The sequence below is a fragment of the Ranitomeya imitator genome, chromosome 2 (genome assembly GCF_032444005.1).
Source record: "Ranitomeya imitator isolate aRanImi1 chromosome 2, aRanImi1.pri, whole genome shotgun sequence".
NCBI lineage: Eukaryota > Metazoa > Chordata > Amphibia > Anura > Dendrobatidae > Ranitomeya > Ranitomeya imitator.
In genome coordinates this window covers 373,671,574-373,732,135 of record NC_091283.1, presented here as the reverse complement: position 1 = coordinate 373,732,135, position 60,562 = coordinate 373,671,574, and the positions used below count along the sequence as shown (strand labels likewise).

At 43.4% G+C, this 60,562-nt stretch overlaps 4 protein-coding genes across 4 annotated transcripts in view; all 4 read left to right on the top strand.

Moving 5' to 3' along the window:
• The first annotated feature begins 1,122 nt into the window (after window positions 1-1,122).
• On the top strand, window positions 1,123-17,566 carry LOC138663994 (zinc finger protein 250-like). Its single transcript, XM_069750392.1, has 7 exons — window positions 1,123-1,182; window positions 11,426-11,575; window positions 11,693-11,872; window positions 11,947-12,070; window positions 12,154-12,263; window positions 15,012-15,102; window positions 16,081-17,566. The coding sequence occupies exons 1-7, from the start codon at window positions 1,156-1,158 to the stop codon at window positions 17,394-17,396; spliced, it is 1,998 nt and encodes a 665-aa protein (XP_069606493.1). The 5' UTR covers window positions 1,123-1,155; the 3' UTR covers window positions 17,397-17,566.
• A 5,448-nt stretch (window positions 17,567-23,014) lies between these two features.
• LOC138663990 (gastrula zinc finger protein XlCGF66.1-like) lies at window positions 23,015-27,267 on the top strand. The gene is made up of 5 exons (XM_069750387.1): window positions 23,015-23,053; window positions 26,279-26,428; window positions 26,555-26,734; window positions 26,818-26,941; window positions 27,025-27,267. Exons 1-5 carry the CDS (start codon window positions 23,027-23,029, stop codon window positions 27,144-27,146), a joined length of 603 nt encoding a protein of 200 aa, XP_069606488.1. The 5' UTR covers window positions 23,015-23,026; the 3' UTR covers window positions 27,147-27,267.
• A 16-nt stretch (window positions 27,268-27,283) lies between these two features.
• On the top strand, window positions 27,284-40,577 carry LOC138663989 (zinc finger protein 300-like). Its single transcript, XM_069750386.1, has 2 exons — window positions 27,284-27,423; window positions 39,258-40,577. The coding sequence occupies exon 2, from the start codon at window positions 39,290-39,292 to the stop codon at window positions 40,436-40,438; it is 1,149 nt and encodes a 382-aa protein (XP_069606487.1). The 5' UTR covers window positions 27,284-27,423; window positions 39,258-39,289; the 3' UTR covers window positions 40,439-40,577.
• Window positions 40,578-58,098: 17,521 nt separating this feature from the next.
• The window catches only part of LOC138663988 (oocyte zinc finger protein XlCOF8.4-like), a 68,596-nt gene continuing 66,132 nt past the window's right edge, over window positions 58,099-60,562 (top strand). The window contains exon 1 of the mRNA XM_069750384.1: window positions 58,099-58,152. The gene's annotated coding sequence lies outside the window, so the exon portion shown is untranslated. The remainder of the gene's footprint in view (window positions 58,153-60,562) is intronic.

Sequence of the window (60,562 nt, the reverse complement as noted above, 5' to 3'; positions counted from 1 at the left end):
TCCCAAACATAAAGTCTACAATGGAATGGTTCACAAATAAACGTATCCAGGTGTTAGAATGGCCAAGTCAAAGTCCAGACCTCAATCCAACCGAGAATCTGTGGAAAGAGCTGAAAACTGCTGTTCACAAACGATCTCCATCAAACCTCACTGAGCTCGAGCTGTTTGCCAAGGAAGAATGGGCAAGAATTTCAGTCTCTCGATGTACAAAACTGATAGAGACATACCCCAAGTGACTTGCAGCTGTAATCACAGCAAAAGGTGGCTCAACAAAGTATTAAGTTAAAGCGGCCAAACAATATTGCACGCCCCACTTTTCAGATTTTGAATTTTCACAAAAATTTAAAATAACCAATAAATTTCATTCAACTTCACAATTGTGTTCCACTTGTTGATTCTTCACTAAAAAATTACATTTGGTATCTTTATGTTTGAAGCATGATATGTGGGAAAAGGTTGAAAAGTTCCAGGGGGCCGAATACTGTATTACTGTACATTGTAATAAGATCACTCCTTAGTCTTCGTTTTTCCAAACTAAATAACCCCAAGTGTAATAACCTATCTTGGTATTGCAGATCCCCCAGTCCTCTAATAACCTTGGTCGCTCTTCTCTGCACCCGCTCCAGTTCAGCTATGTCTTTCTTATACACCGGAGACCAGAACTGTGCACAGTATTCTAAGTGTGGTCGAACTAGTGACTTGTATAGAGGTAAAATTATGTTCTCCTCATGAGCATCTATGCCTCTTTTAATGCATCCCATTATTTTATTTGCCTTTGCAGCAGCTGCCTGACACTGGCCACTAAACGTACACCTCGTACACACATGGATCCGCTCCTTACACCTCGTACACACACGGCTCTACTCCGTACACCTCGTACACACACGGCTCCGCTCCTTACACCTCGTACACACACGGCTCTACTCCGTACACCTCGTACACACACGGCTCTGCTCCGTACACCTCGTACACAGACGGCTCTGCTACATCCACACTGTAGACCCCTCCTGACCCCACACAAACTTCCTCTCATCCAGCACCATGACAACCAGCACAGCAGAGTCCTGCATACACTGAGGCCCCTGATCATGTGACCCCTGACTCCTCCCCTCCTGTGACCTCATCCCAGGTCCTGTGCGCACAGAACAGCCATATATGTGGTGTGCGGCTCTGCGGGTGGAGGTAGGTACTGGAGATTCCCTATTACTGGGCGGGGGCAGGGGGCAGTAACCCCTCCATTCCCGGAGATAGTGCCCCCAGCTCTGCCATGTGTATATGTACAGTAATAGAACGCTGGCTGTGCTCATGTATACAGGGGAGGGCGCTCTGGTTTGGGGACAGATGGTGGAGATTACAGGGAATGGAAATGTCTAGTTTTTGTCTCCATAGAAATCTGGAGAAATGGAGAAACTGTAATTTCCCTAATTTCGGGTGTAATAGTTTAGAATAAAGGGATTTCCCATGAAATGTCTGTGGCGTCGGTCCTGTACTGAGGACACTGATCCTGGTGGTGGGAGAAGAGCCCAGTTTATATTGCAGTGGATCTCCAGACTTTGATGGCCTCTACTTAATATTGGACACCAATGTCTGATCAGTTCGGTGGCGACTCCCCCCCCCCACCATCACCGGCCCCTCTGCAGATCAGCTGTTCCCGGTGTCCTTAGGTTCGGAATACCTAAATTTAAACCGCCCGGCCGAATTTCGGCCCTTTTTCTCTCCTAGTAGACATACAGTACATACCAAAAGTTTGGGCACACCTTCTCATTTAAAGATTTTTCTGTATTTTCATGACTATGAAAATTGTACATTCACACTGAAGGCATCAAAACTATGAATTAACACATGCGGAATTATATATTTAACAAAAAAAGTGTGAACTGAAATTATGTCTTATATTCTAGGTTCTTCAAAGTAGCCACCTTTTGCTTTGATGACTGCTTTGCACACTCTTGGCATTCTCTTGATGAGCTTCAAGAGGTAGTCACCGGAAATGGTTTTCAATTCACAGGTGTGCCCTGTCAGGTTTAATAAGTAGGATTTCCTGCCTAATAAATGGGGTTTGGACCATCAGTTGTGTTATTCAGAAGTCTGGTGGATACACAGCTGATAGTCCTACTGAATAGACTGTTAGAATTTGTATTATGGCAAGAAAAAAGCAGCTAAGTAAAGCAAAATGAGTGGCCATCATTACTTTAAGAAATTAAGGTCAGTCAGTCCGAAAAATTGGGCAAACTTTGAAAGTGTCCCCAAGTGCAGTGGCAAAAACCATCAAGCGCTACAAAGAAACTGGCGCACATGAGGACTGCCGCAGGAAAGGAAGACCAAGAGTCACCTCTGCTTCTGAGGATAAGTTCACCAGCCTCAGAAATCGCAGGTGAACAGCAGCTCAGATTAGAGACCAGGTCAATGCCACACAGAGTTCTAGCAGCAGACTCATCTCTACAACAACTGTTAAGAGGAGACTTTGTGCAGCAGGCCTTCATGGTAAAATAGCTGCTAGGAAACCACTGCTAAGCACAGGCATCAAGCAGAAGAGACTTGTTTGGGCTAAAGAACACAAGGAATGGACATTAGACCAGTGGAAATCTGTACTTTGGTCTGATGAGTCCAAATTTGAGATCTTTGGTTCCAACCACCGTGTCTTTGTGCGACGCAGAAAAGGTGAACGGATGGACTCTACATGCCTGGATCCCACCGTGAAGCATGGAGGAGGAGGTGTGATGGTGTGGGGGTGCTTTGCTGGTGACACTGTTGGGGATTTATTCAAAATTGAATTCATTTCAAAAACCTGATCTGCACATCCAAACATAGACTCAGCGTGAACAGGTGCTGAACCTAGAGTCGTCAACTCGTATATAGTTAAGTAAATAAGGCAGCACACTGCAGCGCCAAAACATGCAAACTTGAAAACACGAAATTTGAACTGCATTACTGCACTAGAAATATGAAAAATGAGAGCTTTTAGCGCATAAAAATGGCCAATTTTATGTGTACCTGGTATCCCCTTTACGGCATCTCTCTTATACCAGGTCCTACGCTTGCCTTACCTCGCTGAGAATAAACGTCTCCATCTGAATGGGTACATGTGAAACCTCTTCTTAGACTAAAATTCTCTCTCTCTGTGGAGGGGTATTGGACCTGCTGTAATTAAAACACCTGAAGCTAGGAGGCGGAGTGCACGATCAGAAGGCTAGAGAATACATTTCAAAAACCTGATCTGCACATCCAAACATAGACTCAGTGTGAACAGGTGCTGAACCTAGAGTCGCCAACTCGTATATAGTTAAGTAAATAAGGCAGCACACTGCAGCGCCAAAACATGCAAACTTGAAAACACGAAATTTGAACTGCATTACTGCACTAGAAATGTGAAAAATGAGAGCATTTAGCGCATAAAAATGGCCAATTTTATGTGTACCTGGTAGCCCCTTTACGGCATCTCTCTTATACCAGGTCCTACGCTTGCCTTACCTCGCTGAGAATAAACGTCTCCATCTGAATGGGTACATGTGAAACCTCTTCTTAGACTAAAATTCTCTCTCTCTGTGGAGGGGTATTGGACCTGCTGTAATTAAAACACCTGAAGCTAGGAGGCGGAGTGCACGATCAGAAGGCTAGAGAATACATTTCAAAAACCTGATCTGCACATCCAAACATAGACTCAGTGTGAACAGGTGCTGAACCTAGAGTCGCCAACTCGTATATAGTTAAAGGGACACTGTCACCTGAATTTGGAGGGAACAATCTTCAGCCATGGAGGCGGAGTTTTTGGGTGTTTGATTCACCCTTTCCTTACCCGCTGGCTGCATGCTGGCTGCAATATTGGATTGAAGTTCATTCTCTGTCCTCCATAGTACACGCCTGCACAAAGCAATCTTGCCTTGTGCAGGCATGTACTATGGAGGACAGAGAATGAACTTCAATCCAATATTGCAGCCAGCATGCAGCCAGCGGGTAAGGAAAGGGTGAATCAAACACCCAAAAACCCCGCCTCCATGGCTGAAGATTGTTCCCTCCAAATTCAGGTGACAGTGTCCCTTTAAGTAAATAAGGCAGCACACTGCAGCGCCAAAACATGCAAACTTGAAAACACGAAATTTGAACTGCATTACTGCACTAGAAATATGAAAAATGAGAGCTTTTAGCGCATAAAAATGGCCAATTTTATGTGTACCTGGTAGCCCCTTTACGGCATCTCTCTTATACCAGGTCCTACGCTTGCCTTACCTCGCTGAGAATAAACGTCTCCATCTGAATGGGTACATGTGAAACCTCTTCTTAGACTAAAATTCTCTCTCTCTCTGTGGAGGGGTATTGGACCTGCTGTAATTAAAACACCTGAAGTGTATTCTCTAGCCTTCTGATCGTGCACTCCTCCTCCTAGCTTCAGGTGTTTTAATTACAGCAGGTCCAATACCCCTCCACAGAGAGAGAGAATTTTAGTCTAAGAAGAGGTTTCACATGTACCCATTCAGATGGAGACGTTTATTCTCAGCGAGGTAAGGCAAGCGTAGGACCTGGTATAAGAGAGATGCCGTAAAGGGGCTACCAGGTACACATAAAATTGGCCATTTTTATGCGCTAAAAGCTCTCATTTTTCATATTTCTAGTGCAGTAATGCAGTTCAAATTTCGTGTTTTCAAGTTTGCATGTTTTGGCGCTGCAGTGTGCTGCCTTATTTACTTAATTATTCAAAATTGAAGGCATACTGAACCACCATGGCTACCACAGCATCTTGCAGCGTCATGCTATTCCATCCGGTTTGCGTTTAGTTGGATCATTATTTTATTTTTCAACAGGACAATGACTCCAAACACACCTCCAGGCTGTGTAACATAGTAACATAGTAACATAGTTAGTAAGGCCGAAAAAAGACATTTGTCCATCCAGTTCAGCCTATATTCCATCATGATAAATCCCCAGATCCACGTCCTTCTACAGAACCTAAGGGCTATTTGACCAAGAAGGAGAGTGATGGGGTGCTATGCCAGATGATCTGGCCTCCACAATCACCAGACCTGAACCCAATCGAGATGGTTTGGGGTGAGCTGGGCCGCAGAGTGAAGGCAAAAAGGCCAACAAGTGCTAAGCATCTCTGGGAACTCCTTCTAGATTGTTGGAAGACCATTCCCGGTGACTACCTCTTGAAGCTCATCAAGAGAATGCCAAGAGTGTGCAAAGCAGTCATCAAAGCAAAAGGTGGCTACTTTGAAGAACCTAGAATATAAGACATAATTTCAGTTGTTTCACACTTTTTTGTTAAGTAAATTCCACATGTGTTAATTCATAGTTTTGTTGCCTTCAGTGTGAATGTACAATTTTCATAGTCATGAAAATACAGAAAAATCTTTAAATGAGAAGGTGTGTCCAAACTTTTGGTCTGTACTGTATGAGTGTCCAATTACCCAAACTGCAGGCTTACGGACTCCTGAAAGAGACGAGGTGTGTTACTTGAGCAAATCAGGTCTTATATACCTAGCAAAGCATGCAGATTTCCAGCGACCCATTCTCTGCACTTCGACCTCCGATACATCAGCTCTAGCTACTTCGGTGGCGGCCCCTATTTGGAAGTAATGTGTCCCGTATGCCTGTGGATTGACGTCGACCGCTTCTAAGCACTTTAAAAATTGCGTGAAACTGATATTTAGTAAAAGGGGACCCGTCCGTATGTGAGAGAAAGAATCTGATTGTATGTCTTATTACCATATAGCGTCTGACTATTTTTAGTGGGCATATAGGGCCATCTAATGAATTCAAGAGGACCTACGTCCCTCTACCGGCGGGATCACATTTGGATTTGGCTCAGTTGCGGAGCTGCACACCTCCGGAAACTGTAGAGCGGTTTGAAGTCCTCTCTGGTCTTATTGAGATGTTTAACCCCGAAGCTTTTTTCAGTTTTGTGTTTTCGTTTTTTGCCCCCCCCCCCCCTCCCCCTTCCAAGAGCCATAACTTTTTTGTTTTTCCGTCAATATGGCCATGTGAGGGCTATTTTTTTGCTGGACGAGTTGTACTTTTGAACAACACCATTGGTTTTACCATGTCGTGTACTAGAAAATGGTAAAAAAAATTCCAACTGCCGTGAAATTGCAAAAAAAAGTGCAATCCCACACTTGTTTTTTGTTTAGCTTTTTGCTTGGTTCACTAAATGCTAAAACTGACCTGCCATTATGATTCTCCAGATCATTACGAGTTCATAGACACCAAAAATGTCTAGCTTGTTCATTATTTAAGTGGTGAAAAAAAATTCCAAAAGTTGCTTAAAAAAACAATTGCTCCATTTTGATACAAAGTAAGGTAGTCAGTGTACAGCTTTTGTAACAGTTGTAGTGCAGCAGTATCAACACTGTGCAGTGATGAGGCAATGACCCAGCAAAGTTCAAAGCAAAATGTGTTTTAATGTCCAACTCACAGAAAATACACAGCACTCGATATCCTCTGAATCGCAGCCGGGAAACAAAACAGTCCACATCCGAGGCTGGTTGCCGTGGCCGACTGCACCGCCCTGTACGCTGTGGGTGCCAAGGCTTTTTGCTCCGCTTGCCTGTGTTGCCTCACAGAACACATAGCATGCTTGCAAAACCAAACTGACATCCAACCCTCTGCTTCAGGGGCTTCTACAAGGAACCTGTGGCCCTAGGCCACAAGGAAACCCCACCCAGGTAGGAAATGGATTGCCCCACTACCATCCTAATCAACTCATATTTACCAGGTAGATAACTGGCAAAATACAAAGGGTAAGGCACAAGTAGATAAAATATATATTTTTATTAACAAAAAAATATTTAAAATCTCACATAAAACAAGACAAGGAAGTTTCAAAATTGAAATAACTGATGGTAACACATGTGCAAGAATTAAGTTATTCTGGGAATACACAATCCAAAAGGTTCAAAGAATATTCTTATAAATTAATATATAAATACATCCCATAAATCCTACAAAATCTATAACGCCCGTTAAGAAAAATGCATCATGCAAAAAGTAATTTTTTGGGGCGGCAAGACAGAAGGAAATTGCTGACTGCCAAAAAATTTCCCTTGAACCTGGACAGTGTTATATAATAACTATGTATGTCCTAACATGGTGTATATAAAGTGCATAGCGCTGTGCAAAAATGCATATAGTTATATTGACTAGCAGCATTAGTGACCGGCACTATATAAAGTGCTCCGTGCTGTACAACTATGCATATTGCAACCAGACTAGCAGCAATTTCAGAAGATTAGGATCTAAAGTGCAATAAGAAATGTAAAAAAGTATCCCAGCATGTGAATACTATTACCTACACAGGAGAGACCATCAGTGACCCCGACAGCGCCGTTTCGCCATACTGGCTTCCTCAAATGGGGGCGTGTATGTGTACTATAGTATATCCATCTATTTAAACCCTCCTTGCGCGCACATACACAGCTGATTCATATGTCAGCGTCTCCGGCGTATCATTGCGCATGCGCGGTTTTCCGGGCTTCCTCTATTGAAATAGTGACTTCCCTTGCCGCATGCCTGGAACGCAGGCGTGGAACGCACTGCATCCAGCAGAGGGCGGGACAGAAAGTCACAGAGTCGCCCCAAACTGCGCATGCGCTGACCGCGCACTGAGATAATCAGAAAGAATAAAAAAAGAAGTGACAGGAGGACTGTGCGGACTAACTTATTAACCAATAATATACCGAGAAAAGTGTATATTAAAGCTCACGGTGAGAAAAAGGAAAAAAGGACGGAAGAAAAAAGAGGTTGTGAAGTGTTCTTCTTTATATCTGATAATTAAGGTAATGTGAAAAAAAAAAATAAGTAGAAAAAAAGTGAATATCCCACTACCATCCTGTAGTCCATTTAAAAAAACCAAAAGCACAGAGCAGGTTTTCTTAAGTCTGCCTTGGATAAGTAGCTTGCCCAAGACCAACACATACATTTATTTTGCATTGCAATCACAGCTCTGCTTGTGACTGCAATGCACTGTCGCGGCCTCAATACGCCTGTGTGTATCCTGGGGGGACACACAGCGACCCTCGCATATGACACCGATCACTGCCTCACACAGTGTAAATTTGTTGTGCCTTCAAAATAACTCAACACACAGCCATTAATGTCTAAACCGCTAGCAACAAAAGTGGCCAGTATAGTACTTTTACCCAGGGCTCGTGAGTCAGGGAAATTCAGGAGTCTGCTTTTACCCTCAGTTTCTTTAGCAAGGCAGTGGTCATCTTGGGGGTGTGTTTGGTCTTGTTTTCATGTTGGAATACTAGCCTGCGGCCCAGGGTCCGAAAGGAGGAGATCATACTCTGCTTCAGTATGCCACAGTACATGTTGGCATTCATGGTCACCTCAATGAACTCTAGCTCCCCACAGTGTGCAGCACTCATGTAGCCCCAAACCATGACACTCCCACCACCATGCTTGACTGTAGGCCAGACACAATTGTCTTTGTACTCCTCACCTATTGCTTGACACCATCTGAATCAAATAAGTTTATCTTGGTCTCATCAGACCACAGGACATAGTTCCAGTAATCCATGTCTTCAGTCTTCTTGTCTTCAGCAAGCTGTTTGCGGAGTTTCTTGTGCGTCATCTTTAGAAGAGGCTTCCTTCTACAACGGCAGCCATGCAGACCAATTTAAACAATTTAATGCAGTGTGTGGCATATGGTCTGAGCACTGACAGGCTGACCCCTCACCGCGTCTATCTTGAAAGTAAACCTCTGGATGTGAAGCTAAGCATGTGCACTCAACTTCTTTGGTCAATAGTGACAAAACGTACAATTGGTGGAGAAAGGTTGAACTTGATGGACCTAGGTCTTTTTTCCACCTATGTAACTATGGTGAGTCCTGTTCTGAATGGAACCTGCCTTGTTAAACTGCTGTATGAAAGGATGTGATAATCAATTGCCTTCAATCATATATTTACAGTTGACGCAATTCAAACACGTTAAACAACCCTGTTGTAAGAGTTGTTTGAACATTCGTCTTGAAAAACCAAATGTCAGAGGGTACCAACCTGACATTAATGTTTTTTATTTCTTTTATATGACAAAATCTGAAGGTCTTTAAATTCTTCAATGTCAGGCAAACATCTGCCTAACATGGGCCAATGTCGCCTGACAATCCTAGCAATATCGCAATGTCTTTTGACTTTTGATCTCATTTGGTGTAAACGAGAGTATTTCAATCAATCCCATTCTTTTTTTAGAAGGGGTAAGGGATACCCTCTATCCTTAAATTTATGTCATAGCCTGAAACGATTCTTCACGGCTACACTTGTCACTATTTTGTTACAAATACTGGATGTATAGCAAGGATTCTACCATTTTCCTGGGGTGATAACTCTTTAATCTTAATAAATTATGCCTGTCCGTGGGTTTGATGAAGAAACCTTTTGTAACCTCCAGTATTTCTTGTTTTTTTTTTTTTTATCTTGGTGGTGTCATGACTCTGGACGGGATTATCCAGCCTCCGTCCTTGTCAGGTCAGGGTTAACTAGGATTGCTTCTCTCTGGTTCGGAGGCAGCTATTTAATACTGTGGTTCCTGGGTCAGGTGTCGGTGATACTTCCGTTTACTCAGCTTGTGGTTGCTGATCCAGGTTACTCTCTGTAATCACTGTGCCTCAGTGTGTGTGTGCTTTGCTGTGTATGACCCGGTTCTGTCCCCTGACTCCTGCCTGTTTTCTGCTCGGTACTGTTCTGTCCTTCCTGGTTATCTGACCCCTTGGCTCATCTTGGTTTACTCTCTGGTCCTGTCCCTGGTACCTTGCTTTCATCTGGCTTTTTGACCCTCGGCTCACCACTGACTACGTCGTTGTTCTCTGTCCTGTGCTCCACGCTCTCAGCCGTCTCCGCGTCATCTCATGTGGTAGCTCCACACCTCTGCAGTCACGTGACTGTCTAATCTCAGGTCCTGTGCTTACTGTGTGGTTTCTGGTCCTTTGCACACTGCTCTCTTTCTGTCAAACTTAGTTTAGCCTAGTCTCAGGAGTATTTTTCCAACATGTTTTCATTCTAAACATACATACATACACATGCTTCTCACAAAATTAGAATATCATGAAAATGTTTATTTCAGTTCTTAAATACAAAAAGTAAAACTCATATATTATATGGAGTCATTGCAAACAAAAGCGATCTATTTCAAGTGTTTATTTATGTTAATGTTGATGATTATGGCTTGCAGCCAATGAAAACCCGTGACTGCTTCTGGAGTCATTACTTCAAGAGCCACCACACACAGATGTATCCAGGACACGGGCTACAAGTGTCGCATTCCTTGTGTTAAACCACTCATGACCAATAGACAAGGCCAGAAGCGTCTTACCTGGGCCAAGGAGAAAAATAACTGGACTGTTGCTCCAACAGTGGTCCAAGGTGTTGTTTTCAGATGAAAGTAAATTTTGCATTTCATTTGGAAAGCAAGGTCCCAGAGTCTGGAGGACGAGTGGAGATGCATACAATCCAAGCTACTTGAGGTCTAGTGTGAAGTTTCCACACTCAATGATGGTTTTGGGAGCCATGTCATCTGCTGGTGTAGGTCCACTGTGTTTTGTCAAGACCAAAGTCAGCACAGCCGTCTACCAGGAAATTTTAGAGCACTTCATGCTTCCCTCTGCCGAAAAGCTTTTTGGAGATGGAAATTTAATTCTCCAGCAGGATTTGTCACCTGTCCACACTTCCAAAAGTACCAATTACCTGGTTTAAAAACAACAGTATCACTGTGCTTGATTGGCCAGCAAACTCGCCTGACTTTAACCCCATAGAGAATCTATGGGATATTGTCAAGAGGAAGATGAGAGACACCAGACCCAACAATGCAGACGAGCTGAAGGCTGCTATCAAAGCTACCTGGGCTTCCATAACACCTCAGCAGTGCCACAGGCTGATGGCCTCCATGCCAAGCCTCACTGATGCAGTAATTGATGTAAATGGAGCCTCAACCAAGTATTGAGTGCATTTACGGAACATACAATTCAGTAGGCCAACATTTCGGATTTTAAAATCATTTTTAAAGCTGGTGTTAGAAAATATTCTAATTTACTGAGATAATGAATTTTGGGTTTTCATTTGCTGTAAGCCATGATCATCAACATTAACAGAAATAAACACTTGAAATAGATCACTATGTTTATAATGACTCTATATAATATATGAGATTCACTTTTTTATTGAAGAATAAAATAAATTTGATATTCTAATTTTGTGAGAAGCACCTGTATATGCAGCATCACCTGTGCAATAACCATTGGTTGTAGTGGTAATGTGAAGATGCTTTGATCTCAAATATGGAGGATTTACATTGACAAGATTTTTAGCTCATGTTTCAGTCCATGGAAAGAGACTAAAGCATTTACATGTTATCTCCTCCTATGTTTCCCCCTTATCTCCAGTAATTGAATTATTACATGGGAACTTAATGATGTTGCATCTTTTTCCCATTCAGGTCCCTACTATATTGGATCTTCTCAGTGGAGATTTTCCATATAAGAGAATTATCCTGGTTGACCCGTCAAGGATGGATAGGAACAGGGACAAGATGGTGGAGAGGTTATTACACCTCACCCTAGAGATCCTCTTTCGGCTTACTGGAGAGGTGAGAGATTGTGATGACATCACATTACATCATTTTTATCTATGGGAATAACAGATGAACAGAAGGTGAGGACTCTAGAAATGTCTCTAGTGTAATTTATTGTCTCTTCATAACCAGGATTACACAGTAATTAAGAAGACCTCTAGTGAGTGCTGTCAAACCGATGAGTCTGAGGGATGGGGAAGACACCTGAGACCAATCACGGAGCCTCCACCTCACCTCCTGATACATGAGGACGTCAATGAACAGAAGATCCTAGAAATCACCTACAGGATGATTGAACTGCTGACTGGAGAGGTGAGATTGCTGGGACATTATACATGAACGCTATAAAGGGATCGGGAGTATGACCCTATTATTGTATGTGTTAGGTTCCTATAAGGTGTCAGGATGTCGCTGTCTATTTTTCCATGGAGGAGTGGGAGTATTTAGAAGGACATAAAGATCTGTACAAGGACGTCATGATGGAGGATACCCAGCTCCTCACATCACCAGGTAATAGACAGGACTACATACACATGTACTATAATTATCTGTATTTTAAGAATGAATTCAGTCCCTGTATGTGTTTCCTCTAGTTTTATCCAGTAAGAGGACAACACCAGAGAGATGTCACCATCTTCTTCCACTGGACTGTAAACAAGAAAATCCCAATGTTCCTCAAGATCATCATGTAGATGGAGAGAAGGTGTCATGAAATCTTCCCTATGATATGTAGACAGCTGTGAAGTAGAGATGAGCGAAATTTTAATTATATGCAATTTGCTTCACACAAACTACTTACAATTTTGGCCACTGTTTCATACATTGTAGGTGATTTGATCAGCCAGGGAAGGATCAGATGAATTCGGATAGAGGTGGGCAGGCATTCCGATAATTTATTTGCAGCATTCACATCCAATCAGCGTGCCTAGTTAGATGAGAGACGCTGGCAATAAGAATGTGTGAGCAGAGGATGAAAAGGACTCAAGTCAATCATAACAGAACGATGTTACCTCTGACAGTGCCACCATCAGTTTGATTCAGAGTTTTACACATTCCTCCTCTTTCAACACCATCACAGTTAATCTTTTCAAATGCACTCCCAGTGCTAAGGAAGATACTTTACAACAACTTCTTTCTGGTGATGCAATGGATGAGATGGAGCAAAGTAGGTGGAAGATCTGAACTAAATGTGTAGCTGTATGGTTAATAGTACTTTTGGCAATGGTAGCCATGTTAATAAGGGCACTGACATTGACTGACAATGTACTCTCGTGTCAGGTATGAGAATTCTTTTCTGTGTTGCCAAAGTACCCAATCTATTGCAGTGTGCAGGATCTGCAGCACGAGACCATGTGAATTCTACTGCATTTTTGTGAATGCTCCGCTTCAATGGAGGAAACCTAGCTTCCACGATTTTTCAAAGTAAGAAATTCCTTCGGAAACTGTGAGTGATGCATGGAATTGTTATTGTGCAGCAATTACAATCAGGTAAAGTACAATGATTTGAATGATAAAAATTCACCACTAAAGCAGACCATGTGGTGACACCTCTACGTTTTGCGTACTGGGTCTGATTCCATATCAGTCAGTGCCTTTGGACCTTATTCACATCATCCTCAATAGACATCTCGCAGTCTCCAACCACAAGGAGGTTAGATGATCAGGCTACAAGGGTTGAGAAATAGTTCTTGTTGCAGTATCGGGAGGCACTTATTTCACATCCTCTCAAGTATTTAAGATGGATATCTCCCCATCCCCAGCAACAACAGGGAAGAACATTGCATCCACTCACCACCTTAGATGTTTTATTTCTCATGAGCATAGGTGTCAAACCCATATGACAGAGGAGTTGCTCTTCTGCACTGAGTAGAAAAGGTCCCAGTGATTGGCTCACCAACAACTACAACTGGGCAACTTAGTAAGCGACAATGGCAGAAACATTGGCTAGGTTTGGACAAAATAACACATATCCCAGATGATACATCCTCAATTTGATTGTGCAGCATTTTTTACACAAATATACCCTTGGGAAGAAGATGTTGCTCAAGGCAACTCTTTGGAGTAAGCCTTCAAAGAGGCTGCTAAGCTTATTGAATTGGAAAAAAACACTGAGAAGGATGCAACAAGGATTGGAATAAGAATAGAAACTTTCAAACTTATCCTACTGCCCTGGCTGCCCATCATAATCATATTAGAAAACATGCTGATAAAAATGCAACAAGGGATGAAGGAACAACCGGTAAATTTATACTGTTGTCCTGCGTCTGTTAGGTTTCCATGGTGCTTTCTCATGGCTTTTTCATGGACCACAATCTATGGGCCTACAACCGTTGTTTCACATTGTTCTATACTTGTTCTTAATACTTTCTTGGGGCTTGTTTGCAAAGAAAATATTAAATATGATGATCATTATTAGCATTTCATCATCTTTATTATTTTTGGATTTTGTAAACATATAATTATGTAGTACCCCCTGGTTGGCCCCTGTGCAGGTTTGGGCCCAAAATGATTACATTTTTTCCACACAAATCCATCACTTCTGTGGGCACAGAACTCTGGTGTATGGCATTTCATACTTGATCTACATCAAATATTTTGAACTGTGACGAAGCACCACTACAACAAGGCAAGGTGTTACTGGCATCTCCAAGTTTTGCAGATCTGAACATCTATGCAGGACTGGATTTTTGCCCAGGGCAAGTAACAAAAAAGGCTATATTGTTATTTTCTGTCACTACCTCACCAGATTGAAGAGAGTAATCGATCAAGAAAGCAAACTTGGATTCTAATTTATCTATGATCTGGTCACCATGGTGGCAGTGACACCCAAATAAATGGTCACCATCAAGGCCCCTGCCTTGCTTTCATTATTTATAAAATACATTGTAAGGCTTGGCCTGGACCAAAGACCGAGCCAAGTGAATTTTGCCTACGCAGGAAATTTCAGTCATTCTTCTGGACTTTCAGGCAGCGACAGAACGGTTTGTCTTATCATAAAAAATGGATAATTATTGGACCGTTATTTTAAAAAGTCTATCAGTTAGGTTTGTCATGAAAAAAACTTTTTTTTTTTACCCCTGATTATATCCATTTACTCATAGCCGTATATTAGGTCACTTTCACATTACTAGGGTTATATTTGCATTAAAAAGCTTTAAAGGGGTTCTAGTAGATTTCGGAGTGTTATAAACATTTTTCAGGGTAATTGGAGGCTTTAGAGTACTTTCGACTTGAAAGTTGCCCTGAAAGTGGAATTTCCTGGGAAAATTTGGCAAAGCTGACAAATTTGAATTTCAAAAGATTCTCTCATCTCTACTATGAAGGTCTTTTTTATCCACCAGTATTCCATGTTTTATACTTGTGTAATGAGAACGATGGAGATGGCAGGATTAGAGCTGATCATAGATGGGACTTCTCCATCTGTCTGTGACTTGTACAATATTTGTTTCAGGGTGAAAATCTGACCCATGATAATACTACAAAGACATATGTGAGGGGTGGTGAGTGGTGTAAAGAGGAGATTCCTACACATAATCATCCGGGTGAGTAGTAACCATTAGTGATGAGCGAGTATACTCGTTGCTCGGGTTTTCCCAAGCAAGCTCGGGTGGTCTCTGAGTATTTATGACTGCTCGGAGATTTATTTTTCATCTCGGCTGCTGAATGATTAACACCCATTAGTCAGCTTGATTACATGTGCGGATTCCCTAGCAACCAGGCAACCCCCACATGTACTCAGCCTGGCTAATAGCTGTAAATCATTCAGCTACTGGGATGAAAACTAAATCTCCGAACACTAACAAATACTTGGAGATCACCTGAGCGTGCTCGGGAAAACCCGAGCAATGAGTATACTCGCTCATCACTAGTAACCATATATATTCACATAATTGAGGCTGAATTTACTTAAAGGGAATCTGTCACCTCATTTTTCGCATATAAAAATATCACCAATATCTGTCACCACCATCAAGGACTTATCTACAGCATTCTGTAATGATGTAGTTAAGCCCCCCGATGTAACCTGAAAGATAAGAAAAACAATTTAGATTATACTCACCCAGGGGTGGTCCCGGTGCGGTCCGGTCCGATAGGTGTCGCGGTCTGGCGCCTCCCATCTTCATGCAATGATGTCCTCTTCCTTGCTTCCTGTCGCGGCACCTGCACGGGCGTATGTTATCTACCCTCTTGAGGGCATAGCAAAGTACTGCAGTGCGCAGGCGCCGGGAAAGGTACTGCCCCTGGGTGAGTATAATCTAACTTGTTTTTCTTATCTTTCAGGTTACATCCGGGGCCCCTGATGGCGGTGGCAAAGCTTATATCCAAAAAGTGAGGTGACAGATTCCTTTTAAAAGAAAAATTGAAATTTTACACAGAACGTATTTATTGCTATGCTAAAACCCCTTTTAAGAGCCACTCTGGCATCAATTATTGGGTTAATCACATCCTAAAGATGCTTATTCTAATTTATCTTAATATTTCCCAAGTGACCCTACCCCTAACAGTTTTATTTTTAACAGGCGACTGTATCAGGAACACAGAAGTCCAAGAGATGTATTTTGATTTTAAAGCAGAAGATCATGATTTCATACAAGACATTTATGAAGAACGTATCATTAACTCAGCTATACCCTCAGCCTTTGACAGCAAAGATATATCAAATGAATCTATTAAAAATATCATATCTCCTGATTCATCACACACTATTCTAGAAAATAAAAATAGAGCTCACCCAGGGAAGAAGCAATATTCATGTTCAGAATGTGGGAAATATTTTAACCAGAAAAGTCATCTTGTTACACATCAAAAAATCCACACAGGGGAGAAGCCATTTTTATGCCCAGAATGTGGGAAATGTTTTGTAGGAAAATCACAGCTTGCTCAGCATTGGAAAACTCACACGGGAGAAACGCCATTTTCATGCTCAGAATGTGGAAGAAGTTTTACAGTTAAGGCAAATCTTGCTAGACATGAGAGAATTCACACAGGGGAGAAGCCATTTTCTTGTTCGGAATGTGGAAGATGTTTTACAATAAAAGCAAGTCTTATTAGGCATCAAATAATTCATACAGACGTGAAGCCATTTTCATGTTCGGAATGTGGGAAATGTTTTAAACTGAAATCTGATCTTGTTACACATCAGAGGCTTCACACAGGGGAGAAGCCATATTCATGTACAGATTGTGAGAAAAGTTATAGTGTTAAATTAAATCTTGTTAAACATAAACAAATTCACAAAACAGAAAAGCCATTTTTATGTTCAGAATGTGGGAAACGTTTTACATGTAAAGCAAATCTTGTTACACATCAGATAATTCATACAGGGGAGAAACCATTTTCATGCTCAGAATGTGGAAGAGGTTTTACAGTAAAATCAAATCTTATTACACATCAGAGAATTCATACAGGGCAGAAGCCGTTTTCATGTTCAGACTGTGGGAAATGCTATAGATTTAAGCCAAATCTTATTACTCATCAGAGAATTCATACAGGGGAGAAGCCATTTTCATGTTTAGAATGTGGGAAATGTTTTAGATATAAATCAAATTTTGTTACACACCAGAAAATTCATACAGGGCAGAAGTCATTTTTATGTCAAGAATGTGGAAAGTGTTTTACCCATAAATCCTATCTTGTTACACATCAGGGAACTCACACAGGTCAGAAGCCATATTCATGTTCAGAATGCGGGAAAAGTTTTACTCGGACATCCAGTCTTGTTGACCACCAAAAAACTCACAGAGGAGAGAAGCCATATTCATGTTCACAATGTGGGAAATGTTTTGTACACAAAAAATATCTTATTAAGCATCACAAAACTCACAAAGGGAAATAGCCACTCTTTTTCTTTGAATATATTTCACTGATCAGTAGGTCAAGAAAAGAAGTATCACATCTATATATCAGTCAAGTGAATAGAATACATCACATTAATTTATATATAAAACTGCATCTCAATACTTGTTGTTTCTAATTGTTAATAAAAGTTTACTTTTAAAACTGAAATGCATTAGAGTTAAACTATCTTTTTTCGCTTCCTTAACAATAGAATTAAGGCTTTTTGTACAATTAGCCAGAGGAGAATTATATCATGGATTTCAGACTTTGTAGAATTTGTCAGGTCACTTTTTGTTTGTGAAAATGAACCTTTTGTTGGGGAATAATCATAGTAACTGCATTATGTGAAAATTTAGAAAACTTTTTATCCATCTTATTGCTATAGTTATGTGCTTGAAAATATTGCCCCAGAAAAGTTTGTCCACAAAAAGATCCGTAAAATCAGTAGTATGTTTTTTAGCATTTCAACACTTGTGCTGCTACTGTATAGATAGGACTCAAGCTTTTTAGGAATGACAACAAAGTGCCTGTGGCAGGTTATCTAGGAACCTATTTAGAAAGAGTAGTTAAAAAAGACTTGGCACCAAGTGTGGCAGTAATTGAACAAAAGTTTTAATAGCAATTCAGTCCCTAAATCTGGACATTCATCAGAAACTGCAAAATAACTTGGAAAGAAGAATTTTCCCTATGGCAGATGAAGGAAAAGAATGTAATACTTTTCATTTCACCTGGAGCTATAAAGTTAAAGGGATACTCCATAATGATAACTTGAGTATTTGTACAACATTTGTAGACCATTCACAAGAACACCACTCCATTCTGATGGGGAAATTAGAGCTCTGTTCTTGAAATTGCTGGAAAGGTGACATGGCTCCTGCCTTTCCAATAAAATCCAGTGAATTCTGCGCTCTCAAACACGTACCCTCATTCTGAGCCCCATTGTGCCTAAAGGACAGTAAGCAGCCACATGTTTGGCATTATTGTAGTGGGGAGAGAGCACTTAGCAATTTACGGGGTATGTGTCGTCAGATGCACAAACTGGGCACAATGTATGCGGGCGCTACAATATATTGGGGGGGCTCTACACTGCATAGGGGCACTAAAAAGGCATATTTGTAATTCTCCAGAAAAAAACCTGGCATGCATGTTTCAAAATCGTCACTGCCGCCATAGATTAATTAATTGATAGGTGCAATTTCTACAATGAGGTCACTTTTGGGTTTTTCTCATGTTCTGGCACCTTAGGCGCTTGGCAAATGTCGCTCCCTCCTTCTCAGCCCTGACGTGTGGCCTAAGGTTGTGGTCACACTGCGTTATGGCAGTCCGTTAGACTGCCATAACGCGGTGTAATGCAGTCCATTAACGCTGCCATTAACCCCTATTATCGGGCGCATCCCCAACGCATGCCATAATCGGCATGCGCTAGCGATGTGTCGACATTCAGTGACGGAGCCTCGGACGCGGGCTGCAGCGCTAGCACAGATGAATCATCTGCGTTAGCAGTATAGCATAATGTGATGGCGTGTATGCTATAGCGTTAACGCAGTCCGTCAGCGCTATGCATTGAACGGGCTGCTTTAACGCAGTATGAACCTGGCCTAACAGTTATTTCTGACAATGTGGGCATCACCACGTTTGGGAGAATTTGTGCAATAAATGATGGGGTCCAGTTTCACCTATTAACACTTCTGTACCCGAAAAATTTGCAGCAAATTAAAAAAATATATATATTTTTACCACTAAAATATCATATTTCCACATCTCAATGTTATAAAATTCTGTGAGGCACCTATGAGTTTAAAATACTCTCTACACCCTTAGATGAATTCCTTAGGCAATGAAGTTTCCAATATGGGGTCGCCTGGGTAGGTTTTGCTGTTTTGGCACCTCAGGGGCTCAACTAATGGAACCCACAATCTATTTAAACGGAATGTGCATTCTAAAAGTCAAATAGCGCTCCTTATCATCTAATCCCTGCCGTATGCTCAAACAGTAGTGTACAACCACATATGCGGTACCGCCACATTTGGGAGAAATTGCACAACAAATTGTGGAGTCCAATTTCGTCCATTACCCCTTGTCTAAATTATAAATTTGGTGCTAAAACAGTATTTTAGTGGAAATAATGTAATTTTTTGTTCTCATATCTAAATGTTATAAAGTTTTGAGAATAACCTGTAGGTTAAAAATGCTTAGTACACGACTAGTTGAATTCCTCAAGGGGTCTAGTTTCCAAAATGAGGTAACTTGTGGGGAGGATTACTTCTGTTTTCACATGTCGAGCTCTCCAAATGCGACATGGCATTCACAATCTATTCCAGACAAATGGCACTCTTTCCTTTCCCAGCTCTGCCATGTACATAAACAGAAGTTTTTGACCATATGGAGTATTGGATGAAATTGCGTAAAAAATTATGGGGTTTGTTTTCTTCTATTATTCATTGTGAAAATGACATATTTGGCACTAAAACAACATTTTTGAAAAAAATACAATAACATTTGAAATATGAAAATACAAACTAATGTTATCTAATTCTGTGTAGTACCTGTGGGTTCAAAAGGCTCACTATAGCCCTGGATAAAATCTTTGAGGGGTATAGTTTCCAAAATGGGGTAACTTGTGTTTCTTTTTCTGTTTAGGCACATCAGAGGCTCTCCAAATGCGACATGACGCCCGTAGACCATTCCATCAAAGTATGCATTCCAAAACACCATTCCTTCCCTTCCGAGCCCTGCCGTGCGCTCAAACTGTACTTTTCCCCCACAGATGGGGTATTGGTGTACTCAGGAGAAGTTGCAAAACAAATGTTGGGCCCCATTTTCTCCTGTTAAGCTTGTAAAAATAAAAAATATTGATGCTAAAAATACATTATTGTGGGAAAAATGTTTGTTTTTTTTGTTGTAATTTTCACAGCTCTACATTTTAAACGTCTGTGAAGCACCTGGGGGTTGAAGGTGCTCATCACACATCAAGATACATTCCTTGAGGGGATCTAGTCTCCAAAATGGTGTTACTTGGGGGGCGTTTTTGCTATTTTCTTTCCTATAGGCCCCCCACCCCCAAGTCGCTTCAAATGTGATGTGGACCCTAAATAATGGTTTTATAAACTTTGTTAGAGAAATTGCTGATCAACTTTTAACCCTTCTAACTGCCTAACAAAAAAAATATTTCAAAAATTGTGCTGATGTAAAGTAGACTTGTGGAACAAATTTTATCACAATTATGAAGTACACTATGTCACACAAAAAAATGATCTCAGAATAACTGGGAACCATTGAAGAGTTCTAGAGTTAATACCTCATAAAGTGAAACTGGTTAAGTTTAAAAAAATTGGCCTGTTCATTAAGGTCCAAATTGGCTTGGTCACTAAAGGGTTAAATCTTCCACTGGTTTATTGAGGTACTGCATAAACCAGTGCAATGTTAACAAAATAAACAAGGCCTTTGTGGCCTAATGGGAAATCAAAAACAATGTGTGGCTCAGTCAGTGTTGCTGCGGGGATCCGCCCGCTCAGGAACGAACAAAAAAGTTCAGCTTTCCTTATGAAAATACAGCTCTAGAGTTTGCACCTCCAGACACATCCAACACTGAATGAGCCAGAAGGCTGTGTATGGACTCCACCCACTCTACAGATGTTCACTTAACCTAGACCAAAAAATGGGCACTTAACCCCTCTCAGCACCTAGTGTGCTAGAGCTTTTTCCTAGGTTCATATGACTGAAGCTAACAACTGCAGTGATACTTACTGTATCTCCCCACCAGTACTTTGCCAGTGACTTTGTCACAGTATGTGTGTGTGTTGTTTCACAGTGGGTTTCACTTCCCTTGGATCTACCATTCTGCACATATTGGACAAAAATATGAAAGAAGCAAATATTAATTTACAGCCAAATGACCATGCTAAAATGCTACAAATTTATCACATAATTCAGACGCTTCAGGTTTTACATCAGATTTCAACACTCTACGACATACCGTTTTCAACATATATCTGCAAAAAAAAAATTATAAAGGAAAATATTAATTTATGGGCAAACAACTGGACCAATGTGACACAAATTTGACACATAAAAAAGGTAAATCAGTCACTTCGGAAGGTTTCAGCTCTCTAGCACCTACTGTTCTGGAAATTCTACTAATAAGCAATATTTATAATATTTAGGTAGTTAACATGCATTTTGCTAAATTGTGTGAGCCCATCTGCCAACAGAAAGGCGACCTCTGTAATTGGCAATCTACACGAATAGATTTACCTCTCCTGGGTTTGGGGCTACAAATGTGAAGAACAGGAAGGATCAAGGTCCAAGTAAAAACATCAAAGAGAGGAGTGTGAAACCAAATGTGGAGGCCACCACCGACCCTATATGTATGCTTCAGAAAACGAAATTGATAAGTACTTCCTGACAAAACAAAATTATTGTGAAGATATATGACGGTGCAGAAACATGTTCTTACACCAGTCGCACATTATACACCAGTCTTCATACAAGTCGATTACATACATATGTTCTGCAACATACGTATTACAGATACAGTACTATTACACATACACACGGCTCCTCTCCGTACATGTCACACACATGGCTCTGCTCCGTACACCTCCTACACACACGGCTCCGCTACGTACACCTCATACACACGGCTCTGCTCCGTACACCTCGTACACACACGGCTCTGCTCCGTACACCTCGTACACACACGGCTCTGCTCCGTACACCTCGTACACACGCGGCTCTGCGCCATACACCTCGTACACACACGGCTCCACTTCTTACACATCGTACACACACGGCTCCGCTCCGTACACCTCGTACACACGGCTCCGCTCCGTACACCTCGTACACACGCGGCTCCGCTCCGTACACCTCGTACACACGGCTCTGCTCCGTACACCTCGTACACACGCGGCTCTGCGCCATACACCTCGTACACACACGGCTCCTCTCCGTACACCTCGTACACACACGGCTCTGCTCCGCACACCTCGTACACACACGGCTCCACTCCGTACACCTCGTACACACACGGCTCTGCTCCGTACACCTCGTACACACACGGCTCTGCTCCGCACACCTCGTACACACACGGCTCCTCTCCGTACACCTCGTACACACACGGCTCTGCTCCGTACACCTCGTACACACACGGCTCCGCTCCGTACACCTCGTACACACACGGCTCCGCTCCGTACACCTCGTACACACACGGCTCTGCTCCGCACACCTCGTACACACACGGCTCCACTCCGTACACCTCGTACACACACGGCTCTGCTCCGTACACCTCGTACACACACGGCTCTGCTCCGTACACCTCGTACACACACAGCTCTGCTCCGTACACCTCGTACACACACGGCTCTGCTCCGTACACCTCGTACACACGTGGCTCCGCTCCGTACACCTCGTACACACACGGCTCTGCTCCGCACACCTCGTACACACACGGCTCTGCTCCTCCCACCCTGTAAACCCCTCCTGACCCCACACATAAACTTCCCCTCATCCAGCACCATGACAACCAGCACAGCAGAGTCCTGCATACACTGAGGCCCCTGATCATGTGACCCCTGACTCCTCCCCTCCTGTGACCTCATCACAGGTCCTGTGCGCACAGAACAGCCATATATGTGGTGTGCGGCTCTGCAGGTGGAGGTAGGTGCTGGAGATTCCCCATTACTGGGCGGGGGCAGGGGGCAGTAACCCCTCCATTCCCGGAGATAGTGCCCCCAGCTCTGCCATGTGTATATGTACAGTAATAGAACGCTGGCTGTGCTCATGTATACAGGGGAGGGCGCTCTGGTTTGGGGACAGGTGGTGGAGATTACAGGGAATGGAAATGTCGCGTTTTTCTCCCCATAGAAATCTGGAGAAATGGAGAAACTGTAATTTCCCTAATTTCGGGTGTAATAGTTTAGAATAAAGGGATTTCCCATGAAATGTCTGTGGCGTCGGTCCTGTGCTGAGGACACTGATCCTGGAGGAGGAGACTGTGGGGCAGAATATGGAGAATATAAGAACTCATCACATTATTATAGGAGGATTGTGGGTTTTATACCATGAGGGAAATTTCCATGTAATAAAATTGTCACCTCATCACATTAAAAGAATACTTTTTCATTTCCCATAGTAACCGATCAGAGCGCAGATTTCATTTCTTCACTTATTCTGTGATGGGCTGATTGGACGTGAGTTGGAAGATCTCCTGCCAGGTCTGGCTATAACAGCTATAGAGTATCTGTACCGACTCTTTTCATGCTGCACCGATGGGTCCCAGGAGGATGAAGACTCTGGCACAAGCGCGAGCATTGCATGCCAACCAATTCCCCCCCGCGACGTCTCCCGATGCTTTTCTCATGCGCGAGCTGGCAAGTGTGGCAGTCTGGGTGCCATATTGCCGCGAGGACGAGGAGACCGCAAAGTGTGAGGGAGATGCCGCACTGAGAGGAACAGGAGGAGAGGATCTCTGGAGCTCTCCCAGCTAGTATATCCATGACGGATATACTCAGCAGCAGCAGGCTCAAGATGAGCAGAGGGAGCAGGTCTCTCATGGGCTAAGAGCTTCACAAGATGGCGTCTCACTACAAGATGATGTGGATGGGTGCCTCTCCCCCTTCTGCAGTATCAGGAAGGGTCTCCTCTGCCCCTCAAGGTTACAAAGACCTCTCTGAAAAAAATTAGATCTGAAAGGGATGGAGAAGGCATGGCTTCCCTGAAAGATCCCCCTAAGATTTCTGGTCTGGAGTGATTACACAGGGGAGTCCTCTGAGGAAGGAGAGGGTCAAATGAGTGCTCCTCCTTTATCAACCTGGAAAAGACTTCTTGCACAATTTCCTTCCAAGGGTGATTTTAAATTCTTAATTGCAGAGGCCAATGAGACCTGTAGGTTTGAGATTGCCTATGTGAGACAGGACTTACAGCATCTCGCTGGCCGCATAGACTCTCAGGAGGGGCAACATGATACCACCAGATCCCATGTTGCTGAATTGCATCGGTTATCCACTTGACAACAAAAGACTGTCAGAGAACTACGAGGGCAACTGGAAGATCTGGATAATTGGGGGAGGGGATGCAATATCCGGGTGAGGGCATTCCGGAATCTAATAAGCAAGATAATCCCAAATCAATTCTCCAGGAGATCTTTAATGCTGTATTGGGAGATCCTCCATCAACGCCAGTTAAATTTGACAGAGCTCACCGTGCCCTGCAACCTAAGGGGTCGACCCCCATATCCACCAGATATCATCTGCTGTCTTCATGACTATGACACTAAGGAAAGGATCATGGCAAAGGCTAGGCTGCAGAAAGAGATTTCATATTCAGGCACTGTGGTCCAGCTGTTTCTGGATCTGTCCCTTTTTACCCTACAGAAAAGAAAGCTCCTCAAACCTTGTTGTCCATTTTGAAAGATCTCTGGGGTTTCTCCTTTGCTTTAACAGCTTGCAGGGAAGGAATTTCAGCAATGCTATGCTCCTTAGAAAGCCTTCCAGCTTTTTTTGAAGCTATGGGATTGCAGGTCATGAAGATTGAGGACTGGAATGCTCCTTTACTGTTTGCACCAACACCACCATTGGTCTGGAATCAGAAGATGAGAAGAGATCGGGGAAGTCCAGGGGAAAGGGCGGATAAAAGAGGACTGCCTTCTAATAGACTACGTTGAGATAATCCTTATTTGTGTTGTTTGAATTGAAAGTCTAATATCTCATAATATGATGATGATGGTTTCTTATGTCCTGCTGCTTTTCTACACAAGTTTTAGTCGGTACAGACACATACAGTGCCATGCGAAAGTATTTGGCTCCCTTGAACTTTTCAACCTTTTCCCACATATCATGCTTCAAACATAAAGATACCAATGTAAATTTTTGGTGAAGAATCAACAAGTGGAACACAATTGTGAAGTTGAACAAAACGTATTGCTTATTTTAAATTTTTGTGGAAATTCAAAAACTGAAAAGTAGGGCGTGCAATATTATTTGGCCCCTTTAACTTAATACTTTGTTGCACCACCTTTTGCTGCGATTACAGCTGCAAGTCGCTTGGGGTATGTCTCTATCAGTTGTGTACATCAAGAAGTTATCAAAACTTTATGTTCCAGTTAACTATTTAATTGAAGCCAATGATAATAAAGTCACAACAATTATGATGGCTTTTGATTAAAACTACAATAACAGCTCAGCGATAAAATGATTAGTTCGTGGAACGAATGGTGTAGCCATTTTTACAAAGTGTCCCAGGAGGCACTTTCCAACTCAACTTCACCATGTTGCTCATGCTATTATAAGCAGCCTGCATGGCTTAAAAGTGCTAGAATGGCTTACAGTGTCTCTGGACTTGTTTTCCATCAACCATGCCTGGGACATCATTGGTCGGCAATTGCAAAGGGAACTGCCAGCAGTGGATCTTCATAATTTTCCCAAGTACATTCAGTGTGGTAAAACAGTCTGGGGATTTCTACTTGTGGTGCTCATACTCGATACTAATTAAATTCAGATGTTGTGAAAATTTTGTTCCTATTTTTACATTATTTGAATATCATTAATATGTCTATTCATCCAGTGATTTCTATAATTTCAAGAGTATTCCATCTTGTTGTTAAAATTTCAGTGTTTAGAAGAGTAAAAGCAAAGTTTTATTTTAAAGACAACAAACTATGAACAAATAATGAACAAATAACAACAGTTAGATTTAATTAGCCAAAACACAAGGTCTAAATATTAAGAGTTAAAATGGTATTCTGCAACCATTCACTTCCGTATCTGTAGTGTCACATGATATACCACATCTACATGTTCTATCACCTCATATGTTTCCCCTATTGTTGTTGTTGTAAAATAGGATCTTTATGATGTTGTCACAGCTCACATTCCTCCCATTCAGGCACCTTCAATATCGGATCATCTCAGTGGAGATCTTCTATATAAGAGAATTTTCATGATTGACCCGTCAAAGATGGATAGGGACAGGGACAAGATGGTGGAAAAGATGTTACATCTCACCCTAGAAATCCTCTTCCGGCTTACTGGAGAGGTGAGAGATTGCATGACGTCAATTTATGCCATTCTGATCTATTTGAATAGAAGATTGACAGAACTGTAGAGGTGAGGACTCTGGAAATGTCTGTAGTGATTTTTATTAATGTGTCTCCATAACCAGAATTACACATTAGTGAAGAAAATCTCTAGTGAGCGCTGTCAGGCCCCTGTGTCTGAGGGATGGGGAAGACCCCTGAGCCCAATCATGGGACCTCCACCTCACCTTCCGATACATGAGGACATCGATGACCAGAACATCCTAGAACTCACCTACAAGATGATTGAGCTGCTGACTGCAGAGGTGACACTGTTTGGAATGCTGGGAAATTATACAGTAACGCTATGAAGAGATCGGGGTGATGATGGTATCATTGTATGTGTCAGGTTCCTATAAGGTGTCAGGATGTCGCCATCTATTTCTCCATGGAGGAGTGGGAGTATTTAGAAGGACACAAAGATCTGTACAAGGACGTCATGATGGAGGTTCCCCAGCCCCTCACATCACCAGGTAATAGACAGGACTAAATACACACGACCTATAATTATCTGTATGGAAAGAATAAATTCAGTCCCTGTATGTGTTTCTTACAGTTATATTAAGTAAGAAGACAACACCAGAGAGATGTCCCCATCTTCTTCTTCCACAGAACTGTTCAGAAGAAAATCCTATTGTTTCTCAGGAACATCAGATAGATGGAGAGAAGGTGTCATGAGATCTCCCCTATGTTGTGTAGATGGCTGTGTAGATGGCTGTGAAGGTCTTGTGTTCAGTCCTGTTTTATCCACCAGTATTATATGTTTTATACTTGTGTAATGAGAACGGTGGAGATGGCAGGATTAGAGCTGATCATAGATTTGACTACTTCATCTGTTTGTAACTTGTACAATATTTGTTTCAGGGTAAAGATCTGACCCATATTAATACTACAGAGACATATGTGAGAGGTGATGAGCAGTGTAAAGAGGAGATTCCTACAGATAACTACATTGGTGAGTAGTAACCATTGAGGCTATATTTACATAAACATGTCTGATTTTGATTTAGTGACAAATGTATAGGACACGAATATAGTGGTGTAACTTGCAGCTCATGGGCCTCAATGCAAAATCTTCAACAGGGTCCCCAACTATCATGGACTTTAATAGTGATAGTCCATATAGGCCAAAGGGACCTTTAGGGTCCCCCTAGTCTCCAGGGTCTGGGTGCAATTGCATCCCCTGCACCTACTATAGTTACAACAGAAAGGGAAGTCATCTCACCTACAGGATAAGGATACCAATTGCATGGAGACTTGAAGTACTGCAAAATCCAGAAGAATGTGAAATTCCAGCAAAAGGATTCTTTAAAAAACACTTTTATTGGTATAATAATAATAATAATTTTTATTTATATAGCGGCAACATATTATGCAGCACTTTACAATTAAGCGGGGACATGTAAAGACAATAAATTCAATACAAGTTAAGACAATTCAAACAGTGACATTAGGGGTGAGGTCCCTGCTCGCAAGCTTACAATCTACAAGGAAATGGGGGAACACAATAGGTGAAAAGTGCTTGTTATTTCAGGTCTGGCAATTATAATAAATATGGATTTTCATATAAAGCTGCATGATCCGGTCATCAGCCCGTGTGTTTAAGTGCAATAGTCAAGTATCAAGTGCAGTTATCATGTGCATGGAGGGTGTGGAGACAGATGAGTAGTAGGGTGCAGCTTCACATGCAGATAATATTTGGAAGGAGGGAACAGGACAAAGTTAGTTTACTGAGTAGTTGATGTGGTAGGCTTGTTTTTAAGAGATGGGTTTTTAAAGCACGCTTGAATAGGTCGGGGCTAAGTATTAGTCTGATCGTCTGGGGAAGTGCATTCCAGATAGCTGGCGCAGCACGAGAGAAGTCGGAGACGGAGGTGTGAGGTTCGGATTATGGGGGATGTTAGTCTTAGGTCATTTGTAGAATGGAGGGCATGTGTAGGGCGATATACGGAGATGAGAGAGGAGATATAAGGCGGTGCAGAACTGTGGAGAGCTTTGTGGGTGAGAGAGATGAGTTTATACTGGACCCTGTAGCGAATGGGTAGCCAGTGTAATGACTGGCACAAGATGGAGGCATCAGTGAAGCGGCTGGACAGAAAAAAATCCGAAAACAACTAACATAGAAAAATTAAAAAAAACACAACATGAAGAGCAAACTCACCAAAACCTTGTCAGATGACAAATGCACTCACAGAGTGCAGCAGGCCCCTGATAATAAATGCTAAAGCAGCACAGGTGCAAGCCACTGATGAGAGCAAACATTAGAGGGGTTGGCTGCCTAGTAGTAGTTTATTATCAGGGGCCTGCTGCACCCTGCGAGTGCATTTGTCATCTGACAAGTTTTGGTGAATTTGCTCTTCATGTTGTATTTTTTTGAATTTTTCTGTGTTAGTTGTTTTTGATATTAGAGTAGGACTCGCAAGTTTATGAGGACCCTTGACATTGGGTTGCGATCTTATGCATTTTGGCCAAAATTGTAACTACCGTATATACTCGAGTATAAGCCGACCCGAGTATAGGCCGACCCCCCTAATTTTGCCACAAAAAACTGGGAAAACTTATTGACTCGAGTATAAGCCTAGGGTGGAAAATGCAGCAGCTACCGGTGAATTTCAAAAATAAAAATAGATGCTCCATACCGTTCATTATGGCCCCATAGCTGTGCCATATAGTGCTCTGCACCGTTCATTATTGCCCCATAGCTGTGCCATATAGTGCTCTGCACCGTTCATTATTGCCCCATAGCTGTGCCATATCGTGCTCTGCACCGTTCATTATTGCCCCATAGCTGTGCCATATAGTGTTCTGCACCGTTCATTATTGCCCCATAGCTGTGCCATATAGTGCTCTGCACCGTTCATTATTGCCCCATAGCTGTGCCATATAGTGCTCTGCACCGTTCATTATTGCCCCATAGCTGTGCCATATAGTGCTCTGCACCGTTCATTATTGCCCCATAGCTGTGCCATATAGTGCTCTGCACCGTTCATTATTGCCCCATAGCTGTGCCATACAGTGTTCTGCACCGTTCATTATTGCCCCATAGCTGTGCCATATAGTGCTCTGCACCGTTCATTATTGCCCCATAGCTGTGCCATATAGTGCTCTGCACCGTTCATTATTGCCCCATAGCTGTGCCATATAGTGCTCTGCACCGTTCATTATTGCCCCATAGCTGTGCCATATAGTGTTCTGCACCGTTCATTATTGCCCCATAGCTGTGCCATATAGTGCTCTGCACCGTTCATTATTGCCCCATAGATGTACCATAGAAAGCTGTGCCATTGCTGCTGCTGCTGCAATAAAAAAAAATGCCATACTCACCTCTCTTGCTTGCAGCTCCTCAGCGTCCCGTCTCGGCGTCTCTCTGCACTGACTGATCAGGCAGAGGGTGGCGCGCACACTATACGTCATCACGCCCTCTGACCTGAACAGTCACTGCAAGAGGACGCGAAGACAGAGCGGCGCCCGGCGTGTGGAACGTGGACAGGTGAATATGTAATACTTACCTGCTCCCGGCGTCCCGCTCCTTCCCCCGGACAGCTGGTCTTCGGTGCCGCAGCCTCTTCCTCTTTTACCGGTCACCGTTGCCTCTCATTAGAGAAATGAATATGCGGCTCCATCCCTATGGGAGTGGAGTCCATATTCATTACTTTAATGAGCGGCCCCACGTGACCGCTGAACAGGGGAAGAGCTGCGGCACCCGGAGACCGTGGGTCTGCAGGGACAGCGCCAGGAGCCCCGGAAGCAGGTAAGTATGCCTCAGCGCCCTCTCCCCCTCACCCGCCGACCCTGCCGCCGACCGTGACTCGAGTATAAGCCGAGAGGGGCACTTTCAGCCCAAAAATTTGGGCTGAAAATCTCGGCTTATACTCGAGTATATACGGTAATTCCTCATCTAATGTATTATATGCATTATTTAATTTTTCATCTTTTTTGCACTTTTTATCATCTTTTTGCAGGGTGCAACAGGGCCCCTTTATGTTGTTCCTTGTGTGTTGCATGTATATATATAGTGCTGGACGGCCCGCCTGCTAATACTATGGGCGAGATCCATAGGTTGTTCAGACACTGTGCATCACATTTATCTGTGTGAATAGTGTCTTATGCAAGCCTTACCTGTGTGCATTTTTGCTACTAGGCAGCCAACCCCTCTAATGTTTGGGCGAGTGGGTGGTTGCTGTCATCAGTAACTTGCACCTGTGCTGCTGTAGCATTTATTATCAGGGGCCTGCTGCACCCTGTGAGTGCATTTGTCATCTGACAAGGTTTTGGTGAGTCTGCTCTTCATGTTGTGTTTTTTATAAATTAAAATCCATGTAGAAAAAAAGCTTTCCACCACCATAGAAGAAAAACATACATGTTTCATACAGTTTTCAATCATTGCCTTGTGTCTGCAAAGTGTATGTGTCTAAAGGAACTGTGAACAACATTTTTTCGTTCAAGGGCCACATTGCCATACTGAATCAATCCCAAAGGCCACAAATTTTTTTATAGGGGTACTTACATGAATACATCACTAGAACCATCATCTGTACATTAACTGAACACCAGAATCAAGTTTTGAGGATTTGGAGAGTTTCTGCTCCCAAATAAATCCAAGTGAAAACTGAGTTTTTGGAGCACCAGAACCACCATCAGTACATGAATGCCGCATCAGAACCACCGTCGGTATAGGATTTCAGCGCCAGATCTATCTTCACTATATGAATGCTGCGCCAGAACAACTATCAGTACATTAATGCAGTAGAAGAACCACTGTAAGTAGATGAATGCAGCATCAGAACCACCGTCAGTACATGAATGCTGCACCAGGAGCGCTGTCAGTACATGAATGCAGTGCCAGAACCACTGTAGATGAATGCAACAACAGAATCAGCATCAATACAGGAATGCAATTCCAGAACCACCGTCAGTACATGTATACATCACCCAGCTTAGTACAGCAATCTATTGCAATGTCAGGTCATCCCCATATACAATTAGAAATCTCTTGAACTTACAACTCCAAGTGTGTCCTTAGCTGATAAGGAGATACTGGGAGTTGTTGTCACAGTCATCATTCGGTTGTTACCAAGCCATCATCTGACTTACAGGAACGCCAGTACTGATGAGGCGTAGTCAACATCACAAAATGTTTTTACATCCAGGTATCTTATAGGCGACATCTTCTCTGATTTGAAGTCGTTCCTATCCCTTTTGTCTCCATGTAGTATTGACGCCAAGATGAGATCATGCCCAAAATTTGCCTGTCTTCAGCACTTCCAGACAAGGTGCCCTTAAAAATAAAAGTATCTTACATGCTGTGCCCCAGAATAAATATCTTTCACTGTGCTTCCTGCACAAAATATCCCTCCCACACTGCCCCTCTCTATAATGTCTCCCCACATTGCCCTGCTTTATAATATACCCCCTACACTGCTCACTGTATATTATCCTTACCCACATTGCCCCTCTCCAAAATATCCTCCCACACAGCCCCTCAGTATAATATTCCTCCAACATTGCTCTACCCCATAATGTCCTTTTACACTGTCCATCTCCAAAATAGCGCTCCAAACTGCCCCTTTCTAACACTGCCATCAAGTGTGCCCCATCCCACTGCTCCTCGCTATACTGTGCACCCTTTCACAAGCCTCCATAATTTCCACAAAATGTGCCCTCGCAGTAACGTCAATCCTCCCCTCCTCTGCCCTTTCATATAAAATGGTAGCATCTGCAGCTCCTCCATGGTGTGCTTACTGGTGCCTTCCGTGTCCTTTGCCTCTGCGGCGCCAGAAGCAGTGTGATGATGTTTGCAGTAGCTGACCTCATTAAGCCGGGACACTGCTTCAGACTCAACACCCAAGTGTTGCAAAAGTATTCGTATTTGAAAGATGCAAATGCATTTTAATATAGGAAGAAGTGAGCGATGTTTCTCAGTTCCTGTGGGACACAATAAACCCTTTGGGGGGCCATATGTTGCGCAGGCCTGGTGTAAAGGATCATTTTGCTGGAATTTCGCTTTCTACTATAATTACAACCCTGTGCAGAGGGTTTTAACCCCTTAATGACAGCCAATACGTCTTTTAACTGACCTGAGATATAAGAGAATAGCCTCCCTATACAGGTGACAATCCAGCAGCTGTCGGCTATACGCTATAGCTGACAACTTTCTGCATCAGCCACGATCAGTGTTTGCACCGTCCAAATCTGTTTAACCCCTTAGATGCTGCTGTCAATAGTGACTACATCATTATAAATGGTTAACAGAGTGTGGGGGCTTCTTCTTTCCACGAGTTTGTGGTCCTGATATTTGCCATGGCAATTCATGACCAACTAGTGACCTTAGAGTCTGTCGGCTGTAGTAATCTGTTTAGAAGTTAGCGGCATTTACGTGGTAAAAATACACTTTTTCATTTCTGTCATACCACTTTGCATTAATTCCTGAAAAGCACCTGAAGGGTTAATAAACTACCTGACAGCAGTTTTCATTATGTCAGGAGGTGCTGTTTTTAAAATGGTATAACTTTTGGGGGTTTCCCAATATATGGAACCCCTAAAGGAACTTCAAATATGGATAAGTTCTAAAAAAATAAATTTTGTAAATTTTATTGAAAAAATGAAAAATTACTGCTACATTTTTAAACCTCCTAAAATGCTAACAAAATAAAATAACATTTTACAAATGATGCTGATGTAAAGCAGACATGTGGGAAATGTTATTTATTAATATTTTGCTGTGGTATGACTATCTAGATTAAAGGGATAATCATCCAAAGTTTAAAAATAGAATTATTCTTACCGTTAATTCGGTTTCTAGGAACCTTCCACGACAGCGGTACTGGAGGATGTCTCCTGGCCCTAATGGGGGACAGGAAACACAAAGAGGTTAAATACCCTCCCCTTCCTGCCACCTCCAGTGTTTTTTCTGGACACAGTAGTATGTATAGTTACCACTTAAGTGCAGGAATCATCCAATTAAATTATCAGATAGGGAGGGAAATTAGTGCTGTCGTGGAAGGTTCCTAGAAACCGAATTAATGGTAAGAATAATTCTATTTTCTCCAGTCACCTTCCACGACAGCAGTACTGGAGTAGTACCAACAAATTATTTCTAGGGGGGGACAACCGCCTGCAGAACTGTTCTGCCGAAAGTTAAATCCCGGTTGAAATCAAGCCTGTAGTGCCTGGTGAACGTATGTACTGATGACCAGGTGGCAGCTCTACAAATCTGCTCCGTAGAAACATCACCTCTCTCTGCCCATGATGTTGACACCGACCGTGTAGAATGGGCCTTTAGCGATGGAGGAGGTGTTAGATTCTGGGATGAGTATGCCAGAGATATGGCTTGTTTAATCCAGTTGGCGATAGTATTTTTTGTCGCCTTTCTTCCTTTGTTCTTTCCGGAGAGTTGAATGAAGAGATTTTGATCAATCCTCCAACTCTCTGTTTGTGAAAGATAATATAGAACCACTCTGCGGACATCCAGAGTGTGGAAGGACTCTTCTCTCACATTAGAAGGATCCGGGTAGAATGAGGGCAACACTATGTCCTGACCTCTATGAAAGTCTGATGTTACTTTAGGTAAGAAGGTAGGGTCTAGACTAAGGATTATACTATCCGATGTTACCCTCAAGTAAGGTTCTTGTATGGATAGGGCATGTAGTTCTCCTATCCGTCTGGCAGAGGTAATAGCCACTTAAAGACCGTTTTCAGGGTAAGAACCTTTAATGAAGATTGAGATAAAGGTTCGAAAGGGTCCCGAGTTAGACTATTAAGGACCAAATTAAGGTCCCAAGGAGGAGTATTGTTGAGAACTCTGGGACGGATTCTACTTGATGAAGTTATAAAACGCCTGATCCACCGATGTTTGGCTAGTTCTTGGTCAAAATAGGAGCTAAGTGCTGAAATTTGTACTTTCAAGGTATTGGGCCTAAGATCCAACTCTAGACCTTTTTGCAAGAAGTCCAGAATCTTGGCAATATTAGGATGAAATGGGTCTGGAATATCTGGAAGATACCATGAGGAAAACTTCTTCCATATCTTGGCATAAATGGCATTCGTCACGGGTTTTCTACTGCTTTGGAGAGTATGAATTACTTCATCCGAGAGGCCTCTTGCCTTTAGTATTTTGGCCTCAGAAGCCATGCTGAAAGATTTAACCTGTGAAGGTTTGGATGCAGCAAAGGTCCTTGATGAAGAAGATTCTCCTTCTGGGGTAGATATACTGGACCTTCTTGAGCCATGTCTAACATGGCGCTGTACCAACTTCTCCCCGGCCATGTTGGCGCGATTAGAATCGCCGTAACTCGCTCCGATCGAATCTTCTGTAGAGTTTTTGACAGCAATAATAATAATTAAATAATAATTTTATTTATATAGCGCCAACATATTCCGCAGCGCGACAGCAATGGAATCGGAGGAAAAGCATAGACGAGGTTGAACCTCCACGGGTGAGAGAACGCATCCATGCCCAGTGCTCTGTCTGCCATATTCAGGGAGAAATAAGTTTGCAGCTTGGCATTCTGACTGTTGGCAAAAAGGTCCACTTCCGGAATCCCCCATCTGGAAATCAGGGAGAGGAAGACCTCCTGGTCCAGACACCATTCCCTTGGATGTACATCCTTTCTGCTCAGGAAATCCGCCTGGGTATTGGCTGACCCTTTCAGGTGAACTGCCGAAATAGAGAGGAGGTGCCTCTCTGCCCAGAAAAAAATGTTTGAGGCTAAGGTTTTTAATTTCTTGAATCTTGTGCCTCCCTGATGACGAAGGTATGCTACCGTGGTCATATTGTCGGAATATATCCTGACATGGTGTCCCTGAACAATAAAGGATGCGGCTTTTAACGCCTCTTCCACTGCCTTCAGTTCTCTGACGTTCGAAGAGCTTGCTCTGATGTCTGGAGCCCAGGTGCCCTGGAAATGGGTTCCATCGACTATAGCACCCCATCCCCTTTGACTGGCGTCCGAAGTGAGTGTCTTTAGCGGGATCTGGTCCCAACTGACCCCCCGTTGGAGGTTCCGCAGCCGTAGCCACCATGTCAGGGATGTCCTGACATGATTGGGGAGGGAAATCCTTTTGGAAAGAGAACTCTGCTGTCCGTCTTAAGATGATAGGACATGGGTTTGGAGGACTCTCGTGTGGGCTTGGGCCCAAGATACCATCTGGATACAAGATGTTAGAGATCCCAGAATAGACATGGATTGTCGTAGAGTTGGAGTCTTCAGGGTTCTGAATGCTGTTATCTTCTGTACCAGATCGAGTTGACGTTCTCTGGGCAGAAAGGATTTCCTCAACTCCGAGTCCAGAAGGACCCCTAGGAACTTCTTCCTCCTGGAGGGAAGTAGGTCCGATTTCTCTAGATTGGGGATCCACCCCAACGACTTTAGTATTTCTAGAGATTTTGATAAGTCCGCCCTGAGGCGGGAAACTGAAGGAGCGACAATGAGTAGATCGTCTAGATAGGGTACTATGCAGATCCCCTGAAGACGGATGAATATAATGGCTTCTGTCATGATCTTTGTAAAGACCCTGGGAGCTGAGGCGATTCCGAAGGGAAGGGAGTTGAACTGGTAGTGTACTATCCCTTGCTCCTGAGATATTGCGAATCTTAGGTACTTCCGGAATTCTGGATGGATTGGGACGTGGTAATAAGCGTCCCTCAGATCCACTGTAGCCATCGCCCAGTCCTGTCCTATCAGAGGGATCGCTGTTTTGACCGACTCCATCTTGAACCTCCTGTAGGTTATTACTCGATTCAGGGGTTTCAAGTTGATTATTATTCGGTGTTTTCCTGAAGGTTTCTTGATCAGAAACAGATGGGAATAGTGTCCTCTGCCTCTTTCTTGTTGAGGTACTGGGGAAATTACTCCTTCCTGGAGTAACTCTTGAAGTCCGCAAAGGAATGCGCCCTGAGGGCTGAGACTCTGCAATGAGGTTATCCTTATGTGATGAGGGGGAGGGCTCTCGAACTCTAATTTTAGTCCATTCTGAATAGTGTCGAGTACCCATTGGTTCGACGAAATGGAACTCCACTGGTTGATGAAGCTCGAGAGACGACCCCCAACGCCCTGGGCGTAGTCACTGCTTATCCGCGGTCTGCTGGGACTGGGGAACCAGGATGTTCCTACCTTTCCCCCCTTTAGGATAGCTCCAGCGTCCTGATTTGCCCTTCCCTTTGAACTCTCGCTGGAAGGGTTGTTCTTTTGAGGGACGAAAAAAACGTTTCTTCGGATTCCTCTGTTCCGGATGCGCTTTCTTCTTGTCCGTTGCTTTTTCCAGAATATCGTCTAGGGCCTGCCCGAACAGATAGCGGTCCTGAAAGGGAATGGCACAGAGCTTTGTTTTGGACGTTATGTCCCCACTCCAAGACTTTAGCCATAGAGCTCTTCTGGCTGAATTAGAGAGAACTGCAGATTTGGCAGCTACTCTAACGGACTCTGCCGAAGCATCGCTAGGAAGCCTGTAGCTTTCTGGAGAAGCGGGAGGAAATCTAAGATTACTTCCCTAGATGTTCCCTGGGTAAGGTGGTCTTCAAGTGTGCGGAGCCAACGAAATAGGGATCTAGCCACGCTGGTGGACGCAATATTTGTTTTAAGGAGATTGGTGGAAGTCTCCCAGGATTTTCTTAGCAAGCTCTCCATCTTGCGATCCATAGGGTCTCTGAGTTGGGAAGCATCCTCGAAGGGAAGGGTTGTCTTTTTTGAGACTCTAGAGACCTGCACATCTACCTTAGGGGTATCCCACAGGGAAACGTCTCCATCGAGAGAGAAACGATTCTTTAGCTCAGAGGGAACAGTAAGTCCCTTTTCGGGCGATTCCCATTCATGAAGAATGAGACTCTGTACCTCTTTAATTTCTTTGGCTTTAACCCACCGAACATCTCATCCTGCACTGATGGTTTCTCCTCCTCTTCCTCAACGCCCATTGTCCCCCTGACCATACTAATTAACTCATGTATGTCTTCCGAGGAAAAATAGTATTTCTTACTCTCCTCTTTGGGGGTGGAAGTGGAGCCCTCATTCTCCCACAAATCCTCCGAACCGGAGGAACGAATTTCACCAGAATCTGAATCAGACGTAACCGTAGCCATCTTCCTTTTTTTAGGGGGAGGTGGCGGAGGTAACAGAGACTGGGAAAGGGCCGATACTGAGGACTGAACTTCCTGTTTAATGAGGGATTTAATGCTCTCAAACAAGGATGGCTGTTCTGAGCGTAAAATTTCATCAGTGCAGGGCTGGCACAGTTTCTTCTTGTAAGAAGAAGGAAGCCTTGATGCACAAACACCACATTTCCGATCTTCCGATTTTGTCTTGGAAGATCTGTCCTTCCTAGGGGCAGAGGCCTTATCTCCCTAAAAGAGAGAGAAGGAGGACTAAGTATATAGCACCCTAAGGAATACAGGGATAAAGGGACCTTAACCCGCTACTCACGGTAGGAGGGAGGACGCAGGGCTCGGCAGAAGCAGAGATAGGTCTGTCACCTTCCATGGTCAGTCAGTACTGAAGTCCAGTCAGTCAGACAGGGGGCCTTACCTGGAGGTGACTTCCAGGGTTAAATACCGTGGAAGCTGCGTCCAATCGTGTGCTCCTCCTCCCGGTCCCAGGCATAGGGGAGAGAACCGCCATGCCCCATCAGAATTGCTTTCCGACGCGCGTGCGTTCCACCGCTGGAACGCACATGCCGTGAACCGGAAGTTCGGGTACTTCCGGTTTGTGCGTCCACCATTTCCGGCCATGCAGGAGAGGAGGAATGCCGGGGAGCCGCGCGGGGACCCCGGCCGCACCATACCGCTCCGCTTTACTCCCGAAGGAGCGCGGGAGGAGCGGAGGAAGGGTCCCGAGTCCACACCAAGTGGGGAGACGGGAGCAGCGCCGCAGGGAGGAGGAACATCCCGACCCAGGCTGCCCGGCTAGGTAAGATCTCGAGTGCTCCGATCGCCGGCCAAGGCAGCACTACCGCAGGACCTCTTCATGCCCCATAGGGGACAGGAAAAACACTGGAGGTGGCAGGAAGGGGAGGGTATTTAACCTCTTTGTGTTTCCTGTCCCCCATTAGGGCGGGGAGACATCCTCCAGTACCGCTGTCGTGGAAGGTGACTGGAGAAAATTGCTATTTTTTAACATTTTTCTCAAATTTCTGATATTTTTTATAAATGAAAACAAAACATATCGACCTAAATTTACCATTATCATAAAGTATAATGTGTCCTGAAAAAACAGTCTCAAAATCACTGGGATTTGTTGAAGCATTCCAGAGTTATTACCACATAAAGTGACACTGGTCAGATTTAAAAAATTTGGCTCCGTCACTAAGGGGTTAATGTCCATTTCGCTTTTTTATCACTCCTATAAAGTTGAATGGCCCTTCTTAATTTGCTTGCACACAATAGATTAAAATTTGCAGAACCACTCATTTAAATTTGACCTGACGACCATCTAATGTAAATTGAGGTGTCCTAACTTTACTAAAACAAAAGTTGTCAGGAAAAAGAAGGATCAGGGTAACGAATCTAAACATGCCAAATCCTTATGTTTTCAAGAGAGCTAAAGTGCCACATAAGTTGTATGACAGCGGTTAACTCACTTTTCTCCACTGACAACACATGCTCACTTGATTGAACTAGGAATGTGTGGGTATCAGGGTCAGTATCATCCAATTGAAAGCTTCACTAGTTTGAATTGAACTTTACTACATGACTTGCTTTATATGTGAATTTTATGTAGAATTCTTATAAAATATCTACATGATATTAAGGCTATTTTATCCAAAATTAACAAAATAAAGCATCAGTTTTAATTTTGGCAGGCGACTGTATCTGGAGCTCAGAGGGATGTGCAATGTCAACAGATTTTACAACAGAAGACCATGTAAACACACATAATATTTATGAAGAGCATGCTATCAATCCAGAAGATGTATCACTTGAACCTACTAAACAAGTCTTAACTTTTGATTCATCGCAAGCTGTTAAGAAAAACAAAAGTCACGGGAGGGATGCTCAACATCAAAAGTATTACACAGTGGAAAAGACACTTTCATGTAGAAAATGTGGCAAATGTTTTATCGATAAATCAAGTCTTGTTACATATATGAGATGTTCCAAAGGAGAGAAGCCATTTTCATGCACAGAATGTGGGAAATGTTTTAACCGTAAATCAAATCTTTTTAGACATCAGAATATGCATTCAGAAAACAAACGATTTTTATGCTTAGAATGCAGGAAATGTTTTACACGCAAATCAAATTTTGTTAAGCATCAAACCCACACACAGGAGACTTCATATTCATGTCCTGAATGTGAGAAATGTTTTACAACTAGTTCAAAACTTGTTATACATCAGAAAATTCACACAATGGAGAAGCCATATGCTTGTTTGGAATGTGGGAAATGTTTTACAGTTAGTTCAAAACTTGCTATACATCAGAGAATTCACACAGGGGAAAAGCCATATTCATGTTCAGAATGTGGCAAATGTTTTACAGAGAAATCACATCTAAATAAACATGAGATAATTCACACAGGAGAGAAGCCGTTTTCATGTTCACAATGTGTGAAATGTTTTAACCAAAAATCCAGTCTTGTTAGACATGAGAGATGTCACACAGGAGAGAAACCATTTTCATGTTTGGAATGTGGGAAATGTTTTACACATAAATCAGAGCTTGTTACACATCAGAGAATTCACACAGGGGAGAAGCCATTTTCTTGTTCTGAATGTGGGAATTGTTTTAGCCAGAAATCACATCTAGTTAGGCATACAAGAATTCACACAGGGGAGAAACCATATTCATGTTCTCAATGTGGGAAATGTTTTACAGAAAAATCACACTTTATTAAACACGAGAGAGTTCACACAGGGGAGAAACCATTTTCATGTTCACAATGTGGAAGATGTTTTAACCAAAGATCCATTCTTGTTAGACATGAGAGAACTTGTAACACATCAGAACATTCACACATGGAAATAGTAAAATTTATATTCTGAATGTGGGAAATGCAATACAGGAAAATTACATCTTACTATGTAAATGAAAAATCACATGGGAGTGAAGCCATTTTCAAGTTGAAAATTTGAGATATGGTTTAACTAAAAATCAAATCTTGTTAGGGTAAGTGTACAATGCACTTGATGCTATTATCAGAATTATTACCCCAGATGGAATATGCCCTACAGCACTTTCCTATACATTTGATTAAACATTATTTAGATGTATAAATGGCAGACAGAGATAAAATGAACACAATATTGACCCATACCTGTTAAATGGGACATAATGGCAAAGATGTCCTATTTCAGAAAACTTTTCTTCATAGTAACATAGTAACATAGTTAGTAAGGCCGAAAAAAGACATTTGTCCATCCAGTTCAGCCTATATTCCATCATAATAAATACCCAGATCTACGTCCTTCTACAGAACCTAATAATTGTATGATACAATATTGTTCTGCTCCAGGAAGACATCCAGGCCTCTCTTGAACCCCTCGACTGAGTTCGCCATCACCACCTCCTCAGGCAAGCAATTCCAGATTCTCACTGCCCTAACAGTAAAGAATCCTCTTCTATGTTAGTGGAAAAACCTTCTCTCCTCCAGACGCAAAGAATGCCCCCTTGTGCCCGTCACCTTCCTTGGTATAAACATCCTCAGCGAGATATTTGTATTGTCCCCTTATATACTTATACATGGTTATTAGATCGCCCCTCATTCGTCTTTTTTCTAGACTAAATAATCCTAATTTCGCTAATCTATCTGGGTATTGTAGTTCTCCCATCCCCTTTATTAATTTTGTTGCCCTCCTTTGTAATCTCTCTAGTTCCATTATATCCTTCCTGAGCACCGGTGCCCAAAACTGGACACAGTACTCCATGTGCGGTCTAACTAGGGATTTGTACAGAGGCAGTATAATGCTCTCATCATGTGTATCCAGACCTCTTTTAATGCACCCCATGATCCTGTTTGCCTTGGCAGCTGCTGCCTGGCACTGGCTGCTCCAGGTAAGTTTATCATTAACTAGGATCCCCAAGTCCTTCTCCCTGTCAGATTTACCCAGTGGTTTCCCGTTCAGTGTGTAATGGTGATATTGATTCCCTCTTCCCATGTGTATAACCTTACATTTATCATTGTTAAACCTCATCTGCCACCTTTCAGCCCAAGTTTCCAACTTATCCAGATCCATCTGTAGCAGAATACTATCTTCTCTTGTATTAACTGCTTTACATAGTTTTGTATCATCTGCAAATATCGATATTTTACTGTGTAAACCTTCTACCAGATCATTAATGAATATGTTGAAGAGAACAGGTCCCAATACTGACCCCTGCGGTACCCCACTGGTCACAGCGACCCAGTTAGAGACTATACCATTTATAACCACCCTCTGCTTTCTATCACTAAGCCAGTTACTAACCCATTTACACACATTTTCCCCCAGACCAAGCATTCTCATTTTGTGTACCAACCTCTTGTGCGGCACGGTATCAAACGCTTTGGAAAAATCGAGATATACCACGTCCAATGACTCACCGTGGTCCAGCCTATAGCTTACCTCTTCATAAAAACTGATTAGATTGGTTTGACAGGAGCGATTTCTCATAAACCCATGCTGATATGGAGTTAAACAGTTATTCTCATTGAGATAATCCAGAATAACATCCCTCAGAAACCCTTCAAATATTTTACCAACAATAGAGGTTAGACTTACTGGCCTATAATTTCCAGGTTCACTTTTAGAGCCCTTTTTGAATATTGGCACCACATTTGCTATGCGCCAGTCCTGCGGAACAGACCCTGTCGCTATAGAGTCACTAAAAATAAGAAATAATGGTTTATCTATTACATTACTTAGTTCTCTTAGTACTCGTGGGTGTATGCCATCCGGACCCGGAGATTTATCTATTTTAATCTTATTTAGCCGGTTTCACACCTCTTCTTGGGTTAGATTGGTGACCCTTAATATAGGGTTTTCATTGTTTCTTGGGATTTCACCTAGCATTTCATTTTCCACCGTGAATACCGTGGAGAAGAAGGTGTTTAATATGTTAGCTTTTTCCTCGTCATCTACAACCATTCTTTCCTCACTATTTTTTAAGGGGCCTACATTTTCAGTTTTTATTCTTTTACTATTGATATAGTTGAAGAACAGTTTGGGATTAGTTTTACTCTCCTTAGCAATGTGCTTCTCTGTTTCCTTTTTGGCAGCTTTAATTAGTTTTTTAGATAAAGTATTTTTCTCCCTATAGTTTTTTAGAGCTTCAATGGTGCCATCCTGCTTTAGTAGTGCAAATGCTTTCTTTTTACTGTTAATTGCCTGTCTTACTTCTTTGTTTAGCCACATTGGGTTTTTCCTATTTCTAGTCCTTTTATTCCCACAAGGTATAAACCGCTTACACTGCCTATTTAGGATGTTCTTAAACATTTCCCATTTATTATCTGTATTCTCATTTCTGAGGATATTGTCCCAGTCTACCAGATTAAGGGCATCTCTAAGCTGTTCAAACTTTGCCTTCCTAAAGTTCAATGTTTTTGTGACTCCCTGACAAGTCCCCCTAGTGAAAGACAGGTGAAACTGTACAATATTGTGGTCGCTATTTCCTAGATGCCCGACCACCTGCAGATTTGTTATTCTGTCAGGTCTATTAGATAGTATTAGGTCTAAAAGTGCTGCTCCTCTGGTTGGATTCTGCACCAATTGTGAAAGATAATTTTTCTTGGTTATTAGCAGAAACCTGTTGCCTTTATGGGTTTCACAGGTTTCTGTTTCCCAGTTAATATCCGGGTAGTTAAAGTCTTAGGCTTAGTTCACTGTAAAATAACAAACTGATTTACCATATTTTATTGATTATAATACGCACGGACCTAGTACACACCCCAAATTTTGTTATGGAAAATGGTAATAAAATGTTGGTACATCTTGTAGTCTGCTTTTATGGTAACTTACCGAGGGGATATCTGTGGTGGAGCTTGAGCAGGGTCCCAGGAGGCAGGGTCACTACTGCAGGAAGCTGGAAGCAGGAGGAGTGGGGAAATGCTGTGGCCCCCTGCTGGGAGGAGGGGGTGCGAGGCTACTGCAGGCCCCAGACTTTCACAAAATGTCTGGAGTCCCTGCATTTCCCACCCTTTTCAATGCGGTGGACTTCTGGAAAATGGCCACTAGCATGCGCAGAATGAGATCTCAATCTATGCTTGTACCATCACCCCACTCCTGCTGCTGCCAGGTTAGGGTGGTTTCACACTTGCGTTTTTGTCTGCAGCATTTTTTGCACAAAAAAACGCATGCGTTTTTTTTCCCTATATTTAACATTGAAAACGCATGCGGTTTTTTTGTACGCGTATGGTCGCGTTTTCAATGCATGCGTTCATTTTCAAAAATGCAACTTGTAGTATTTTTGAGGGGCGTTTTTTGGACAAATAAAAACGCATGCGTTTTCATGCGTTTTTTTTGGGCCAAAAAATACATTGGAGTCAATGGAAACGCATGCGTTTTTTTGTGCATGCGTTTGTTTGCGTTAAAAACGCATGCGTTTTTATATTAAAAAACCAGAAAACACACTGATATGCCACCCCCCACCATAAAGGTGATAAAGGTATCCTAACCCTAACCCTAAAGGGATCCTAACCCTAAAGGGATCCTAACCTTAACCCTACAGGGATCCTAACCCTAAAGGGATCCTAACCCTAACGGGATCCTAACCCTAACCCTAAAGGGATTAGGGGTAGGGTTAGGATCCCTTTAGGGGTAGGGTTAGGATCCCTTTAGGGGTAGGGTTAGGATCCCTTTAGGGTTAGGGTTAGGATCCCTACACCTAACCTTAACACTAGCTATTTATGTTTATAGTGTTTTTTTACTTTATTTAGATGATTGGCAGCTGTCACACATTTCTCAGCATGCGTTTAAAAAACTCAAACGCATGGAAAAACGCATGTAAACGCGTCAAAACGCCGCGTTTTTTACACCACATGCAAAAACGCGTGCGTCTAAAAAACGCAGCGTTTGCATGCGTTTACATGTGTTTTTTCACCATGCGGTTTTTTTTCAAACGTATGCGTTTTAAAACGCAAGTGTGAAACCAGCCTTACTGCAGCAGCAGCCTGCCTCTTGAGATCCCGCACCACCATAGTCAACCCCCACCTTGTAAGCTAGATTCAGATTATAAGACACACCCCCATTTTTCTCCCCACATTTTTGGGAAAAAGGTGCTTCTTATAATCCAAATAATATAGTACTTGCCCTCCTCGGGTCTAGCTCTGTGTCTCCAATGCTCTAAAATTCAAAGGAAGCTGATAACACCGTTATATATCAGCCATGTGTTACATATAACTACATCTAAATACTTGTGGTTACCAGTTGTTAAGAAATGTTTGTTTTCAGAAATTTGCATGGCATATTAACTTCTACATAAATATCTGTTTTGAAAACTTTGGGCTATATTTCTTTATTCTTTATAAGCATACCCCGGGGTAGCTGCCAGAATCAGCTTAGACAGAAGGTTTAGTATTTCAATCCAATAGGTATGAACATCAGTACAGAACATTATTACATCTGTAAAATTTAGTGATGATCAAGCATGCTCGCCACTACTCCGTATTCACCCCAGCATCTCACTGCTCAAGATGCTCGGAGCTTGGCAAGTATTTCCGGGGTTGCTCGGCGGGAGTTGCACTGCATGTTTGGCGCTCTGTAGAGAACCAATCAACATGCAGAGATTGTCTGCCACACACTGTCATGCCGCAGCCATGCTGGTTGTGGCATTACAGTGATTGGCTGTCCACACAGCATCATAAGGTCTATATCAGACCTGGGGCCGCCATGCTTGCCACAGTCTGCTCCAGAATCAGGCAGTGTAGGGAGAGTTGCTGCTGAGTTTTGTTCCTAACTCAGCAGCAGCTGGCAAATCATGCGCCGCATACATTATGCACACTGTCAGGCTTCAATATACTAGATATATACACATACAATACATATACAGTATATTTCTCAGTGACACACACACATATATATGTTTATACAATACATACATACACAGATATATCAAGAAAATATAAAAAAGCCAACATTTTCTCTAACATGTTGTCAAATCCCAGCATGAGCAGACAGGATAGAACACATGGTTTTCACACAGTTAATACATATAGAATGTGTAGATATATAGAGGTCAGTGACAAATACAATTAGTTTGTGTGTGCCAATTACTGTACATGTATTTACTTAGGCTCATTTTATTTTGAATAACAACGGCGTGTCCTCCAGCGCAATGTTTGAAACCAGCAGAGTGAAAGGCAGCGTCTGGGGGCAGATGATTACAGCCTGGGAAGGGGTATATAACTTCCCAGGCTAGTAATATCAGACTTTACTGGCTATAAAAAATTGTGGTCACCCCAAAAACATTTACGTTGTGTCCCCTCTATTAAATAACCAGCAAAGGGTATGCAGACAGCTGTGGACTTATATTATTCGAAGGGACCATGGTTATTACCACCCACCCTGGCTACAAACATTAGCTCTTGTCCACACCAGAAAAGTAGCATCTCTAAGATGTGCCAATTCCAGCACTTAGCCTCGCTCTTCCCACTTGCCCTGTAGCAGTGGCAAGTGGGTTAATGAGGGTTAATCTCACCTTTGTTTTGTAAGGTGACATAAAGGGCAGCTTAGTAATGGTGATGTGTCATTAAGACACTAACCATTAATAATCATATAGATGTTAAGTGGAGAAATTAAAGGGAATCTGTCACCCCCAAAATCGAGGGTGAGCTAAGCCCACCGGCATCAGGGGCTTGTCTACAGCATTCTGTAATGCTGTAGATAAGCCCTCGATGTATCCTAAAAGATGAGAAAAAGATGTTAGATTATACTCACCCAGGGGCGGTCCCGCTGCTGGTCCGGTCCGGCGCCTATCTTCATCAGATGACGTCCTCTTGTCTTCAGGCTCCGGCGCAGGCGTACTTTGTCTGCCTTGTTGAGGGCAGAGCAAAGTACTGCAGTGCGCAGGCGCCGGGTCTCTCTGACCTTTCCCAGCACCTGTGCACTGCAGTACTTTGCTCTGCCCTCAACAGGGCAGACAAAGTACGCCTGCGCCGGAGCAGCAGCGTGAAGACCAGAAGAGGACGTCATCGTAAGAAGATGGGAGGACCCGGACAGCGATGCCCATTGGATCGAAGGGCCCGCCCAGGTGAGTATAATCTAACCTTTTTTTCTCATCTTTTAGGATACATCGGGAGCTTATCTACAGCATTACAGAATGCTGTAGATAAGCCCCTGATGCCGGTGGGCTTAGCTCACCGTTGATTTTAGGGGTGAAAGATTCCCTTTAAGACACAGCCAGGACCATTTATTACAATAAAACAAAACACAGTTTAACATCTTTATTATCATGCTAATTCATGCGATGCCCTCGTTATCTTAAATAACATAACAACAAGATAACATACCTGTCCACCGTTATATCCCATGCAGTAAACCATATCTGGGCCAAAGACAGTTTACAACCAGGACGGTGCTAAGATGCAACCGCCCCAGCTGTATACGACTGTGAAAGGAGATGCTGGTGGCGAACGCAGTTCAGTGGCTAGAGGTGAAGTCACTGAAGCTGGATTCCCTCACAGCCTCAACTGCAGTGAACTATTGACCGTGGTAAAATGCCAGGGAAATTGGACGCTTCCAGGTCAGTGTCTGCACAAGCTGATCTGCAGGTGTCACACTCTCCTTCAAGACCACAGACAATGCTTCAGGGTCTTATTTATTTTGTGAAGCACAAAAATTAGCCAATCAAATACATAGTGTACTACATTTAATATTTAGCATACTAAAAGTAAAAACATTATAATGAGGTATTAGTGATTTGGTATGGGGAACAAAAAGCCTTGGAGAAGGCCATGTATCAGTTAGCCACATCAAATGTAAGCTCGAAACCCACGTCAAGGGTCATCATTGTCTTGCGAGTACCTAACCAAATTTTTTTTAAAAATCCTGACAATGTTAGCAAAAAATAAACCATAAACTTTTGTACTGAATATATATGTAATGCTAACATTAGTTGGTCACCTCCATTTGCCATGGCACACTATCCTCTGGTGTCAAAAACTAATCTGCAAAAATATTCCTGACTTGAAGGCCAGACTGAGCAACTCGGGGAGCATGCTGATTGTCTTCTGGTAATGGCACATTTAACACTCTCCCATCCTCAACATCTTCCAAGGATGCTTCTTTTCGGCAAAAATAATGCAAAATTAGGGCAGCCTTTATGACTGCCTGGACATTGTCTGGATTTGTGTCTCAAAGATACACCATTTACAAGTAAAGATCCCAAAAGTACACTCAACCAATCGACAGGCTTTCAACAGTCGAATGTTAAATATTCGCCTATGGGTGTCCAAACCTCGACATGGAAATGATCAAATAACATGCCTTGAGAGCGCAAAACCCTCATCAGCAACTATAATAAATGGTGCAGGTGGGGACGAGGCTCCTGGAAGCATGCATGGTTGGGGAAGATTTAAATTAGTCTCAGCAAGTCGCCTAGCTAATCTTGAATATCGAAAGATGCGAGCATCAGAGGCACTCCCATATGCCCCAATGTCAGCAATTACAAAACAGTAGCTGCTGTCAGCTACAGCCAACAGCATTACTGAAAAATATTTTTTGAAATTATAGTAAGGTGAACCAGAGTTTGGCAGCTTCTTCACACGAATGTGTTTACCATCCAGAGCACCAATGCAATTTGAGAGCTCTGTGGCTTCCATGAACCCTGGGCAATCCTCAGCCAGTCTTGTGTGGTTGGCTGAAGCATGAAGCGTCTCTAGCTTGTCACAAATAAGATCACAGGTTGAGCGCACAATCCCAGATATGGTTGACGTGCCAAGGAGGAACTCAAAATGGAGGGAAGCATATGAATTGCCAGTAGCCAAGAATTTGTTAACAAGACCATAGTTTAGGTGGATAATCATCACCACAAACGACATAATATGATGGAAATTCTACCAATACTTAACATGGTGAAGCTCATACAGCACATATAAACATAATATATTGTATATGTTGCCTCAAATATAAACAACACCCATGAAGGAAGCACACAGATGTAACTTATAAAATATACAGCTCCCAAATTGTGCAGCTTATGAGTTTGGGTGAGGGGAGTACTATCAGGTTGTTTGTCATAATTAATATGAAAAGTATATGGTGGTCTTTAGTTCTAGGACAATGGTAATCAAAGACATGAATGGCAGATAAAATAATGTTAATTGGCTAACCTAGTGAAATCAAACATTACACAAAATAGCCTTAAGCCACGAAAATAATGTGTTCCAAAAATTTACCTCAAGGTTACTAGCAAACGCTCCTCAGGAGAGATGCTTAGGCGCATACAGGTGTCTTATATATACTACACAAAAGATGATACCAAGGTCATTTGTTAATTATAGAAAAATACAAAAAACTTTATTGATAAAATATAGTGTATGGGGATACGAGAGATACATGCACATAATTGGTCACATCATGGAATGCAATAAAAACGATTTGGCCACGCCGGGACCTGGTACCATGTACAGGAGATAACAGTAATCACATATTTATATAGTAAGTCACCCTCCCTTACACCGAAAACCTCCTAATAATGCCAGCCAGTACTACTCGGAGATGCCAGTATGACCACAATCTTTTACTACCAAGATGCTGGGTGCTACGTATATAGATAGTATAAGTCCTCACTAATAGTGAATTAACCTAAGCGCTAAACAGTATGTGTAACCCAGCCTTAGCATAGTAGTTGGCAATGGCGGTAGTTAGCAATATTCACAGGTGGAGGACCGGGACCCAGCGCGTCCGCCCCGATGGGCGTTTTCGGATCTTCCTTCTTCGGGGGGCCTGTGTGTCACTGAGTTAGGGCCTCTTTTATACTCCCGCCGCGGCTGTAATCACCATAGCGAGGACCGGAAGTGACGTGCCACGCCTCTCGTGATGCGCACCTCCCCATGGCAACCGCAACGCTGGACAGCGTCAGCGTCACGTGACCGCAGGTCCTGGAAGGGCACTGCTAATCACGATGAGACGCCGAGAGCCACCCAGGGCGGCAGAGGCAGGAGGAGATGCGCGTCTAGGTATGGGACACGTCCGATCACTTAATAGAGAAGCCTAATAACCCGCGGACTACTATATCGTCGCGACAATATAGAGGAAACATTATTGTGTAAACAAACATATAACACAATCACCGGAAAATATGAAAAATATATAACAAAACCAAACGTATGAGACAACAATTGGCATAAATATAAATGTCCCAGAGAAGTATAGTCTCTCCGGCAGGTCCTGTATTCATTAGTCTCCAACTTCATCGCATAGACCAGATGATCTTTTATACTGGGAGGAGCGGTTAACTCTTGATGTGCAAGGCTGCATAATGTGACATACGCAACAACATATTCACATATCACTATAATTAAAAATGATTATAAAAACCAAATTAGTACATAGTTAAAATATGGCATTAACATATTGATCACAACAATGTGAGCACCCAGGCCATACAGATGTTATAGTGCCCATGGCGGATTACCGGTCACGAAAACGGGGTGAAGCTTATGTTTTCATTGAATCCAGATGGATGGACCGTGTCAAGGGTCCAAATCCATCTGGACTCCATTTGTGCCAATCTTTTCGACGCATCTCCACCCCGAATCCCAACCTCCAACATATCAATGGCACGAATCCTAAGGAGATTCCCATCACAATTATGATACTCCTTAAAATGATGCGGAAGAGTCTTCAACATGAATATGTCTTCCTGGGTCGCTGCAGCTTCAATACCCCTAACGTGCTCCCTAATACGTATTTTAAATTGTCTTGTGGTCAAGCCAACGTAAATTTTATTAAGGGAGGGTGACTTACTATATAAATATGTGATTACTGTTATCCCCTCTATATGGTACCAGGTCCCAGCGTGGCCAAATCGTTTTTATTGCATTCCATGATGTGACCAATTATGTGCATGTATCTCTCGTATCCCCATACACTATATTTTATCAATAAAGTTTTTTGTATTTTTCTATAATTAACAAATGACCTTGGTATCATCTTTTGTGTAGTATATATCTAGTTGTGATGATGGGTTAAAATAGTCCAGGTATTTCTAACACACGATTGTGGTGTTAACTTTAAAATGTGTTGTTGTTATTTGTCTGATAAGGTAGGGATGCAAATACTCAAGTAAGGTGTCAAATCCACTAGTAGAGAGATGACAAAAAGCAACAAACTTCAACGGGAATTTGCAAAGTTCCATGTATAATTTTTTAAACTGACCATGTGCCCCATGTAGCAATAGTAGAGGGTGAACCCATAGCCTTTTTTCCCGCCGTGGTTCCTCAACAAGCTTATGTTACCAAACCCCAAAGCGACATGACACAAGCTATGCCAACCACAACAACGCCTCATTGGAAATAGACATATTTGTGACGCCAAAGGACTAAGAACACACAACCCTAAGCTAATATGTCAGGGTACTGAACATTTTTCCAATAGTTTTAACACACAAACCATTTAATTAATGCATTAACCCTTTATTTGGGCATAGAAATCTTTGGGTGTGATACGTATTCACATGGACTGCACAAAGATCACAACCGGATGCAGGCTCGGACTGGCCCACCGGGGAACCGGAGGATCCTCCGGTGGGCCCTGGCACTGACACCTGCTGGCAGGGCCTCCCCCCGCTCCAGGGCCCCCCAATCGCCGCCGCCCCCGCCCCCCCCGCCTTGAATACTCACCCTGCTCCAGCGATGGTCTCGGCGTCTGCACTGCAGCTCGTCCTGAACGAGCGGTCACGTGACACCGCTCATTAAGATCATGAATATGCGCATACTCATGATCTTAATGAATGGTGTCACATGACCGCTCAAGCAGGAAGAAGGTGCTACGCCGGCGCAACCGCCTGGAGTCGGGACAGAGCGCGACGGATGTCGGCACGGCCGTGCAGTGGGACAGGTGAGTATGAGGGCCGGGGGGACGGGGGGGATGAAGGAGGACATAAGCCGGCGCGCCGAGCAGGAGCGGAGAGATAAGCCTGCATACAGGGGGGAATATGAGCCATGCAGGGGGGAATATGAGCCATGCAGGGGGGAATATGAGCCATGCAGGGGGGAATATGAGCCATGCAGGGGGGGAATATGAACCATGCAGGGGGGAATATGAGCCATGCATACAGGGGGGAATATAAGCCATGCATACAGGGGGGAATATGAGCCATGCATACAGGGGGGAAAATGAGCCATGCATACAGGGGGGAATATGAGCCATGCAGGGGGGAATATAAGCCATGCATACAGGGGGGAATATAAGCCATGCATACAGGGGGGAATATAAGCCATGCATACAGGGGGGAATATGAGCCATGCAGGGGGGAATATAAGCCATGCAGGGGGGAATATGAGCCATGCAGGGGGGAATATGAGCCATGCATACAGGGGGGAAAATGAGCCATGCAGGGGGGAATATAAGCCATGCATGCAGGGGGGAATATGAGCCATGCATACAGGGGGGAATATAAGCCATGCATACAGGGGGGGAATATAAGCCATGCATACAGGGGGGAATATAAGCCATGCATACAGGGGGGAATATGAGCCATGCATACAGGGGGGAATATGAGCCATGCATACAGGGGGGAATATAAGCCATGCATACAGGGGGGAATATGAGCCATGCATACAGGGGGGAATATGAGCCATGCATATAGGGTGGAATATGAGCCATGCATGCAGGGGGGAATATGAGCCATGCATACCGGGGGGAATATGAGCCATGCATACCGGGGGGAATATAAGCCATGCATACAGGGGCGGAATATGAGCCATTCATACATGGGGAGATATGAGTCATGCATACAGGAGGGGTAATATGAGCTATGTATATGGGATAGGAGGGAGATGAGCCATGCATACAGGAGGGGGGTCATTATACAGTATTGAGCATCATGTGTGGCCGTTATACAGTATGGAGCATCATGTGTGGCCAATGGACATTATACAGTATGGAGCATCATGTGTGGCCGTTATACAGTATGGAGCATCATTTGTGGTCATTATACAGTATTGAGCATTATGTGGGATAATTATACAGTATGGAGAACTGTGTGGCCGTTATACACTATGGAGCACTATGTGTGGGTGGTCATTATACAGTATGGAGCACTGTCTGGCCATTATACAGTATGGAGCAATGTGTGGCCATTCAGGGCCGGCGTCAGCACCCGGCACAGCGGGCAAATGCCGGGGCCCTGGGGAGAGAGGGGGGCCCACTCATGCTGTCATAGATACAGCTGGGAGAGCAGAGCAGGAGATAACATGCTCTCTCCGCCTACAAAGTCACTGCTGGCTGCGTTCTCTTAACCCCTATGTGCCAGCTCTGACACAAGCATCTGATCACTCAGTGAGTGCAGCCAGGCAGGCACACATAGGGGTTAAGAGAAGGCAGCCAGCGTGACATTGTTTGTGGGGGGAGAGAGCAGTTCTCTGCTCTGCTCTCCGCCCCTGGCTGGCTGCCATGGTGCTGAAGTTATGAGGCAGATTCAGGAGGAGCTCCTAGTCCTACCAGTGCATGAGTGAGTGGCGCTGCTATATACTATGTGGGCTGCGCTGCTATATACTACGTGGGCTGCTATATGCTACGTGGGCTGCTATATACTACATGGGCTGCTATATACAGGTCCTTCTCAAAAAATTAGCATATAGTGTTAAATTTCATTATTTCCCATAATGTAATGATTACAATTAAACTTTCATATATTATAGATTCATTATCCACCAACTGAAATTTGTCAGGTCTTTTATTGTTTTAATACTGATGATTTTGGCATACAACTCCTGATAACCCAAAAAAACCTGTCTCAATAAATTAGCATATTTCACCCATCCAATCAAATAAAAGTGTTTTTTAATAACAAACAAAAAAAACAACAAATAATAATGTTCAGTTATGCACTCAATACTTGGTGGGGAATCCTTTGGCAGAAATGACTGCTTCAATGCGGCGTGGCATGGAGGCAATCAGCCGGTGACACTGCTGAGATGTTATGGAGGCCCAGGATGCTTCAATAGCGGCCTTAAGCTCATCCAGAGTGTTGGGTCTTGCGTCTCTCAACTTTCTCTTCACAATATCCCACAGATTCTCTATGGGGTTCAGGTCAGGAGAGTTGGCAGGCCAATTGAGCACAGTAATACCATGGTCAGTAAACCATTTACCAGTGGTTTTGGCACTGTGAGCAGGTGCCAGGTCGTGCTGAAAAATGAAATCTTCATCTCCATAAAGCATTTCAGCCGATGGAAGCATGAAGTGCTCCAAAATCTCCTGATAGCTAGCTGCATTGACCCTGCCCTTGATGAAACACAGTGGACCAACACCAGCAGCTGACATGGCACCCCACACCATCACTGACTGTGGGTACTTGACACTGGACTTCAGGCATTTTGGCATTTCCTTCTCCCCAGTCTTCCTCCAGACTCTGGCACCTTGATTTCCGAATGACATGCAAAATTTGCTTTCATCAGAAAAAAGTACTTGGGACCACTTAGCAACAGTCCAGTGCTGCTTCTCTGTAGCTCAAAAGTGGCTTTTTCCTGGGGAATGCGGCACCTGTAGCCCATTTCCTGCACACGCCTGTGCACGGTGGCTCTGGATGTTTCCACACCAGACTCAGTCCACTGCTTCCTCAGGTTCCCCAAGGTCTGGAATCGGTCCTTCTCCACAATCTTCCTCAGGGTCCGGTCTCCTCTTCTCGTTGTACAGCGTTTTCTGCCACATTGTTTCCTTCCAACAGACTTACCATTGAGGTGCCTTGATACAGCACTCTGGGAACAGCCTATTTGTTGAGAAATTTCTTTCTGGGTCTTACCCTCTTGCTTGAGGGTGTCAATGATGGCCTTCTTGACATCTGTCAGGTCGCTAGTCTTACCCATGATGGGGGTTTTGAGTAATGAACCAGGCAGGGAGTTTATAAAAGCCTCAGGTATCTTTTGCATGTGTTTAGAGTTAATTAGTTGATTCAGAAGATTAGGGTAATAGGTCGTTTAGAGAACCTTTTCTTGATATGCTAATTTATTGAGACAGGTTTTTTGGGTTATCAGGAGTTGTATGCCAAAATCATCAGTATTAAAACAATAAAAGACCTGACAAATTTCAGTTGGTGGATAATGAATCTATAATATATGAAAGTTTAATTGTAATCATTACATTATGGGAAATAATGAAATTTAACACTATATGCTAATTTTTTGAGAAGGACCTGTACTACGTGGGCAGTGTTATATACTACATGGCTGTGTTTATATGCGATCATGAATCGGGGTATGTGTTAAAGGGGGGGCCCACTGAGACTCTTTCGCCCGGGGCCCTCAAAAACCTGGAGCCGGCCCTGTGGCCATTATACACTATGGAGCATCATGTGTGGCCATTATACACTATGGAGCTTCATGTGGGGCCATTATACAGTATGGAGCATCATGTGTGGCCATTATACACTATGGAGCATCATGTGTGGCCATTATACAGTATGCAGCATCATGTGTGGCCATTATACAGTATGGAGCATCATGTGTGGTGGCCGTTATACAGTATTGAGCATCATGTGTGGCCATTATATAGTATTGAGCATCATGTGTGGCCATATTTTTTTTTGTTTATAATTATTGTATATAAAACAGTGTGATCAGCAGGGCTAAATGGCTGCGGTTGGGACGTGGATATGGGTGTGACTAGTTGTGAAATGGGTCTGGTCAGAGGCGTGGCCTAAAATTTGCCGCGGCGCACTACGCGCGCCGCAAACTTTATACCTCCTTCCCTTCTTCAAAAGTTGGGAGGTATGGTACCGCATTTGCCAGATCACGGCAAGTGCCGCAAATCCCATAGGGAATGAAAGAGGCCGAACACAGTGTTGCCGTAAGTGATCCGGTACACGGCAGATGCAGAAAAACTGCCCGATCTGCTGCAAAAGGCGACTTTCACATCAGCGATTCTTGCCAAAGTCACTGTCGATAGTGTCATACTCACCAAAAGGGGAGGCAGCGCTAAAAGTGCCTAGGGCAGCAGAAACTCTAAATACGACCCTGGGGGGCTACATTATATTCTGTGGGGGGACTGCATTATACTCAAGGTACTACATTATATTATGGGGGGCTACATCATACTATATGAGGGGTTACAGTATACTCTATGGGGGGCTGCATTATATTCTGTGGTGGGGCTGCATTATTCTCTCAGGGGACTACATAATATTATGGGGGCTACATCATACTATATGAGGGGGCTACAGTATACTCTATGGGGGGGCTGCATTATATTCTGTGGTGGAACTGCATTCTCTCAGGGGACTACATTATATTCTGTGGTGGGTGGCATTATACTATATGGGGGGGCTGCATTATACCCTATGGGGTGCTACATTATATTCTATGGTGGGGACTGCGTCATACCTGAGAGGGTTGCATTATATTTTGTGGGGTGCTGCATTATATTCTATGAGAGGGGACTGCATTATATTTTATGAGGGGGCTACATTATATTCTTTGAGGGGGCTACCCCAACCCTTGCTACATTATTAAGACGTGAACTACCTTATATTATACCCTGATATTAGCGCTTTTTACCGCACAATTGGTGGTCTTGTATCTATTTCTATGTAGCTACATAGTGGACCCCAAGAATGATTTTCTCTGGTGGGCCCAAGGTGCTCCAGTCCGACGCTGACCGGATGTGACACACGGACATGGATGATATCTCTGGTACCGTGTTTTTCGGGACCGGAAATATCAGGAAGTGTGAAACCGGCCTGATGGTGTCCCATGAAGAGCTCCAGCTCTGCTACATCTGGGTGGTTTGTAGAACGATGGCTTAACGCGAGCGCTCAGCAAGCCAGCGAGAACACATTGAGACATGAGAGTGAGGACACCCCTTCCTGCAGTGTCTAGTGCTGACGTAAGGTCACCGGATGTCAGATGGATGGTAGGTGAGGAAAATCGTTTTGTACTCGAATGACACTCGTCCTACTTTTCAGGAGCAACATCGGACCTATTTATGCTGATGAGTGTGAGCTCTAAGGCTACTTTCACACTTCCGTCGGTACGGGCCCGTCGCAATGCGTTGGACCGACGTACCGACGGACGTTGTGAAATAACTGCACGACAAGGGCAGCGGATGCAGTTTTTCAACGCATCCGCTGCCCATTCTGCAGTCCGGGGAGGAGGGGGCGGAGTTTCGCCAGCGCATGCGCGGACGAAAATGTCGAACGCGACGCACAAAAAAAGTTACATGGAGCTTTTTTTGTGCGTCGCATCCGCCAAAACACGACGCATCCGTCGCACGATGGATGCGACGTGTGGCAATCTGTCGCGATCCGTCGCTAATAAAAGTGTATGGGAAAAAAACGCATCCTGCAAGCACATTTGTAGGATCTGTTTTTTTTCCCAAACCGACGGATTGCGATGGAGTTCTAAAGACGGAAGTGTGAAAGTAGAGGAAAACTCTGATATCATAGAAACAAGAGCAACTAAAAATTGTCATTGTCAGATTTGAATTCATGAAGTCAAAATCATTAAGAAATGGCTCATTTCATAACTTAATATGTAGAACAGTGTACTCAGTTTCTCACAGTGCACATCATACACACGCAGCTCCACTTGGTACACAAATGACACCACCCTGTACATGTCGTATACACGGCTCCGCTCCGTACAAGTTGTACAGACACACTCCTCTGACCCGTACACACACGGCTCCGCTCCGTACACCTCGTACACACACGGCTCCGCTCCGTACAGGTTGTACACACACGGCTCCGCTCCGTACACCTCATACACATGCGGCTCTGCTCCGTACACCTCGTACACACACGACTCCGCTCCGTACACCTCATGCACACACAGCTCCGCTCCAAACAGCTCGTACACACACAGCTCCGCTCCAAACAGCTCGTACACACGTCTCCACTTGGTACACAAATAGCACCACTCTGTACATGTCGTACACATGGCTCCGCTCCGTACAAGTTGTACACACACGCAGCTCCGTTCCATATACGTCGTACACATGAGCCTCTGCTCCGTACACCTCATACACACGCGGCTCTGCTCCGCACACCTCATACACACGCGGCTCTGCTCCGCACACCTCATACACATGCGGCTCTGCTCCGTACACCTCCTACACACACGGCTCTGCTCTGTACACATCATACACACACACACGGCTCTGCTCTGTACACCTCATACACACGCGGCTCTGCTCTGTACACATCATACACACACACACACGGCTCTGCTCTGTACATATCATACACACGCGGCTCTGCTCCGTACACCTCATACACACGTGGCTCTGCTCCGCACACCTCATGCACACGCGGCTCTGCTCCGTACACCTCATACACACAGGGCTCCGCTCCGTACACCTCATACACACGGCTCTGCTCTGTACATATCATACACACACGGCTCCGCTCCGTACACACGGCTCTGCTACATCCACTCTGTAAACCCCTCCTGACCCCACACAGAAACTTCCCCTCATCCAGCCCCATGACAACCAGCACAGCAGAGTCCTGCATACACTGAGGCCCCTGATCATGTGACCCCTGACTCCTCCCCTCCTGTGACCTCATCACAGGTCCTGTGCGCACAGAACAGCCATATATGTGGTGTGCGGCTCTGCAGGTGGAGGTAGGTGCTGGAGATTCCCCATTACTGGGCGGGGGCAGGGGGCAGTAACCCCTCCATTCCCGGAGATAGTGCCCCCAGCTCTGCCATGTGTATATAGATATCTGCCAACCATAAAAGATGAGAGGGACAGATTGTGGTGAGTCCAGGAACAGGAAACAGCTGGGGCAGATTCATTATTAGCAGTACAACTTTAAACTAATTCAAAAAGAGGAGTTACCAACCAAAAAAGTAAATCTACCCCTAAAAATATGAATCTTTATTAATTACTCATTAATATATACATAATGTAGAAAACCTCTAGATAAAAAAACATCCCTGTTAGGGACCCAACACCTGAAGAAAGGGACACAACATATAGGTATTTATCTAGAGGTCAATTTTTCAAAAAAAGAACACAATAGAAAAACTCAAAATAATTAGAAAAAAATATCAAAAAACCAAAAAAGATGAAAAAAATATCAAAAATGAAAAAGTTATAGTACCTCTACTGACCCTAATAGGCCCTGAAATCTGATAACCTTCCTAGCAGCGGAGGTTGGCACCCTAAATTGCGATGTGGTGCCCCCGCTCCACGGTGGCTGTTCCTTATATCCCTAGGTGGACCCTAACAATCTACCCCCACAGACACACAAAACACATATGTGGATCAAATAAGATCCATAGTAACTATCAAGCACTGTACTATGCACTAACTACTATGAGTAAGAACTAAAGGACTCGGGTGCTAACTTATAGACCTATCTGGAATGGTGCCAGGTCTATATCCAGTAGAAGATCACTACCAGGCTGCCCTGCATATGATAGCAACAGGTATATTAGTCAGATCTGTTGCCCTACGCCTAAATTTCTTCATAAATAGATAGGTTAGAACAATATCCATATGTCCATAGTTAGTCACAGTGAAAATTTCTCCACCAAATCCTCTCACTAGCTGATGGTGAAATCTGAAAAAATGTTCAATAGGCCATTTGTACACTATATATTATCTGTCTTTATAAATCATGACATATGCCTCGTTTATCATCATGGTGAAAATCAAAAATTGTATATGTGAGACATCTTGCAACATCAAGTGCTTGGTATACTGCAAATGACACCATATATAGAAGATTATGACTAATAAGTATTAACCACTTAGCTCTTTGTTCATCATATGTTCCCTCATGACCGTCATGTCAATACATCGGTTCATGTTGGCGCTGTCCCGACGCGTTTCTCCCCCGTCTATTTCCTTCAGGGGGTTCATCAGGGGACTTGACAGATTATTCCACCATAATAGGTAGTAGAGCTATATACAGGAGTCAAGATGCTGAGTTCCAAAGTCTGTGCTGCCCGATGTGTTATCCACTCTCTTATATAGCGCAGGGCTCTATTCCCCGCCTACCTCAATCAGGCTCCGGCGTCCTCCCTTAACCAGCACCATAATCCAATGTATATATACAGGAGGAGAGGTACTGTGCAGTGTATGTATACAGGACAGGAGGAGTGGTACTGTGCAATGTATATATACAGGAGGAGAGGTACTGTGCAGTGTATGTATACAGGACAGGAGGAGTGGTACTGTGCAGTGTATATATACAGGACAGGAGGAGTGGTACTGTGCAATGTATATATACAGGACAGGAGTGGTACTGTGCAGTGTATATATACAGGAGGAGTGGTACTGTGCAGTGTATATATACAGGACAGGAGGAGTGGTACTGTGCAATGTATATATACAGGAGGAGAGGTACTGTGCAGTGTATGTATACAGGACAGGAGGAGTGGTACTGTGCAGTGTATATATACAGGACAGGAGGAGTGGTACTGTGCAATGTATATATACAGGACAGGAGTGGTACTGTGCAGTGTATATATACAGGACAGGAGGAGTGGTACTGTGCAGTGTATATATACAGGACAGGAGGAGTGGTACTGTGCAATGTATATATACAGGACAGGAGTGGTACTGTGCAGTGTATATATACAGGAGGAGTGGTACTGTGCAGTGTATATATACAGGACAGGAGGAGTGGTACTGTGCAATGTATATATACAGGAGGAGAGGTACTGTGCAGTGTATGTATACAGGACAGGAGGAGTGGTACTGTGCAGTGTATATATACAGGACAGGAGGAGTGGTACTGTGCAATGTATATATACAGGACAGGAGTGGTACTGTGCAGTGTATATATACAGGACAGGAGGAGTGGTACTGTGCAGTGTATGTATACAGGACAGGAGGAGTGGTACTGTGCAATGTATATATACAGGACAGGAGGAGTGGTACTGTGCAATGTATATATACAGGACAGGAGTGGTACTGTGCAGTGTATATATACAGGACAGGAGGAGTGGTACTGTGCAGTGTATATATACAGGACAGGAGGAGTGGTACTGTGCAGTGTATATATACAGGAGGAGTGGTACT

Bases quoted from the DNA above. Each gene is read 5' to 3' on its own strand.
- LOC138663990 (XM_069750387.1), top strand. From the start codon at position 23,027: ATGTGGTGTGCGGCTCTGCAGGTGGAG. The intron at 26,429-26,554 runs GTGAGAGATTGC...CTCCATAACCAG, and splicing joins TCTTCCGGCTTACTGGAGAG to AATTACACATTAGTGAAGAA. The intron at 26,942-27,024 runs GTAATAGACAGG...TGTTTCTTACAG, and splicing joins CCAGCCCCTCACATCACCAG to TTATATTAAGTAAGAAGACA.
- LOC138663994 (XM_069750392.1), top strand. From the start codon at position 1,156: ATGTGGTGTGCGGCTCTGCGGGTGGAG. The intron at 1,183-11,425 runs GTAGGTACTGGA...TTTCCCATTCAG, and splicing joins GTGCGGCTCTGCGGGTGGAG to GTCCCTACTATATTGGATCT. The intron at 11,873-11,946 runs GTGAGATTGCTG...TGTATGTGTTAG, and splicing joins TTGAACTGCTGACTGGAGAG to GTTCCTATAAGGTGTCAGGA.
- LOC138663989 (XM_069750386.1), top strand. From the start codon at position 39,290: ATGTCAACAGATTTTACAACAGAAGACCATGTAAACACACATAATATT.